Raw genomic sequence first — 50,611 nt, forward strand, 5'->3', positions numbered from 1 at the left:
TTGAGACCCATATTGAATTTTGTTGTTAGGCTGCGACCTCTAGTGGCTGCAGTAATTATTGCAGCAGTAAGGGAGGAAGTCAGGTGAAGGAGTATCGAGAGTGAAGTCCACATAGCGAGGAGGTCGGGGATGGACGGTTGGGTTTTACAAGCACAAGACGTTCAACCAGGAGACAGCGGTTCGTGTCCAGTGTGAAACCAGAAGTCAACGGTGAGTTCTGCTCTCTCGCTAACGTATTGAAATTAGGTCTTGTACATGACGTGACTGCAGTTACGTACGTAACATTGTTATTTTAAGCCAAAGCACAATGTTTTCCTAAGCCTAAATCGTCCTATTAAGTTGTCTAGGTGCGAGTGTGATGTGTTGAACATTCAGAGGTTTGCCAAGTTGCTCTGAACTTCTGTTATGTTGCTTGGTGCTGTGCAGCAAGGAGACTGCACCAGCAGCTGAGGAGAAATAAAACTTGTTGTGGTTGGTGGAAGAGTTGTTGAAGGGCCAGAGCAGAAGCCGGGCGTTAACCAGGCTGAGTTCACGGATTATACGATGATACTTTCCCAGTTGTGTCCTCCCACATCACCCCACAAGCTGCTGCTAATCACTGTAACGTCTGGTTTGGTCTGACTGAGGCCTGAGAGTTGTGGAAATAAAGTGAAAGTTAAATGAGCTGAACAGAGGTTAGAATATGTGATGTGGTTATCTTAAAATCATCTATTTTTTTCTCTCACAGCTAATATTTTTCCACTTTGATCTGATCCTCGCCGGAAAGTGTGAATATTGAACACCGAGACGGTTCAGTTTATCTCACAGCGTCTCTTTTTATTAATCAACAGATACTGTTGGAGGTCAGGCTTCCTGAGTTTTCAGTGTTAGAAAGACACAGTTCTCTAAACCTTGACTTAAAAAAATGTCTTGGGAGCTTGAGAAAAGTATTGGTTTCTGCTTTGTAAATGTAACATACCCAAGAGGTAGTTTTCATGAATTTTTAAGTCAATTCAAAGTTGATCTAGAATCTGTTTAGTTTGAAAAAGCAGCCTGCGGCACATTTAGAAATCATTGAAAGTGTTGTTTGAATGAATAAGTAATACTATTGCTGCGGGCCCGAATTTGACTGTTTTTTTAACAATGAAAAACTCATTTGTGGATTAAAACAACTTCTCAGTGGAGCCGGTGATGTTAGGCGGTAAGAAGAAGACGACAGAGGCTTTCAGAAGGAGGCTCATCATTTTTATTCAAGTGTGTTATGGCTTCACCCAGGCCGTGTAAACCCAGTGAGTCATCCACACCAAATCATGCACACACACTCAAAAAAAGAAAAGAAAAAAAGAAAAAGAAAACAGAAAACATACAAATGTAAAATGCTATGTAAAATGTTCATTTCACTCTGAACAATTCTCAAACAATCTCTTCTCTGCGTGTTGAAAAGAGAGGGGACCCATACTGGAGTGTACTGTACAGACATCAGTTTCAAAAATGTGACAGAAGACGTCAGTCGGTTCAACGTGACCGTCAAACCACATGGATGCCAACGAGACGGGATATAATCTCCTGTAAGAATATGGTACATGGTATTATTTGTTCATCAGACCTACAGAAGAAACTATTGCAAAGGATATTTCACAAAGAGAAGTTATGGAACACAGCCTTTCTATTATATTGTATTACACAGAGAGTAGTGCAATTTGTGTCTCTTTGTCCCTGCCATAGGAAAAACATGGCACTACTGACAGAGAAAATGGCCTGCACATACTGCCACATGCAGTAAATGAGGCCTGGAAGCCAAGCAGGGCTACGTACGAAATGCCGAAGAACAAACGACAGCCAATAACCATCAGGTATCAATCCATCTTGGTGCTGTTTGATGCCACGTGGCAGGGAACCACGAGAGAAAACAAAATGTCGCACTGTTTGTCTGTTGAGGGGCGATGGTGTGTGTGCGGCTGTTTCTCTACGCCATCTGTGATATAGAGTAACATTCAGTCGAGGACCATCAATATGGCATGATGGCAGACAAATCTGAGTAATATGTGTGCATGTGGGAGGGCGATGAAAAACGATGCGACTTGAATGCTCATGAAAAGCAAATGAGTTCATTTGTTTGCTGCTTCCTCTCAAAAAAAGGTCCATTATGGCTGATACATTCCCCAAAATGTTGCTTGGAAAAGTTTGACTATGAACTGAATGGAAGGCAGGCGGCACTGATCGACGGAGATATATGCTCAACCCTATCAGTATTAGAAATGTGTAAAGGATTCTTCTGATTTATTACAAGTCGGGTCTTATTTTCGCACTTTTGGCCATCATTCCTTATGGTTATAACATTGTTTGACAATTGTAATACTTTAGACCTGCGAGCAAGGCAACATCACTGCAACTAATAGCAAAGAGGCGCAAAACTAACAGCTAGTCAACAGTCTAGCCGAAGGTCAACATTATTCTGCAATTATTTGTTTTTCTTTTTGCCAAAAAATCCTATAAAAAGACTAAAAACAAACAATTTGCGGGTCCACTTGTTCCCACTAGAGGTGAGTCATTAAAGCTGCACTACAATGGTTCAACTACGTGTGAGGTGAAATGAAATGCTCGTAGAGATGAACCCACGGTGTTCTTCTACAAAGTCTATTTTGGATTAATCTTCTGGTTTTTGTGGCCCACTCTCCTCAGCCTTGTCTCCAGGCACCTTTTCTTTCTGTGAAAAAGCTCAGATAAACCCACTGCACTGTGTCACCTGTCCAGATACAACCAGCAGGCAGACAAATTCAGCGGCTAGCTGATGAGTTTGTAGAGACAAAAACAGGGAGTGATAATTGGGCTTCATCAGGTCTCCAGATACGTACCTCTAAATTAAATGTAAAATGCTGCATAATCAATTAATGCAGCTTTAAAGACAGGTTAATCAGTCGTTTATCATTTGTTCGGGGGTATGGATGAATCAATACACATGCTCTAATGAGTTTTTATAGAAGGTTAATGTATGTGGGATCAAAATAAACTACAATGCCCACGTTCATCTTAATATTCCTCATTGTCACCCAGCGCAACAGTGTGGCTCATTTATGTGCTTTTGTTAAATAGTTGTGGACAACAGTGGAGCTGCGTGGCACACGGGGATGAGATGTTTCAAGCTTTCAAGCTAAACAGACAATACTAATTAGTATACTGTAGGATCAGTTCCTTTTTGGTTTTGCTTCGGGATTTTTCAGTGGAATATTGCAAGCGTTAATTAGCTTTAAACCTGTCTAATCATCTGCCTGTTTATGTTTCTCGCACCATCTGGCCTGTTTTTAAGCATTGTTGTGGCATTCCCAAACCTCAGCAAGTTCTTCTGTGAGTATGCTATTACTGTATGACTAACAAGAGTGATGGCCAAAACAAGAAGAAGAAAGAAGACCCAAGTTGCTTTACATTGGAATTATCCTTTAAGTACGGAAGCTAAGAACCGCCACAATTTTATTTTTTCAGGCCCAATTTTTGAATCCCTTGAGATTACAAGTTAATCATTGCGTTATCTCGAGATAATGAAGTTTATTTTCTTGTGAGGTTATCTCGAGAAAACAAACAGACAAGATAATGAGATAATTTATCACGAGAAAACGTGCTCATAAGATACATAGGGAAAGGAAACTACACACATTGGCGGGTGTTTGAATAGTATAGTAAAGTATGTATATAAAAAGGTAAGACTGAAGTATAGTCTGATGCCTCGATTAACAATGGCTACTTAAGACGCCATCTTTACATGCTGGCATGGCACTCCTGGTCTCTGATAAACATTAAAAGTAATAAGAGGAAACAAGCTTTTGTTTTCTCGAGTTAGTTAACCCTTTGTCACAAGAAAACCAGCTTTGTTATCCCGAGATAATGTAGTCATTAACTTGTGTTTTCGAGATAACAGCTTTAAAAAAATAAGCTGCAACAACGGCCGTTCTTGGCTTCCGTATTTAATCTGTTGCATGGGAGTGATTCAGTCTGCTTTGGCGCTGGGTGTGTATGCAGTTACAGAAGGTAGATATGAGATCGGTTGTTGATTTTCATCTCCTCACGGGAACTTGTCTGTCAGGACTTTGATCTGTCTATACATTAACCACATCCGCTCTCCCATCAGCCCCAAAGCCAGACTTCCATGATCTTCCAATAGGTTTGCTAAAGCACAAACAGATCTGCAGCCACCGTATTCAAATGTGCCCACTTCAACAGAAACACTGACTGCTGTTTCTTCAAGGCACGTATATGCTAATGTGTAAAAATACATATGCATCTCAGCCATGAAAAGGCCTTTTTATTCCAAAGGTTGTTATAAACATATTGTACAGGATATTTAGACAAGCCAGTATAGTTCCAATAATGAAACAATGCTTTTAGGGCTTATCTCGGACTCCACGCCTGGTTATGTTTGTCACGACTGAATAGGATCCATGGCATTTCACCATTCGCCCAAACAGAGTGGCATTCACCTTGTGAGGCATGCTCAGCTACCCGGGAAATTAATAGAAGCCTGTTAAACACCAAGGCTGCAAAGAATACTGACGGTAACATTTCCTGAAAGTCAAAGTCCAGAAATTTGGCGTAAGTTTTGTCGGTTTCCAGAAACGTTGATTGATTTTGAAGGATAGAACTTGCTGAAGGATAAAATAGCTCCCAGCCCTGTGTAACTTAAAAAAGCTCCGGTCTTTACATACTCAAATAAACATTTACATCTTAAAAAGCATTTAGAAATGATGTTTATAGCTTTAATCCTGCTTAATTTAGGAGCTCAGTGAGAGTGAAAATGCTAGCATTGGGCCAGCTGTGACAAAAAAGGCGCATTGGGCTTTAAAAAAAGGCCTGTGATCAACATAAATATCCAGACTTGCTTACATGTGGCTCTCAAAAATGATGCGACACAGGCCTCAGTGAGATGATGCATCTCAGTCGCATTTTTTTTGGAAAATTCCTGCTGTTGTGGAATGAAAATTCGATATGTACATTGTATTGTTTGGCCAATGCACTTGCACTTCTGGGATTGTGTTCATTATAGGAGCAAAACAACAAAAAGGTGGTTCATTCAAACCTGAGAACAAACATTATTGTACAGTTTGAATGAAAAAAGACTTTGGCAAAAGAAACAGCTCATGATGTGAATCATTCTTAAGAGTATTTGCCATTAAGATACTTTTAAAGTTATTTTGAAATAATTTCCCCATTCATCATACAAAGTTCATGCACTTATCAGCTCTTTCAAACATAAAAAAAAACCATCCCTATCCCTTTTTCTTCTTCGGATATTTTACAGAAACTGAAAGGATCATACTGATGTTATTCAGCTGTTTTATCTGTGATCTTCAGCCGTCCCCTCACATTAACTCATCCTCACCGTTTCTGCTCGTTTCCGTGTTGATGCGTTTATCAGGTTGTGCTTCCTTAATGGCTCCAAAGTGCATCCAAACTTGGAGAGGTGTCAGTTTAGATCTACATGCTTCTCCGTCAGTGCACAGAGCTCTGCTCTCGGTGCTGCGTTGTTTAGATCTGAGCTGATTTCATCAGCAGACTCAGGGTCAGCTGCTACAGGCATGCATAACGCAATACGCAGGACTTTGGAGCGTGATCATGCACGGCCTTTGATTAAAATTTACACTGCTTATGAATTCAGCTGGAGTCATTTCATTGCACTTTGGTCGCTGCTTAAAGGAAAAATCCACCTTCTGATCCTCTTACGCTGTGTTGTATCATCACACTATGATACTTACTTCACTCATTTGAGTTGTTTGATAATTTTCCAAAAACCTGTGAATTCACTCCCCACGACCCAACTCACCGGCCCGAACTAGTCCAACAATGCTTCTGAAAAGATCATGAAAACTTGTGGCACCCAATCAAAGGTTCAGCTACCTGGCCACATGTCAGTGATTTATGGATGTTTTATTTAGAATTGGATATCAGACTGAGTCCAACAAGAATTGTCTGCCTGGTGTATGAGCCAAAAAGTCTCTGCCTTCCACGTTTGCTTACTGGTTCTGCAGTAGAGTTTCTCCTGCTGGCCAAGCCCAAAGACTTAATTTGTACAAATACAAAACCTCCATGGATCTGAAATTCATAATAGAACGAATCATAATTAACAATTGAAAGAAAGGTCACCATATTCAGTTCTTAATATTACATTCACGCAGTGATCACATGAACCTAGTCACAACACAACCTTAAAGGGGCACTCTACCAATTTTTACAGTTGTAGGCTGTCTTTTGTGGCTCTGCAGGGAGCTCTTTACAGGTCTCATCCCCAACCTTGTCAAATACTGAAACTTTGGTATGGTGGCCAACCAGACCTTCAATCCCAAAGCATCAGTATTCAACAAGCTGGGAATGAGCCTGTGTTACAAACTGAAGGTGTAAGGTTTGCAAAAAAATTGTCATTTAGGAGGCAGTGAGGATCTAATGAATGATGCTATTGAGTCACATCGTGGGAAGGATCCAGTCTGTTTAGAGCTCGATCCATACTGGGAACTAAAACGTAGGATGTCTCAGCCTCTGCAGCATCAATCTTGACCATTTGTGCCTGCCAAGGATATTATGTTATGATCCAAGCCTGTTTGTTTGTTGGATATCCACAGAACTTGGATAGAGGATGGGTCTCGGCCCAGAATGGACCCCATTAACTCTCTGTGCAGATCCGGGAAAAGAAAGGAAGGATCCAGGAGTTTTTCTAACTTTCTTTAACATTGTAAAACATTGCAAGATAGGGCATTTTAATACATCTTTGTTGATTTCTCAGGGAAAAATGCACAGATCTTGGTGAAAAGAATCGAAGTGAGTACAATTTGATTTGGATCCTAGATATGATGAGCTTGAAATTATGGTTCAGTAGTTATGGGTGGTTTAAAATTTAACGAGTTTGATATTGGATCAGGCTTGATTGAATTAAAGGGGACTGTTGGGCCTTGGTGGAGGTATGCACTCTACTGAGTGCCATTCTAGTTTTACCGGCCTCATGTCTCCCCCAGCTTTATGGAATACTAAATCACTGAATGGCCATTTCGTTCGATGTCTTTAGCTGCACTGCATTCTGATCTATTAAGGCGACTGTAAATGAAGGAGCTGGTCTCTGTGCCTCTTTTACAGTGGTGTTATCCCTGTATTATTGTAGAGTATTTGTGTGGAATAATTAATGCAGAGAGGAGTGCACTTTAATTGATTGAACTGATATTCTATGTCAATGGGAAACAAAACAAACCATAATTGACCAATGTGGTTACCAGTGTAGCAGAGAGGGTGGATTTTCCTTTAGGTCAATTTTAACTCTCATTATGAAAAACGCCGTGGGTGGAATTAAAGCTTGCGTGGCCAGATCTGACTCTGGACGAGGGAGAAATATCAATAACAGCAGCATGATCCTTTAAATCCAAGACAAACAGACGCCCTTCGTACAGCTGTCCTATAAACAGACGAATGTCACAAAAACCATGGCACACTCATTAAATGACATCTAATGCACATGCTAACATTGGCAACAATATTTTGGCTTGATGTGTGGTGAAACCATTGAAATATATGATTGCTTATAGAAAACAATACCTGATGCTTTAAGTCATTTTAAAATCTCTGTCTGCAGTGAGGCAATGGAATAGTACATAACGGCAAAAGTTTCTTCAAGTTAAGGTGAAACAAGCATACTCCCTTTTGAAAAATAGCATTTCCCCAAGTGTGCATCATTTGGTATGTAACCAAAGTTATCAATTCATATCAATTTTGTACTGTAAATCTGAAATAAGGAAGGTCTTGTAGTTTGTGTAAATGGAGCAATCTCTTGAAAAAATAGACATCCATGCTTCATGCTTTGCATCCCGTTGTGTCCACGCTTGCTGTTCTGCGTAGTGTTCTTCATCTGTTCCCAAGAATACTTTTTATATTACATACAACTAATAAAAAGGGAAAAAAAAAAGTGCTGAAATAAGATTTGGTAAGGAGCAGCATTGGAAATGTTTGACCTTGTGTATAAAACATGGAAAGTCATTTGTCCTGTCTGTGTTAGGGTTTAGATGGATTTCCTTCTCCTCATGAGCTGGTGATTGTCTGTGAAGCTGTGAAGGCCCGGAGACACCGAGCTGATGGGCGAAGGGAAGAAGCTGTTTTTCAAGGTGCTGGGCGAGATCTCCTCGATCCTGTAGGAAACCGAGTGAAAGTACTGATTGGGATTCAGCTGCGAGCTGAACGAGTTCTGATGGGAGAAGGCACAGCCCAGGCCTCCCATCCCTCCCCCAGAGCTGCCGAAGTCATGCGAGTGGTAGTGCATACAGGAGCAGACTGACTGTAAATCAGTCACTTCTGCCCGGTATGGCTCGCGCCGCCGCCGGCCCCGCGGCAGTGATTCGTCCTGGATGTGGATGATCATGCTGTTCCGGTTGCCAGCTAGCGAGGCGCGTTCCTCGGCGTCCCGCCGCTCGTCCTCGCTGTTCATAGTGAGGAAGCGGAGCACCACCAGGTTGAGGAAGGCCCCGATGACCGTCAGGCCCACCAGGATATACATGAAGCTAAAGGCCACATACAGGGGCTTCTTCTGGAGGGCCCGGTTCTTTTGAAGGGCCACAAAGTCCCCAAAGCCTATAGTTGTTAATGTGATGAAGCAGTAATAATATGACTGGAAGAAGCTCCAGTCCTCATAGTGGGAGAAGGCAGCAGCCCCGATGCACAGCGTGCCCACGCAGGAGAAGAATCCTACGGTCACCATGTTCTCCATGGACACATCGGTGATGCTCATGCCGCAGCACTTCTTGATGCGCTTCAGTAGGTATTTGACAAAAGTGTTCATCCTCTCGCCCAGACTTTGAAACATGACAAGAGTCAGAGGGATTCCCAGGACGGCATAAAACATGCAAAAGGCCTTCCCTGCGTCGGTCCCCGGCGCTGCATGCCCGTACCCTGAGAAAAGAGCAGACAGACAGCAGAAGTTAGTGATGTAGGAAGTTTTGTCGGCCGTTTGTGAAGCGGCGGCGGCGTCACGAGCGCTTCCCGCTGCTCAAAAAGCCCCAGATCAACCTTTTTGTTTACAAACATGACCAAGCAAGAAATCTGCCTAAGAGTCTGCGAGCGCTGCCAAAAGGGTTATTGAATAGGTGCATGCCACAGAAATGTGTCTGCTCATTAATCTTATTTGGGCTCAAAGATTATGGCGAGTGGGTCGTCCAATTAGTCAGAAGTTTCCGGCGAGGTAGAAGAGTTTGGAGGAGGGATTGGAGAGAAGTCATGTGGGAGCCAGTGAAGCTTTTAGCTTAATTAAACTTTATCTTTAGACCACAAGCTGCTGACTCACACACAAACAGACTTCTGAAAAGGGGCTAACAATGGGGTTCATACATTATGTTACATCTCATCCTTCAGTGTAATATAAACGATTTTATGTGCATTGCACGATATTTACAGTTACTCCAGAAATTACAGTATGAATGAAACCTACATCTCTTGAATATGCAGCGCTGAAAACAGAGTGTCGTATTGATTATCTCTCCCCTACCACGGCACATAACTGTGAGTATTAAACACCAAAATCATAGCCAAGAAACACCCACCATCAGTTGGCATGTGTATCACTTCAACAACTGCCTTCCAAATGGAGACATCATATTTTTGGTGAACCGTACATCATTTTTTATTAATTTAGTTTGGATATGTCCTGAACAACTTCTGTGTTTTGAGCTCACAAATATTGATATTGTGTTTTCCCGGGTGGCTTTCTACCCACTCGAGCATGTGTTTAGCTGTGTACTTAAAAAAACAAAAAACATTCAGCTCTGGCGATCTGATTTGAACCAGCAACCAGAGCACTTGTATTTGCATGTGCAGCGAGTGTTAGTGGTTTCAGGTTTCATCAGTGGGATTTGTGGAAACATCGAGTACCAGTACTGTAAAAATACTGATTTATTAAGCTTTTAAAGATATCAAAGATGTTTTAAAGCTGCACTATCATTATTCGTTATATTCACGATGGGTCAAATGACCATTGTGCATAATGTGAGGGTCACGTTTAGTGATCAGCCGATCCACAGGGTTTTTTTTGGTTCTTTTTTAGCTGATTATTTCTGTTTCTCCACCAGCAAACTATATTTTAATTAATGCTCTTTCCAGGCTGTTTTGTCCACCTGTTGTTTGTGCAGGTTTTTAATGGACAAACTCTGATGAACCCTCTGTCCACCTGTTTGGCCCACCTGTAGTGCAACATTTAGCTGCTAAAAGCCGTATATTTTTTCTCAAGAGTTGGTGGAGACCAAAAACAGCAAAAAAGGAGAGTAAATGTTGTAAATAGAATAGAAATATGAATGAATTCTAATGTGTCTGTGTGCCTTTATCAGGTAAGGTTACTGCTATGTTCTCACCTTGTGCATTTGCCCACAGTTTGCTAACAAAATCGACAATTCACCTCGAAGTTTTATTTCGGTGATGTTAATTGATGCGAATGAATAACGAAAACTAGTTTTTTAGCACATTTCCTAGTTTGTACTGTATTTGGGTTGAATCTCTCCATAAACCCTGCCACATCCTCTGTAGACTTAAATGACATGATGGTGAGTTTGTGTCATTTTACATATGCAACTTTGAGTGGTGATAAATCTTTTCCATTGTAAAATAAAAGCATGGGGACCAACACAAACATTAGTACCCCTCCAGCCTTGACGGTATCTCCAGGAGAAGAACAACCACAGATCATATCTCCTACACAGACCTGCAACAATTGGAGGAAAAGTCCAATGCTTATCTTCATGACTAAACACTTGTTGATATAATCTTGCTCATCCTATTCGCCCTGAACTTGATTGAACTTTATAATCCAAAATGTTATTACGTTTGTTTTGTTTGTAACGGTCCTGTCATGTCTATTTCCTTTTATTGTATTTTCCAGGTTTTTGTGGTCTCTTTGCAGTTCGTGCTGTTTCCCTCCTGTGTTACAGCCTGATTGTCCTCCACACCTGTCCTGCATCAGCCTCATTAGCAGTGCTTTGTTCCCAGTGTTCTTGCCTATCAGCTCCTTTCCAGCTCTCTTGCCTCTTCAACTCATTCCCCTGTCCTTCTCCACCTGCACCTCATCCCCTCATCAGTTTGGTTTGTTTAAATTCCAGTTTTCAGTTCGGACTTTGTCGAGTCATCTGTTCCGTTTACCTGATCCTGAGGTTTAGTTTGAATAAAATGTCTGCCTGCCTGCCATCTCTTGGATTTGGGTCCACCTTCTACGCTCTTTGTGTGACAGTGTTGGAGAAAGCATTTTTTTAAACAGCTGTTTATGACTTTAAACAGTAATTTAACCCGGTCTGCCAACTCATCACCCTGCAGCAGTGATGTTGTATGGCACTACAGTACCATGCTACATCACATACGGGTGTGGTCACAAGTACAACAGACCACAATCAACCACACCTAGCTGTAATGCTATACCTAAGAGGCCAGAGCAATTATGATTTTCCTCCTTCCAAAGTCAAGTCAGGGGGTAACTCTCTAACTGCAAATTATATACAGTTTATACTTAAAAAAACATTTTTTAACATATGTTGCAGTTTTTCCTTTTTTCCTTCATTCCTATTTTTGCCATCAGTCAAAACCTATTTCAGAACACTGAAAATACATTTGATCCAAATGCGCTTGTGGGTACAAACTGATTAGAAAATTCTGCAGTACAGCATCCAGCAACAATACGACTTAAGAATGAGATCATTCTTGACCTCGGAAAAAGTAGTCTCACAGAACAATCTAAACTCAAGGTCAACTTACTGAAAAATAATTCTGAACAGCTGCCGGACTTACAATCTCCCTCCCATATACAACCATGGGTTAATATGTGACACGTGATATTGTAAATGTGACACAGAGTCTGTTTCAACAAAAAAAAATTGATGAGACCTCGGGACTTCTCCAGCCATGTTTTAGGTGATCAAAACAGTTATTTTAAGCCAAAGCATGATCTTTAACTAACCCTAACCAAGTGTTTTTTGTAAATATAACCAGAGCATAACAGCATTGTCACAAGATAAAACTGAAAACTGAACCCAAAGGAATATAAGTTGCAACGTAAAGAAATGTTAAGTTTGCCAGCATTTATTCTGTCCATTGGGCTGTAACAGAAGTGTAGATTCAGAATCAGTGCTCGGTCCTTGAAGTTTGAGGTCCGCGCAGGAAGCTGAAGGATCAGCTGCAGGTCAGCAACAACCCACTGTGTCACCGGCATGTGCTGACTGCAAATGAGCCGATTGAATTCCTCAGACAGTGAGCAGCGATGTGCACATTGTTTCCACATACACACAAAGGGAGAGCGGCTTCCTTCAGATACATGAGCAATCCTATAAGAAGTATCTAAAATGCACAAATCTTCATTGCTGTGTCATATGATGCAGATAAGATATTAACAGTAATGTGCTTTGTGAAAGATAATTAAATCAAATAATAAACAAATCTGTCACTAGTGAAACACCTCCTAATCTAAGTTTAATCTAATTAATTCAGGAGAACAAACCATATGTAAGAACCCTCCCATACTGCCGATGAACACATTATGTGCAAGATGTAGCGAAACATGCTTGTTGCACCCCAAAAGTGTTCGTCAATCATAATTACATCTCCGGGCAGATTTGTATTCTACCAAGACATCTGTCTTCTTCCCTCCTTCCCTGAAAATTTGCAAATTAATTGATATTGATTCTTATTGCTTAAATTTTGTTCTCGCTGGGTAATTAGGACATAATGAATTACGGTGGCAGCTGTGAAGAAATGACAGCTTTCATTTGATTTGCGCTCCAGTTTCACTGTGCAGACAGATTACCACAACTCTCCTGTCTGTAACTAATCATTAGACATTATGTTTTTACACTCCAACATGTTATATATTGACTAAAACATAGAGTTCTGTTTGGAAAGTCATTAGAGGTTTGTGTGCGACTTTCACTCTCAGCAGCCTCTCCCTGCTGCAATCAGACTGGAGTGTATTAAGTATCGATTCAGCAGCCGCCAACTGCGGGGTCACCACACTGGTATGTGTTTCCTGTTAGATTTGCCATCCACTTTAAAAGTTTAAAACTGGACCTAAGTGTCCGTGGGGTGATGCTTGATTGCACTGTGATATGCAAAGTCTGGGTCTGTAAGTGATAACAGTTTAGCCAAGCCATGAAAGCAGTGTATGGTGACGCTTCGTCCTTCTAAGATGCTTATTTACATTATTGTGTCAAAAGACTATATAAGTGTTAATAATGGCATCATTAACATGTTTATTGTGAAATTATAAGACATAAAAATGTACTTGTTAATAGTTTATAGACACTTAAGAAAGTTAACAAAAGTTTATAAGCCTTCTTGAAAGTGTCAGTTTGTCACGGCATCACTGTTCCAGCCTGTCTGCTTCTGTGTCTAAACTCTACCTCCCCTCCCAACATGAGCAGCTTAACTCCCTTAAGAAATCGCTAAATTTTGTTACAAGAAACTTTATAGACTTAGTGAAACGCTGTCTACAGCAAATTCTTAACTATTTGGGCCTTCTTATTATTTCTTATCAAATGTTTTACCTGAAGACAAAATGCGTATGTGCGTATGAAACATTATATCTGTTTGTTCCGTTGATGTATGTGTTTATTTGCATATAAAGCAGTGTTTACTCAAGATACATGTCGAGGCGCATGTCAATGCCAGGTGTGAACTGACGGGCGTACAGCTGTCTATTTGTGATCGGGCCACTCAGTACGGATGTTGGTACCAAATGTTAACAGCCTCTTGGTGACTTGAGTTGGGCCCTAAGCCACACCGCCGCTGCTGTACTGAGCGGTGTTTGCTGTTTATTTAAAATGGATTCATATTGAACGTGTTGCGTGTACAAACTGCACCGAATTTGACACTGCACTTCCTTAGATCCTCAGCAACAGACCTGCTGTGAAGTAGATCAGATGAACAGTTCTCGAGATATGCGACTGACAGACAGACAGACAGACCTTACTTTATAGTTAGATGACATGACAAACACATTTATTGACTTTAACTAACTATAATGTCACTGTTAAACCTTTACAAAGTTGTTTTTGTTGTATTATTAGGATTAAAACATACTTTATCATGTGCTCATTAACAGCTAACAGTCCGTTCTGCAGCTGTCTGATCTGAGGCAAGAACTCTGTCTTGTTAAAGCTGCATTTTTAACAAACTAGCAAAAACCAATTCTTTGTTTTCATTTCTGATTAACTAAATAAACAAACTGACCTCAAAGAACACCACAATTTTATACTGTTTCACTGTTTATATCTGGCCCTGACCCTGCCCCCTTTTAGCTTCAAACAGTGTTCTGGGACCTTATTTTCCTCTGAGAACAGCTTGTTTATTCACTTATGGAAAAAATAAATATTTCTGAGTTTGTTTTAATACCTCATTAATATTGTAAATATTAAAATTATTTGTTTGAATTTCTTACACAGTATCCCTTTAAGGTTAATCAATCATTTATTATGCACTTATTTACTTTAACAATGCTTTTTTACAGCTTCTCAACCTGGAATTTGCACTAACTATGGTCAAGGCTGAAAATGTTTGCTATGGGGGGGTTTATATAGTCTAAGTAAAATAAAGTAATGTTAATAAGCATCATCAAGGGCCTTATTACCCATATTAACTAATGCTTATAACAAGGACCACTCAAAACTTCACCCAGCACATTAAAAGGATAACTCAACAATGAAATCCGTCCCACAGTGATGTCATATCAGTTCGAGCTCTGCTTCAGCTTTAGCTCCCACATTCATTACTGTCCTTACATCTCCAATGCAATAATACAGGGTGATTAACAGGGATCAGCAGGGACTCAGTGAGACGGCCTGCAGACCTGAAGAGCATACTTGTACTGTATGATTGCTTGTAAATGTAATCATCTGTGACATTCTCATATCAAATAATGTCCACTTGGCTACTGTCTATCATTGATTGATACCAGACAATAAGACAAGAGTTCATGAGAGGTGTTCAGTTTGTGTTTCCGTCTGGGAAAAATCCTCTGCTGCACAACTTCTGATGAATTTCACACAAGAAAACACACAAAAATGATTTCTTAGCCCTGAATAAGTAAGAGAGGGAAAAGATTATTATAGATTCCTAATAAAGTTATTTATTTTTTCCGAGCCAGTCTCTTAAAGCATTTCTTTGATGTCGCTGATGGGATGTGTGGTTCTCTGAGGCAGCGCCGCACTGTGTAATCTGTTTGTCCTGTTATAATGACTCTATTATCTGCTGTTGTCTTGGGAACAGACATATTTGCTCTGCCACACAGAGGCCTGCCCTGCACAGGTGCTTTTGTGCTCATGTGTGCACAGGTGAATGCGTGTGTTCAGCGCGGCGTGTAGCGCAGCGGAAAGAGAATCACACTCTTTAATGAAAGACAAAAGGCACAAGGAAGGCGCGGCCACTCAAATATTACATAATGCGAAACATTTGGAGGCTGATGTTCTGGACATCCATTCAGGCGTCCTGAAGGGGGAAGAAAAAGACGTGGCATGTTTTCAATCTATACTCTCCTACAAGCTGCAGCAGACAAGATTTGTTTGCAAAAACACATCAGTCTTATCTGCCAGAAGCACAAAGTGTGTCTGCGACTGAGAAGAGCTCCACAATCCACTAATTGAGATGCTGTAAATTTGCCCAAATGGAAATCAGATGTGGAGACGATCAGAAGGAACCTTTGAGAAATTGTCTCCTAAACAGATTTGCCTTAAGCAGAAAGTGTTTGGGCCTCCTTTAGTGCAAATTAATACTAAAGGATGTTGGATTATAATAAACAATGTAACAATAAGACATGTTGTAAAGAAAACAGCTGCTTAAAAAATCCATTGCAATGCTTGTAGCATTGCTCCATAAGCCAGTCCATGGACTAAAACTAAATCTGCTGGCCATTTGTGTAGAAATAAACAGCAGAAAGTAAAGTGAAAGTCTATCTAGTTTCTGTGAACCTCAGCGTGAGCTAAGAACAGCATTTCAGGGCAGTTTAGCACAGCAGCTTCTCTCCCTGAACTTTTCCGTTTGAAGTCTTCTGTATCACTGCACATCTGTTGAGTCACTCTTTAAATGTTGAACAAACCAGAGTGGGAAGTGTTGTAACATGTCTACTCAAAGTTGACTCATGAGAATATTTTTAGTGTCATTTGGAGTAGGAAGAGATAGAAACTGTAGCTCGATACACTTTCATGTCACTATCTTTTTGTATTATAAAACAAGACTACGGCTCGAACTCAACACACCCCTTTCCCCTATCACTTAGCCTTACCCTTCTGTTTCGCGTCCTCATGCAGGGTGTCACCGTTCGTCAGGATAGAGGGGAAAGGTGAAGTGTTCGGGCTACGTAAGCACACTTCCAACCGAGGGTTATGAGAATTCTCTGTCGTTTCAATGTATTATGGTCCTTTTCTTTATAAAAAAGCATTAAATAATCACTACTAGTTTTCTGATGCCTTGGGAGCCAAGCAGCTACAGTAGCTGATGTCACATTGTTATTGCTGATTTGTGCATCCCTGTCTTGCATTTCAGTGTTGTTTCAATGATCCATGTTTTTTCATCTCCATCAGATAAATGGCAAACAGCATTGTGATAATACCAGGATTGCCGATAACACAAGAGAAATCACAGCTGAAGATGGCATATTTGTCCAGTTGCGTTTACATAAACACCACTGACTACCCCACTACCCCTGGTAACTCTGTTCCAGGGGGCGAGTGGGCACTCAAAATGGAGGGGAAGGGGTAAAAATTGGATATGGGATTGAGCCAAAGAGTCTACAGACATGCTAACAGCACAGCTAAATGCTAATGTGTCAGTATGCCAGCATTCTCACACTGGCAGCGCTAACATGCTGGCTTTTAGCCAAGTACAATGTTTACCTTGTTCACTATGTTAGTGTAGCGTGTTAGCATGCTATCCTGTGCAAAATAGCACTAAACACAATGTCATTTAGTTCTGCAGGTATTTTGTTAAGAAGCAAACTAATGAACAAGGTGAAATTTTGACATCATGATGGCTCAAGATGAAAAGCCAGGCGATGAGCGTAAACATCAGTGTGTGTACCAAATGTCACAGCAATTTAGCCACTACTGTTGCTGTCAGGGGATCACAGTAGATATTAGACATTGTCTGGGAAGCATTAGTGTCTGTGAAAAAAACGGTGTTGAGATATTTTACTGGATAAGTGAAAACTCTGACTTGCTGCTGGCACTCTGGGATCACTGAAATGATTAGGCATGGTCATCTCTCAACTTGACTGCTGTTAACACCCACCTGGCAGGGCTGCTCATATGCACAGTAAAACACTCTGTAAATGGTCCAAAATGCAGCAGCACGTCCGGTCTTCATCCAGCCAAAGGCAGCTCATGTCACTCCATTTTTCATTACTCTCCACTGGCTCCCTGTAAGTTAAGCTACTTCTACTGTAGCACCAACCTTCCCAAATTCCTTTATTTAGGCTGATGCAAATGAATGACTACTAGTCCTACTGTCACTGTGAGGCAGGCAAATATTAATCCAAACTCTTCTCCTCAGAGCTCCCTCTGTCACCGTTCCCACTCCCTCTAAGGGGTCTCTTCACCTGTGTCAGGTAGAAGGTCGGCCCAGTCTCACACAAAAGCAAGTAACAGACCCGCTGATCACCTAGAGGACATCTAATCAGTGTGACAGTTTGCCTTGCTTAGGTGCAGAAAGTGTGAACGTGTATGAAGGTCTAACACCAACAGGGGGCGATAATGACGAGTTTGAGTCCTGTGAGAAGCACATAGTCAATAGTCACTGTTGAAAATAAGTACTTATTTTAAGCATAACAATGATGTTTCCCTTAGCAAAGTAGTATAGGTGACTTTATTTTGAACGTGTAAACGGACAATGCATGTTTGTTATTGCTATCTTAACAATGGTATGAGTTTGTGTAGTTTTCACAGGTGGGCAAAGCCACAAACAACAGTGACACAGTGGACTGGCTTGTATATTATACAATTTGGGTTGTACTGGGTTAGGAAGGTTGAGTCAGTTATTCTCCGAGCTTCTCCTCGATCTACTGTGTCTTGGATGACCTTATTTGTACTTTACTTTGGACAAAAGCATCGGCCAAATGATTGAATGTCAGTGATTCATCCTCTGAGAACCGTAAATATCTATAACATGTAATAGAAATACATTTAATTGTTTCCTAAGCACGTTACTAAAAAACTAAAGTAAACCTCATGTAGGCGCTAGAAGACAGGTCAGGGCATCACCGCAGTCTTTGTGAACATATCCTCTGGGGACGGTACATTTCTGCATAATATTTAATGGCAATCCATCAAAAGATGTAGATTTTCAGTCTGGACTAAAGTGGTAGATCAACTGACTGACACTGCCAACTAGAGCCATGATGCCAGCAGGGTGAAAAATGATCGTAACAGATGTTGTGATTGTGACTAAGATTGTTGTTGTTGAAAACCAAAGAGCAGAATATTAGACAGATTATTCCAGTGCTTTAAGATGTGTATCACTTCATCAAACCCTCTGACACAAACAGATGAATATAATCCATTTCACACAAAATGTGGCTGTTCTTTATTCTTTTTTTTTTTTAAGCTATCAAAAAATTCAATCTATAATTGAATACACGTATCACCCCTCCCCATGCGGCTCTCCACAATCATATCCAAAGTGCCTCTAATGCTTTACACATTTTCTATATACCAAGGCAGCTCTCATCATAAACCGCATGACTCAACCTGTGTTTGGCTCCAATCCACTTTACGGTGACTTATTTTGAATGTCTGCCCACACCCACAATGAGATCTCCATAGGTCCGTGTCAGTGAGAGTGAGTCATTGTTGCTGCAACTCTGAATTGACACAGCTGGCAGCCTGAATCCAATTATTATATCATTCTATTATTATATCATAAATATTTAATTTCTTCTGTGCTGGAAAAAGGAACATCTCACGGTCATATAATGGATTAATGAATAAACCAACAGCCTCCACCTTGAAAGAGTAAAAGTTCAGGCGCTAAGATCCAACAGCCTCTCTTCTGCTAAGTAGTGAATCAACATTAATCCTGAAAGCAACTGAAATCCATTATGTATTTCTCTGAAACACTGACTATTTATGACATAATCAAAGTGTGTGAAAAAATCTTTGGGAACCTATTATAAAGATTTTAAAGGTCCAACCAACTGAACACCCCTCCCCCCAACCCCCATACTAAGCGTGTAGGAGAATGTACGGTGGCCACAAAAAACACAAAAGGCTAAAGCAGCGTTTGAAACATAATGAACACACAACAATTCTTAGTTTCAGCCGATTATACACAACTGAAAACATTAGAAAAGATATTATATTGCATTTCTGCCAATAAATCCCCCTACACACTAGACCTTTAACACGGTTTAACACAAAACAAGCAACCTCTAGACTGTCATCCGATCCTGATTAGTGCACACAAATATGTGACGTCACCTTTTTCTAATGAGTCACCGCCACCACTCAGACTAGTGAGAAAAGCACGGACAAAAGCACAAATACAGAAATCTCTCATTAAAAAAAAAAGATATAATAGTGGCAAATAATACTGTGTTAACTTAAGACCTCATTACTACTAATGAAAAGAAAAAGAAAAATGTTCAAAAGAGCTGAGAACTAGAAACTACAGATTCGTCTCTGTAGAGTTAGTGATCTCTTTTTAGTTAAAAATCTGATCCTTTGTTTAATGACAATATCAGCACATCCTCACACCTACCAGCTAAACAGATTGATTGCCAGTGACTGCCAAAACAACATGATCCTACAGTCATACCAGACCTTCATCATACACTCGCAGTTTGATTTGGTTTAGGCGAGAAAACCACTTGGTAAGGTTTAGGAAAACCAGGCAAGTGCTTGTTTCACCAGACAATCCATCCCTGACCTCTGACTTTTTCGCTCTTTATACTACTCTGCCTCTCTTCCGCCTTTGCTGATTTAACAGTGACTACAGCCACTAGAGATCGTGGCCAAACAAGAAATGTAAATATGGGCCGTGATAAGCTGCAGTCAAAGTCGATCTACATGGTATATTTTCTGATGAGGCAGCCTGAAAAATAAATGATTGGTGCAGCTTGTTTTCTTATTACCAAGTGCAGGTAAAAGGGTAGTAAATGGCTTCAAACCTTAGTTTTAATTGTATGTTATTTGTATTCTTATTCTTGTATTCTATAAGAAAACTGGAAATGTCACTTTCATTTAATGTAAGACAAATGCACTTCAATTCTTCAACTGAACCTTTTGAAACAAAAATTGCTGCCTCATACCTAACTACAGGAGTATCTATATTCATCTAGTATTCAAGTATTCATCAAGTATTCACTTGGAGAACAGCATATAAAGTGGACTAGAAACATAGTTGATACCCACTTAACATCTGAGCGCATCATTTTATCAGAGAGTACAGTAAAGGAGAGGATATCTCCCTTTGGCTTTCATTCACTTTCACATGTTGCTGGTTATATAATCTGTATCATTCATTATTCATAACACTATCAAGGTAGTCCCTCATTAGCACCCGCACACAGCCCCGGTAGTTACTCTACAAGTGTCAAGCAGTTGCTTAAACCAACACCTTTTGCTTGTTTGATCCGCAGGTTAATCTGTCTCGTATTATTTCAGCCGCCCTGGTGGCATTAATTGCTACAGGCCATGGCATTTTAATGAAGGTCAAGAAGAGCAGGGAGCGCAGAGGTGAGAACACCTTGTTCAGCTCTCTGGCTGAGTCTCCACCACGTCACCGACAAGAGCTTAATGTGTCTGGGAAGTGGGAGCACCATGGTTACCTACTACAGGCAGGGAACCTTTTGCAATCAGCTTTTTTAACAAAACAAAAGTCAGCCTACAACTCTACTGTGTTATGGTGCCATAATGGTGATGGTCTTTCAGCTGCTAGTCATCTTTACTCTATTGTTAAGGGGAAAATGTCAAACATAAAATTCTATGTGACAAAGAGGCAATTCCAGCGATATCAGAGATGCCTGCCTGCAGCTCAGAAAGATCACATTTACATTTTAAGTGTTTGTCCAAAGCTGTTATCCAGAGACGCACGATGAACGCAGGATCACATAGAGGAACATACACTTTACAACGAGCACATTCAACCTAAAGTCATCATGCTACATAGCTTCAGTGTTTTGCTGCTCTCAGAAACAAACTTATTTAACACAAAAATGACTCAAACGGAAGATTTTCCATCTATTGTGAGTGAAACGATGTTCCAGAGAAATTTCCTCTGGCTCAGGGTTTTTCTCTTTTTGTTGTTGTTGTCGGTTTATTCAGAAGGAAAAGGGGGAAGCTAATGTGAATTGCCATCGTGGCCGAGCACACAGTTCCACATACAGTACAGAATGTCAAACTTAATCAATGCAAAAGGAAGAAAAGATGGAGGGAAGGGGATTTCATTGCCAATTTAATTGTCTCACAATCCCACTATAGCTTTGGACAAAGCAGACACAAAAGTGCTGTGCAGCAGGAGATGCTGCTCTACTGATGGCAGCTACTGCAGCTTCTGGCTCCAAGAAAACAGTGAGTGTGAAACTGAAACTGCTCCTTTGAAGTCAAAACTATATTTCTATTTTAAGTAAACAGTACTTCACTATTTTTAAGTAGTTTAGGTGTCAAAATTTCATGGAGTCTTGGTTAAGGAATACTGTTACACCAGGACTGGACAGGGATTAGTTTGAGGACGTGTTCACTTTGATTGACAGGTGTCTTAGCCATAGTGTCAGGCTGCAGATTACAAACAACCTCTCATATCTAAATGGCAAAATAGTTTCCATTCAAATTACAGAAATCCTGAGTAGCATTGTTCTCCCACCTTTATGGTTAAGACCTAAATTAAGGCAACTAAATCTAGTTACATTTCGGGCATGATTGTGTCATGGTTTTTAAAAAAGACCCCTTTCACACCAGGCAAAAAACAATTAACACCCACTAGTCTTAGATGTTCATCATTTCCAGCTCTGATCGGCAGTGATGGAAACATATTTGTTATCCTCTTTTCCAGCACAATGCTGTGACAAGCGTTGAAATAAAGGACTTTGGCACATGATCACTTTCCTTCCCTCTGCGCTCGGACATTGTTCAGTTGGTGATAAATTTGAAAGAGACACTTGCGTAAAAGTAACCAGTGTAACATTGTCACTATCCTCCATGCTGCTTTCTGCTGCTGCCTGTTTTCAGCACATTCGTGAAGTCCAACTTGACAGCAAAGAAACAACAGAAAGGCAAACTCATCGACTGGCAATGGGGAGGGAGTCATTCACCTATTTTTAGTGGGTTTTCCCACAACAAAACACATACACATATACGTGCTAATTTGGGTGTAAAAATGATAATAGTTAAAGAAGCATTCACACATTTCTCGTCACGGAAACAACCCATATACACAATGTAGCTGCTAGACACTCTGTTATGTTCACTAGCTGCTTGCTAACTATGTCTGTCTGCTGTTTCATGCTGAGTAGGTCGCATATATGATGGATTTATCAGAGCTTTTTCACTTAAACCCTCTGCCGTAAAACCAAAATATTCATCTTAGAAATACTGAAACGTTCTGTAGAGCTGAGGGAAACTGCAGTGCCTGATTTTCCCTTTGAGTGACCCCTTTCAATTACACAGTTATTTCAACCCATTGTAAACATAAAAATATTGAGTAGTGCAGCTTTAAGGTTATTAAAAAAAAAGCAAAGTCAAATACTTTGCTGACCCAAACACTCCAACCTATTTTACTCCTTTATAGAGAACAACATCTATTGCACCATAAGAGGATGAGTCTCCGTGTCTCCGTTTGCTGTTTTCACCTCAATTTCCATCCTGGCTCTCCCCTTTTCATTCAGTTTTTAATTCTCTGGCCCGATGGTTACTAATAAATAAAACACTGAGCAGTACACCACCCCCCGACGCTCAAATCATCATCATATGCCTGTGAGTGACTTGACAAATGAGTCATAGGCAAACACAGACCCAATACCCAAATCAAGAATATGCAATGAGAGGATATGCTAAGCCCCTGCCAAAGTGCTCCAACACATCAAAAGCTCTCATTGCCTGTATCCTTATTTACACATTTCCTGTCAGGGAATGAAGTTAGAAGTTCTCAAGGTGACTGCGTAAGCAAGTGTTGGACTGCCTGCACCGGCAATGAAGGCTAAATAAACAGAAAATAAATTCTGTACGTGAAGGGTCATTTTGTCTCTGTGTGCCAAGCAGAAAATGCGATAATCAGCCGGATTAAGAAATGCGAGTGGAGCCTTGCAGAGTCAACGTACAATAAGGACGGTGTGGCTTTAACTTTGGAGTCCCTCAGTTGTCTGTTTGCTCTGGAGAGCTGATTTTTCTTGGAGAGACAAGGTGGACGGTTTACAAAGGGAGTCTGGGCTAGAGGCTGAGTTGCCTCAACAGAGATGCTGGTAATCCTAGGTGTTGTCTGTGGAAGCTGGGCACTGCTGCTCCTCTGAGAATCTCAGCTTCCTTAAATCTTGAGGTACGGCCAATGTATGCCGGGTATGTAATCCATCTCACAAGGAAGCCCAGCTATGTCTATCCTGACTGTAATTCTCTCAATGACACTGGCAGCAAAGGATGTAGATCCATTTATTTCATGAATGGTTATACCCTTATTTCGTGAAACAGGCCTCTCCTCATGACTGTGCTCCCTGGTGAATCTGAGCAGCAGTGCAGGATTCAGCAGGAAGCGCAACAAACAACCCCCTAAGGCTACGAAGAACAGAAGCCAACAGACACACATCACTGAGATATGGGACACATTGAAAAGAGTTGCCATCGCCAAGTATGGTAATGAGCGAGTAGAAAGGAAGGAGCTGGTATGGCAGTGGGAGAATCAGTGGAAACAGCCTGAGACAGCGGTGTGTCGTAGGCAGAAGTAACAAGCAGAAGTGAGACCTAACAAGCATCAAGGTCATCGTGGGTGAGAGTGAAAGATTATCAGGTTGAAATAAAAAAAGCAACTATTGTGTTTTTGGAACGTGATTGGTGAAATCAAAAAGCAGCTGCGAGTCAGAGAGCTTATAGACAGTAAAAACTGATTAATGTGCTTTTAAAGGGGCAACTTGTAAGAAATGGCAAGAATTCAAATGTAACTTTTAAAAATACATATCACCTGAGTAACCAACAGTTGCAGCTCTTTTGCTAGCTATCTTTGGCACGTTAATATGATCTCACTGCTTTTCTTGCAAGACCCTCCCTTCACTGCCTCTGATTGATGTGCATCTATCATTTATGTATAACAAATGCCTTGATGGCTTTGTGGTCCTGGTACCTTGTGCTGAATACATCCATCTCAATTTTTTACGATTTGTTCATCAACAACAACAAACAAAAGCATCTGACCAAAAGTTTTGTGGCCGTGGGAGGGTCAGTGGGGTGCCCTCAGCCGAGTGCTTGTTCTCCAGTGTTCACACACCCCTGTTTGTCCTGGTAGTCCACTAGGCACCTGGAGAGAGGGAGGTCAGTGGGCCACGATGAGGCAAAAATTTCGTTTGTTCAATGGTTCTCTGGTGTTAAAGGATTGTGTCTGTGTTTTTCTTGCTGTTGGTTTGTAAAGCAAACAGCCAGCAGTGGAGCTGATACAGCAAAATTCTGAGCTGTAGTCCCCCCGGTGAACACACCACCCTCTTTGGATGTCACAGCTGCAGTGTCTCTGGGCTAGTTAATGGACCAGTGCAGCCCTGCAGCAGCCCGCCCTGCTGACACCCGGCTGGTTCATTCTGTCTGCCTTGCCTAGAGACACTCTAGCAGCAAAGACCGAACAGTTTGAGTCAAACGAAAAGAACCCAACCAACAAAGATAACTGCTGCCGTTAGCTGACTAGCTCAGTTAGCCATGGAACTAGCTGCCCTAACAGGCGGACTGGAGGCTGCTTGGAATCACCACTGGCAACGAGGCTCAGCTCAGCGGAGCTCAGCAGCCTCCAATTGAACATGGCTGGACACCAGACTGGGACTGAACACATCCTCCAAGGCTGACAGAGACTAAAAAAAGCAAACTCCCTGCTGGCAGCATCTCCCAGCTAAAACTACAGGGGGCTACACTATTGCACTATCGCCTCCTGCAATCTGGTTTTACAAGACAGGACGGCTAGCTGGATAGCATGCCAAGTTCAGTAGATATCTCTGCAGCAAAGTATATGGATGTTTTTGACGAAAGGTGTTGTTTCTTACATCTCAGTGACTATTTTAATATAAATCAGATCCCACATGTTAAAATAATGACCAGTGTGTTTGTAGCAGCGCATGAGCTGATCAGCTATTGTGCAGGTGATGTCACTGCCCTGCCAGACCTTATGCTTCATTATGAAACAGAAGGCGGTGAACCAGTCTACTGTCTGACAATACAAATCAGTTTTGACTGTGGGTACAGTAAGTGTTGGCGCTATATTAGCATTCTGCAGGCAAAAATGTGTGGGTTTCGGTCTGATCAGTTTTAAAATGCACAAGAGAGATCATTCAAGGATGTCATAACTTAGTTTGATTATTCCGAGTAGGTAATTGCCCTCATTAAACCAGACATCTCTAATTACAAGACCGATGATATTCAGCCACCCTCCATTCCAAGTCAGGTTTCTACAAAGTCAGGCACTAACCCTTAATAATATAAATGACAGTAATTGTAAGCCTGTTGAATGGCTGTAGACTCTTAGTCTTCTTACTCCTCATGTGCAGAGCAGGAGATTGGTTGCAGCAAGATAGTCTAAAATATTTAAAAAGGCAGCAGACACAAAGTGCTGGGGATGAATTTAGAGGTTAAACTTAATTATATGTACTTATATGAGGTATTTGCACTTAACTCTTATTTTCTTTCAGTTGGCTCTTTTAAACCTGTACTGTATATTGTCATCTATATGTAAATGAAGAGACAAACAGTCACGGTTGGAAACATGTATTCTGTTACTGTCATGTTGATTGGGTTTGTCAGATTGCACTTGTATTGTTCACAATGCTGTTTGTTCCAGTTTTATGACGTATTTGTATGCTCAATATCTAGGCAGCCGATGACATTTCCCACAAATACACTCGCCCTTTTTACCATCAGCATTTTTTCCAGGTCAGCCAGAACTTGTCTGACTAACAAATATGACGATGACGTTATGGCAGTCTGCTCAGATTGATTACCAGCAGAACGACACAGACTCAGGCTACATTCTCACTGCTGCTAATACAGTGGTTCTTACTTTTGTAGTTCTAATGAAGGATGGCACACGGATGCATAGAGTAACAATAACAAAACAACATCAGAGCACATTTCAGTCATCGTGTAGCTTCCAAGTTTTGGCTGCATTATTAATCGTTTTTCCCTTTGCTGTGTTTCACTGTTCCTGTTCTGATAATGAAGCAGGCTTGCTGCCGCAGAGGCCGAGCTTGACAACTGTCTCGGGTATGTATGTGGTGTACTATTACTTATTGTTGTGGCAAAATTCCACTTCAAGCACACTTAACGGACAAATACTGTAGGATCAGAGGAGATGAGTTCAGGATCACTGCACAAAAAAGTATAATCTTTCATTCTCCATCAGGGAGATTAGTCTAACACCCTCCTAACACGTTTTAACTTTTGATGTGATGCATTAAGCGTTGGTATCAGATTTTAAAAAGCTTTTAGTCAGGATGACGATGGTGATAAGACATAATGATACGCGTCTGAGGTAAATCAGAATGATTTAAAAATCACAGCTTCCCTCTCAGATTCTCTTCTACAATTCTTAATCTTTCCGACACGTTCTCATATACATTCAGTCACACATACACACATACTTTCACAAAGGGGGATAGAGGCCTACCTATCACCTGAAAACCACCAATCAACAATGAGTCACCCAACACCTTATCAGATAGTCATTGTAGCGCCGCTCTTCAATCTTCTGTTTTTCACTTCAGCTCCCAGCACAACGCTGCCTGGGAGCAATTTCACTGATAAAACACCCCGGGGGAGATGAGTATTAACACAGGTGACTCATGCTTCTGCAACCTTCAAGGCAAATCATAATTCCATATTTCATCTGAAAGGATGTTTCACTAATTTTGTCCTTTTTAAATGCATGCTGTGAGCTGTCTTTGAAGTCTCCCCTCTGAAGCCTGTTTGTGTCGGTCATCTGCCACTGATCTCAGTCTGTGAGTGAGCTACTACAGCGGCTCTGCTGATAAACATGACTGGAGGAGTTCACTACGAGATGCTGAGCTGTCAGCGGCAGCCTGCAGTGATCGTGTGACTCTCGCAGCGGGTGACCGAACGCAGGGATTGGTTTGGGAGATTACCCGGGTCGGAAGTGTGTGGTTTGTTTTGATTTGTGAATTAATGAGTAAAAACCTGCATTAACCCTCGGGGAGCTGAACCCACAGTACACTGTCTGTTTACAGATTGACACTTTTTCTTATTAAAGCCACAACAACTGAACAAAAAAGCAAACCTCCAGTGAAATATATCCCTTGGTATAAAAATGATCACAGACCAGTCTGTGCTGTGTGCAGTTTTGATGTCCACCTACAGGACTGCTGAGTGTTCAAACCTCCAAAATTTAATGGAATAATTTTTCGCTTCCATTTGTCAGTGCCAAGTTAAAAAAAAAATGTACAAGGAAGCCTGAATGGATAGTTTAAGCGTATAACAACTTGCATCTTACATACATACTTTTGTCCATGAAGCAAAAATGGTAATAACAACTAATGTGAAACAGTAAACTACAGCAATGTGATTGTCGTTTTCAGTAACGAGTAGAGGAAGGTAGTACTGCTTCCTCTCACTTGCTTCCAAACAAAGTGCTAGTCAGATTATACCACTTTTGTCCACAGGGGCCGCCAGAATCAACACCAAAGAAAAAATCCTCATAGCTGCTTTAACTTTCCCAAAGTGATCATAACATACTTATAGAGTTAATAACTAAGATCTGGGTGAGAAGTCAGACAGGGCAAGAAACACGAGCAGTTCAACAATCAGGCAGGTTTTAAACAAACCCCCAATGTTAGCAAACAGTAAAAACTGTTCAGAAACTGTTTACAGACCAACTTTGAATTAAAATACTTGTAATGGTGGTGTGAATGCATTCCAATGCAGTGAGCATTAACTACCAACATTTTGTTTTCACTGTGTTCCCAGATCTCAGCTGTTTGGTGAGTACAAGCTGTAATAAATCTAGATTATTCATTAAGTTCACCAGAGTTGATAATATGCCACACTGACCATATGGTTTCTGCTTCATGCAGTCAATATCCCTCCACCCACTTGGCTATTGGATCCTTTCAGCTCATGGCAAAAAAAACAAAAACATATTACCATCTTAATTGACATTTAGCAGAGAGAGCTGCCAGATTACTCAGACAGAAGCAATCGAAAGAAAAAGCTATTTCCAGAGACAGATACTCCAATGTTATTTCACCAATAAACAGTGATGCAAAATGTCGATGGGCTGTCAATAATGTAAAGGCCAGTAATTAGTGCTGTGCAGGGGAGGCTTACTTGTACTTAGCTGACAATTATGGGCCAGAGCCCCATATGGATTTCTGCTTCATCATGGAAGAGTGGGGTTCTGCACCATGTTACAGCTCACAGTTTGTACCTGATTTAACAGCTTGAAACTTTGCAGGGGTTATTTCTCTGCCACTGCAACACTCCCGTTTAGTGTAATTATGCTCAGATATTTGCAAGAACATTAGCACACCTGCAACCCAGCCTAACCTGTGTTAACGGATGGAACATTTTAAACTGAGGCTTGTAAAATGAAAGCGTGGAACCGTTTATGCTTTCTCAATCAGTGTTAGGTGTAGAGTTGATGGTGGTGTGGGGTGTATGTCAATTATGCATGAAGGAAGGTACACTTATAGCCATTGTTATCATTATAAAAATGGTGAATTGTGAAGTTTATGCTGAACTTGTTAGCAAAGAGTTGGCTATGTGCACGTCCAGCAGATGCAACATTAATATTCATTTAATTTTGTTTCTGGACATCCCTTTTTGTCTCCACCATCTCCTGAGGACAATGCGTCTCTTTTACAGATAAATGCTCTGCTAGACTTCACCAGCTACTTGCTAAATTTGTCTGCCTGCTGTTTCATGCTGGGCAGGGAGCATACAGTGGAGTTTTACAGATGTTTAACTGAAAACAGTCATTACTGGTCAAACGAAATTAATGAGCTGAAAGATCCTTAAATGCTGAGGAGGAGCTGAGGGAATCACCGGAGTCAGGTCATAAATCTCAGGTTGTCACGAGCAACCGCTTACCCTCACATGGTGTCATGTGTTCCATTGATCAGTGATTATAGCTGCTTTAAATGTAAACTATATTCTTAGATTCATTCTCTTACTTCCAAATAGATTAGCCTTATTTACATTCACCTTTCTTATAAAGTAGGCATTGTCAGTATTTCCTGAGATATGGAGCTGCACACATTCAACATTTCAACAATTTGCCATTGTTATGTTAATTATCTGGTTTTTACATCGTGCACTGCATGTACTTTTCTTTTATACCCTTACAGAACAAGCATATATTGACTTATTCTGAAAAAATAATGTAATATATTAAAAATAACATTTTTAAATAATCCACATACAATCTATTTGACAATAAATGCCAATATCTTCAATATCAATATCATTGTGCTTCAACAATTTATTACATATATAATGTGATAAATTGCTAATATATACTGATATACAGTATTTGAAAATCTATTACCTAAAATAAATGTTGCATATCACAAGATAATATATTTTCAGAAAATATATGGTAATATATTTAAAAATATATGAAAAACAGCAATAATTGCTATATTTAGTGTGTAATTGGTCAATATATAGAGAATATATCATATTCAGTAATACGTTGCAGGTACATATTTCAAACATAAGCCTCTGTCAACTCTTCATATCAATTTAAAATGTAATTACAAGGTAAACAAAACGCTGTTTAATTAACACAAATAATGAAAAAAAACCTAGAATGTTAATATATTAGAAGTAACATACTGTATGGAAAGTATATCTCCATTGCATGAGGGTATGTATATGATCAGTGTCTACTTTGTTCAGTTCATTTTGAATTTAAATGTGTATCTAGAAGTATCTCTTTTGAATCAAGTCATGTCCTTTATATACAGTAGTCTTTTATTGCTGAGGTCCTCTGTGTAAGCTTATGGCCTCTTGGCTTCTGGTGTCTGGTGTGTCTTTACATCCGTTAGTTACCTTTGCGATGGTTGTATAAGGGCAAATATTGAATATATGAACAGAAAACTAACATTTTTGTTCTCCAGCTCTGGTGATAGAGATACAAACCTGACTAAAACTGCTGCAGGCAAGATTAAATTGTAGCATTATGTCCTACCAGATGAACAAGAGGATCATGGGAAACCTGGAATACAGTAACAGCATCAGCTCTGCTCAGTGTTGATAACTGTCATTAACTTCTAAGCATAATCTCCTCTCGCTTCCTATAAAATACCAATTAAACCTCTGTAGAGAATTTTACACTGGATGCTTTCAGCAGCAGCTGTAGCCCTGCGTGGTCATCACAGTCCTCCCGATACACAATCAGTGCAATATCTTCAGATATTTAAGGTCACGGCAGATTCACATCCTGCAGCCTGCTGCTGACAGGACCCTGAGCTGTCCCAGGTGCCACTCTATATCCCCTGTTAGGCTTCACCTAATGAAGCTCATTGCCCCGCGTTGGGAAATACAGGCATTGAGTGCTGCTAAGCAACAGGCTCTCACGTTGTTCTCACTAAAATCACCTCCCCAGAGAAACTGACACCACTTGGCCTAGTGTGCCCTGCTACCTCTCTGCCAGCAGACTTGTAACAGGGACGCGTTTCGCTGTGTAGTCAGAGGGTCATCTCAAACTGATGTCTCAGGTGGGTTTTTTTTTATTTTTGCAAGACGGAGACATGTGATGTCAGTCCCAGCAGATCTGTGATTGTGTTGACCCACAGCAGCCGGGCATCCTTCACTAATGGTCAGCTGGTCGCCTCTTGGCTCCACGCAACAGCTTGTTTGTCACATGGCCTCTGAAGGCTGAAGATGGGGAACAGGAGAGACTGTAGACTGGCTCTTCCACCTTGTTTTTGTTCCGTAGGTTTCACGTCTGTTTTCATGGCAATTAATTCCGCAGCAGCTCAACGTTTACAAAACACACGCAATGACATGAGACTAATAAGGCTTTGTATTTACATAAATCATCTTCTATATCATGTTTACTTGGCACAAACTGAGCATCTGCATGCATAATGTTACAGCAATCTGAGCAGTCTCATGTTGCATATCATGCTTCATGATAATAACTCAGCTGCATGTTAAATTCCTTCCATTTACCATGAATTAATAATAGGAACGGTGACTGAAGGTGCTGTGAGAATTACAGCCCTCATCCTGCTGCTTTATTTGTTTCTTCCACCCTATGTAATTCTACTGTCACTGTGCTATCACGCTGTATTTGTTTTCCACCCTCTGGGGGTACCGCATTTAGTATCAGAGACACTACTCATGTATCAAAAAATGCTAGCGGACCACACACTGTGCACAAGCCGCCGACGCTGATTTCATGCTGCTGTTCCGCGGCAATAACTCATACAGGAGACCACACACTCCCACTCCTTCTGCAGATGGAATAAAGTGGTTGTGATAAGACCGTGTGGGAGTGCATTACAGTGCAGAGCTATACAGAGGGAAGATGATTGTCAGGGTCCAGCCAGAGAGAATTAACAGCAGGTGGTAGTGATGGAGCAGCACCGGTCATCTGCACTCTTACTGTACACACTGACAAAATTACATAAAACACGCTGGAGTTTCATGTGCAGGGTCTTTGAGGAGAGCAGAGTGTGTGACTGCAGGAGCACAGTGTACGTACAAAACAATAAGACGAGATGCAAATCCGTGTTGCGCCTCAGCTGCGAGGAGGAACACCGAGCACTTCGGCTGCCGGGTACTTTGTCATGCTGACTCACAGCCTGGGGCGGCCAGAGAGGATCAAAATGCAACCAGCAGCCAAAGGATGACGTGAGATAAATGTCAGAACTGGTGTTGCACTAACTGGTGCAGTGTCCACTCGATTCACAGGCTGCTGTTAGATTCAGGTGATACAGTTCAAAGGTCTTGAGGAACACACCAGATATCCTCACAATGCAAGATAGTTAAATGTCCAATATTATTAAGCTTAAATTCTTACTTTTATTTTGGTTGGCAACTAGAAAATGTTCACAAACTTAAATGTTCAAAAAAACTCATTATTTTGCTCGTACTGTCCATTGCTGCAGCACCTCTATTCACTCTATCTTAGTGCCTGTCTCTTTAAGATCCCCCCTCTTAAAAAGCCCACTCTGCTCTGATTGGTCAGGTCTGAGCAGGCACCGCCCGCCATGTTTCCACATCAGAAAAGACATGGAAGTCTCTCTTTCTACAATACAGGACCTTTAAAGGATGGTGGCTGCCTGGTGATTGACAAGACAAAACACAACAATGCAGTATTCTCTCTCTCAATACATTTAGACTTCCCAACCGGGTCCATTTGTTGTTACTAAAGACTTTTAACAAAAGAATAGTTTGACATTTTCTCAAAATACACATATCCGTGTTGTTGCAGAGAGCTAGATGACATAACGGATCCCACTCTCATATCTCTCTATCTGGAGGCAGGGTAACAGCCTACCTCACTCCTCAGTTAAAAAATGTACTTATACTTAACACATTTCATCCTGTTTTTTTCCATTTGTACATCTGAAAGGTAAAAATGACGATCCTTGGCTGAGTCCAGGGGCTCAGACATGTCTGTAATAACGGCTGTTGAGGGTTTTTACAGCCAAAAAGTTGGGAAAATGACTTTAAAAGAGAGCTTTATTGAATTTAATGGATAGTGATGAATCCAAGTATATTTTCATGGGAGCTGTAGTGTTATGTAAGTTCACAAAGTAGTCACTGTTAACATCACAAAGGTTTCATCCTGAAAAGAAAGTGCTATAGCGGATGCCGATTTACCGTAGAATACGGAAAGAAACATTCAGGAACATTCAGTTTTGCAGGATGATCACGTGAAGAAAGGCAGAATGAGAGACTGCATTGAATTACAGGTGCCAGGTGAACAGAGATATAACATCATGACAGTGACAGCCTCGCAGAGACTTCCCTGACTTTCATTATCACCTTTATGTTGACTTGTGAGCAGCAGAACTAGCTGTTTCTCTCTGCTCCCTGGCCTCCTCTACAGTGAAGAGTGGCAAGATTGGTGTTGATCTTGTAATTTATCTTCAGCAAGAGTAGTAGTATTTTATGACAAAAGGGCACAAATATAAAGTTTGATTTTATACAAGGATCATGGTTATTATATTTTGTAAAAAGATACTAAAAATACAGTTTTTAAAGTACAAAAGAATGTTAAAAAACAGACCCAGTTCATTTGTTGGGGACCATGATCAGCCTTGGAGTAATATACAGGATATTTGGCTTGACTCGAAATAATAGCTGTGTTTAGTCCCAGTGCCAATGTTACCACTGCAACAAAGTCCAATGAGGCGAGGAAAACAAGCAGCTTAGCCAGATTTATTTAAACCAGTATTTTATTATTCGGAGGTAAACTGAAAGTGAGTGGAGCAAAAAGTTTGGTGATAGTATGCAATTATTGTAAACAGGGATGGATGTTCACACAGTTTTTTGGTAGTCATTTTATCATTTTCTCTCCAAATGAATCTGTGTGACCTGCAAGGTCTGTTTGTCTCGTCGTCCTGCTGCTGCTCGTGTTTCCTGCCCCTTCTGACTTCTCTGAGCAATCCCAGCAATTAACTTGTGAGGTTGTTTCAACCTTTGATAATGATGGCCTAGCTATTAAAATAACGTTCAAGTTGTTAAACTTCATATTAGCCTTTAGACCATGTAAATGCACACGTATCAGAGTCCAGAATGTCTCTCTTGTAGACTAATGAGATAATAAAGTTTATCTCATCTCCATTAGGCTTCTCTCTTCATATATTAAATAACATTTTAGCTCAGCATGCATGTTATAAAATCTCATATCAATATTTCAATGAAACAACTGCATTAACATTTCTGTATAATTGATAAGCAGAGCCCTCGGCGGTGGTGTCCTTCATGATATTTTTATTTTCATGTCTGATACAGGATGAAACTGGCACATCAAGGTCTGGAGCTTTAGTGATTTAAATTAATGACAGTCCAAACCGCTCTCTACCTGGATCACTGTTTCTATCAAATATGACATTTATATTGGCATTCAGTGCAAGTATGTTCTGCCAGGAAGGTAAAAGGTGTGCTTGTTTTATTAAGTGCAAAGTGCAGGAGTTCACGGTGCACATTTGTTAGAGTTGGTGCAGCAGGTGCATTGATAACCTATGTTGTTCTTGTATTTTGACATTTGCAACCAGAAGGAATTTCAACAAGGACAGAGAGATTTGAAAAGCCAGACATTAGAGCTGGTGCAGCCCTCAGAGATATGTAAAATAATGCTTGTTTTCCTTGAAATCCATCCCAACAAACCCTTTATTCATACGGGATTTCTCCCCTTATCCTCTTCTCTCCTGCTACCGCCGACCTCCATTTCCTTCCTCAGCGTTCAGCCAACACGGTCCCTCTCGGCCGGCTGCTTAAGGCAGACGCCACCTGGACCAAGGCCGCCCCCCCAACTACAAAGAGGCACCACGGTTCATCAAGCTACGGCTCACCAGCCCCTCTCCTCACACGCACTGGCCCACTTGAGCCTGGAAGAGCCCACCGTGCTCGCCGCTCTTCTCTGTTTCATCTGTGCTTGAGTGGAACAGCCAGTCGACACCGCTCGAGTCCCCTAAGAATGTCCGAGGGTGAGAGGAAGCCCTCTCGCTGTCCTGTGGGCATTTGAACACATTCATCTCTCTGTGATAGAGACTTCACTCTTCACACAGATGACAAGATGCTCAACAAATGCTGGTCACAAGCCAGTGACGTTGCTGCGATGGATAAAATCAGGCACGCCGCAGACAAGTAGTGCCGACACCATCGGAGGAGAGCAGTAAGCACAGCGCAGAGAGGATAAATCAACTACAAGTTTTTACAAATTTTGATGTATTTCACCTGTTTATTTCAGATTACCTACGTTTCCCAGGTGCTGCTTCACCTCTGGTTGTAGCTCCCAGGATGATGCTTACCTCAGCCTCGGGCTACGTGCTGTTTCAAGGTAGATAGCTCTTCAAGATGACTGACAAGTATGAGCCAGGAATTAGAACAACTTGAGGGGAGCGCAGCAGGATTTACAAATGCACATTCTGCCTAAAGGTAAAGATACAGTAGCTGTAAGGATGCTGTCTCCATGTGAGTGTTAATGCCCATGTCTCTCCTACTCCACACTTCCTGTATGTAACAGAGGTGTTGTAATAAATGTGTTGCCTCCAGCCTGAGCTGAGGTAGCCTTTGATGACATCACCAGGCTTTTTTTTGTTTTTTCAGAAGGCTCCCTTCAGAGCCACAGACGACATTATACAACAGTTTTTTTCTCACAGGCTGAGTCATACTTCTTATGATGAGTTAACCGACTTAGATGGAAAGAGTTCCCCTTTAAGATGACGACAGCTGGACTTATTACAGTCCCTTATATCGCTCTTTCAGACAAATAGTAGCTCGCCTCATTTGTTTTTTAGGATGAAGCCACGGGGGCAAACTGTGCTGCAGCGAGGGACCTTGTGAGCACAGTTTACCCTCTGAGAAGTGAAAATAGACGAGCCGGCTCCAGAGCCAACGCCTCCCACAGAGAGCATCAGCACCACAGGAACCCATTCCCATCGATCTGTGTGGGGACCTCCATCAAGCTCCCGGTAGGACACTCCAGCAAAGTGAAAATAATCTACTGGCTACAAAGTGCAACCAGGGTGAACGGCTGGAATCATTTGTCAATGAGCAGCAGTCAGACGATACATTAACAACTTCCCTGTTTTAAGAAGTGCGGCGAGTACAAATGCGGCCAGCGTTATAAGGAATGACTGCACGCTGCCAAGATGTTAATTTACTGCACAGATTTGAGCTCACAAAAACTGGGGACATGGAAATAAAATCTCAAGTGAACATAACCACAACACTCCATTAATCATTGATAGATCTCACTGGATACGTCCAGGTAATAAAACACGAGAGTGGAGGGCATAACAACAGAGGAATCCTCACCTATTCAGCAAATAGTCCCACTTGTTTTTAATCAATGTTCCTTCATTAAAGCACTAAATCAAACCGCTTAAAACTGCAAAACACTATAATTCAAAAATCCAAATGCAAATACTGAAGTAAACAAATAAGTCTTTCAGTGAAAGCCTTTTAATACTGAAACACACTCACACAGTTCATATTCATCAACCACTCTGAGCTTATGACTGGTTAAACGTTTCAGATTAATTGGAAGAGAAGTAATTAGGACAATGCTCTTACATAGGTTGTGCGTTAAATAATGAGTTTGCCGTTTAGCTGCTTCATCCTGATCATCCACAGCTATTTAATGTAATGGCACAGGGGATTTGGCCTTATGAGAGAAATGCTGACTGTTATACAATTTAATCTTTTGGGACTTCTCACCAAATCTCTATACATGTGGATATGGATGTTGTCTCACACCTTGCAAATCAATGACAGTGCATGCAAGCGCAGTGGCCCGTGCCTCCCTCAAATTTGGCATTTTTTGTTTTTTAAACTGTTGTTTTTTTTCAGCTTTGTTGCTGAAACATTGAAGAAAGGACGAAAGTGTGTATAATGGATTAAGAGTGATCGCTGCTCACGGCCTCTTTCGACCATCCAACCTAACAAACCAGACCACCCGAAGGAGGAGAGAGGAGAGATCCAAGATAAGAGTCATGTTAATCCAGCTTGGATTTAAGGCTGCTCCTGGCTAATGTCTGGTTGCAGGAAAATGAAATGAATAAAATGGGAGACTGTTGTGTTCACATCTTTACAGAGGCCTGTCTCCACCACAACATCCAGGATTAAGACGACTCTGTGTTGTAAAATGACCTTGACCCTTTGAAATGAAGTGGCCCTGTGAGGTTATTTCACGTTTTCTGGAGCTAGTATAAGCACTACTATTAAGATTCATGTACATATAGCCAGGTTTCCATCCAAACAAAGCGCACATTTTAACAGACTTATGTGAAAGAAAATGTGAATAATTGTTTTCTTGCATCCGCTATCGTTATAATGGGTTCATTGAAATAAGCTGTGGATGGCACCGATTTTCCAGGCATATGCAATTATCTCATTGTGTAAGAAGGTGCAACGAGGTGATGTAATTAAATGCATGCCAGTCAAAGAGTCAAGTCAGTGTCATGTGCCATTTCTGTTTGTGTCTGTTGTATTAATTTGATGAACATTACAGTCTCCTTCACTCAAAACAAGTCAGTTGCAGTCCGCTGCTAATTTTCCTCCCGTCTTACTAGCTGCAGCTTCAGTGGATGTTTAAAGGCGAGACATTATGCTCATTTTCAGGTTCAACATTTTATTTTGGGTGACTACTAGAACAGGTTTACATGCTTTGATGCTCAAAAACACAGCAGTCTTTTCATACTGTCCAGTGCTGGAGCACTGTATTCCCCCTCTGTCCTAAACGCCCTGTTTTAGGTCCTGTCTCTTTAAGTCCCCCCCCCCCCCCCCATCCCAAATACCCACTCTGCTCTGATTGGTCAGCTCACACATGCCTCACCAGCATTGCTAACAACAGCGGAGCAGCTGTGTTAAATAAACTCTCATGTGCCAAGCTAGCCGCTACGCATAAATTATGCAAATGTCTGGCACGGTGATGTCAAGAAGTCACAGACTTGAAGGCGGGACTACTGACGAGGCGTTTCAGGAGCAGTGTTTTCTGTGGAAGAGAGGAGCTAATGAATAACATAAGTTTCTGCTATTGGAGGATGGATGATGGGTGGCAACAAGAAGAGTCTACCACACAATCAAATTTCAGTGATTCTGTCCAACTTGTCGAGGTAGTTTACTTAAATAAAAATATCAACGTCATGGTGGTGCTGGAGGAAAAGTCAGGGGATCACAAAAAGTCAGCATGATTCATCCATGAAAATCTGTCCAAAGTTTCATCTCAGTCTATTATAGTCGCAGAGATATTCCTGTATGGATCAAAGCGGCGGACAGACTGACAGACTGACATCGCCCCTGAGCCACACAGCTGAAAAGACAGGCTCAAACCACAAAAACACATTATTCTGACTACCTACAGCAGCATGTGAAAAGTTTTGCTTCGATAAATTGAGGTGAATGAAATTTTGGATGTTCTGCTTACTTCACTGTGAACACTTTGTTCACAGACCAGCCACAAACCAATACAAATAGTAATAAAAAAAAACAGTTCTGTAGAGTAAAGAGGGCACAAGTTGTTTTTCTGTTTGTTTTTCTTTTTTAGGTTTTTGATTCTGTGAGCACTCCAAACACAATTCTATTCACCTCTACTGCACTAGTGTGAAGGCATTAATTTCAGAAACAGATACCTCAGAACTACCTGCCTTGCTTGTGCCTCTAGAGGTAAGTGAGTTTTTTGTTATTTTCGTCAACTAATCCCTAAAGAATAACCATATGTTGGATATAAATGCCTGGAGGCGAATCATGTCACAAACAAGACTGAGAATGATGTAATGGTGCACTGTAACAGAACAAATTGCTGAGCTCACTCAGAAATGTGCTTTCTGTAAAAAAAAATGCGCTATTTGGTTTGCAAAACATTGCCAAAAACAACATGGAATCTGTGAAAAAGACCATCATTAACACATTTTCATTTTATTCTGAAGATCTCTTCCTGCCGTTACAGCGTGAACACTATGAGAAACATGACATAAGCCGTTAATCCTTACATAAACACCTGTTATGAAACTCAGCGTCATGCATTATGAATGAGCAAATCAACTTGGTTTAAAATATGCTCGATCATTTTATTGACTGATGCTTGAGAAAGGAAGTCCTGTGTCATTGATGTATTGGAGATTTACATAATCCATAGAAGTAATGGGAAACCTGTGGTATTACAGCCCCAATGTCATCAAGAAATTCAGATGAGTAGGCGGACTTATTGACCCTTGTCTTGGTCGTGCTTTTTGATGCTCAAATGAGAGCGTGAACAAACGGCACCAGGACAGCTCGAGAATCAACAAGTACCTCTCTTTGGGAATGGAAAAAGTCATTGCTCATCAAGACGCTACACAGATGGACAATCTGTATGTTTTCCCTTAAACTTAGCTTCCCATGTTCACACACTTTAATACACAGCAATCACTGTCCACATGCTTCACATCTATAGGACTCCACCAACAACCCCTGTCAAGATTACAGTGCGTATTATCAGCCGGAGGATGACAGCTGAGTGCAGGCAAAGTGCAGATTTTAGAGCGTTTGGTCTGTGTGGAGTATCTGACAAATCACAGAGCGTGAATGTGGTATGGAAATGGCCCCTTATATACTACTGCTGTATGTGCTACTGTATATTATGTCCTTGCTTGATTCAAATATGCAAATATTATATTATACAAACATACCATTTTTTATGCAAATATTCAACATTTTTCTTACAGCGCATCTAATTCATATGTAAAATGCTTTTCGGTGCCGTGGAACCAGTTTGGTTTTAACCAGATGTGTCTTGGAGTGGAAGTTAAAACACCTGTCATATGCAAACTGATGAATAAATGCAGAGAGCACAAACAGAAAATAATGATTGAAGTTTGATTTACCAACTGCAAGTTAGAGCTTACAACTATTACTAGAACATCATTGGTAACCATCTACTGAGTATCAGTGATATTGCTGCATATCTGTATATCCTCTGCAGCATGCCAAGAGATACCAAAGTATCCACTGCCATACCACCAGACTACAGAACAGCTTCTTTCCTCAGGATGTGAGACTCCTCAACAATTTTTTTTTTTTCCCCTTAGTAGTATAAAGGGACTACAACTTACATTTTGTTGCACAACCCTGTTTTGTAAAATTATAGTTAAATAAACCCTTGAACTTTATTTGCTTTAAAGTCTTCTTTTCATTGGGTTCATTCATAATGCACTCTCCTCATCGTGGCATGTAGACCGGATATAATGTGTGAGTGCAAGTGGAGAAATCCTGCGGAGAGACGTGCTGTACTGTAAGTGGCAGTCGCTGCACAGCGTAATGGAAACTCTGACTGGCACAACAGGTCCAACAAAGACACGGCATCTGAGTCATCTTCACAAAGCAGTCTGATCAGAGAGGACAGGTGATTAATTGATCTGTGAGGATGTTACACACTTGTGTGGCAATAGAAAGCAAAAGGATCTGACGCTACTATTGTGTAAATAATCATTCACTGACTCATGTGAATGTATTTATTTAGTGTGAAAACCGTGTTTTATCACCAATGTGTAACCAAGTATTAGATTAAAGCTGCACTTATGAATATTTTTGTCAACAATGGATCAGATAACTGTGTGGAGCCTGAAAGCTTCACTCATCGTGAAAACTGCACAGATGATTATCATCCAACTCTGCGGCTATGTGAGTGTTTTTGAGCATTTTGTCTCATTGTTTTGGTCCACAAGCCCACAAACTCTGCTCTCATCAACGTCATTTCCAGCAGGTAAAGTTACTTTGAGCAACAAAAAGAAGTTCTGATAGACAAACTGTGTGCATGTACCTGCCTACTGCAAATGGCAGACAGATAGTTAGTAACCAACTAAGCATGGTAGCCAAGCTTTTAAAAAAGTTAAACTGATGCATGTATATATTTTTAATCAAGAGAACTAAAATCAGAGTCAATATTGGACCTAGATTTGCCAGGTAGTCGGGAACAAATGCAAATAAATGCTTATCTTTATAGAACGCTGCAGGAACGAGTCCTTAACCTGGAAAAAAGTAAGGTTCTCTTAACAAGTCAATGGGTTTTTGGTGCTGACACAAGCTAAAGAGATTTTCACAATTTGTCCTACAACATAAAATATGTCGGTAAATGCTCCACTCTTGAATTTCGGTTGCTAACAAGAGGATAAATGACACACACGGAAACTATCCTTGCTCAAAGTTTCCAACCAAGATTGATCAATTTATAGTAAAGTGTATATAGTATAGTTTAGTCAGAAGCTTAGTAGTCATATGTGCCTACTGTTATCTTTTAACTTCTGGCGATCGCATTTACACATCAAAATCATATCAGTGGTGTCCATTTGCTGAACAAAACTTCTACAAAAAATCCATTAATAGTTTAATGCAGCCTTAAAGTACTCAGATTACATTTATATATTACCTGAATCTTCATTAATACATGTACATTATTTTTAATTTCAGTAAATGTTTAAACCTGAATGCAACTGTTGTCACTTTGTTCCGTACTCATTATCATTATCGGGAATTTGTAATCAAATACAAAAAAGTGAAAAGGGTCTGCACTGTCCTTCTCTGAGCTCGCCTGTCAATCAAAGCGTTCAGTATTCTGACAGCTTCTGTGATTTTCTCTTCCTTTAATTAGCACCCTTTTCTTTTTCTGTTCAGATTGTTACTGCTATGCTAATATGTAGCTCTGTCATAATTTGCTCAATGACAGCCGGGATGTATGCTATCTGTTTGCCATTACATTTGTGTGTCTATTATTAAAATGACATATTGATCAGTTTTAACATTAATGAGCAAAGTGACGGACGTTCCAGATGCAACAGCCTGTAAAATCAGCAATTATTTTAATACTCTGGAAACATTTTTCATTTGATTTTTGTCTGTAGCTTATTGTCTTCTTCATTAAAAAGTAATTATGTTTTTGTCTGCCATTTAATGTTGCCTTAAAGAGCCGCTCACCATGATTAAGCGTCATCAGTCTGGGGTTGCAGGAAGAGTTTGCCTCACGTTTGGAGTTATTTTTCAAAAATCTCACTGGTCTCAGTCTTCAAAACTCCAATATCAACCATACCCTAAACCGCTTATCTACTGTATATACACATGTTGATATTTGCAGACATTTAGCAGCGATGACTTTCACCTTTTAAAGCTGTCTGTAGTCTCCCGGCAACATGAGCGACTCAACACTGTGAGACAGAGAGGTATATGAACGCACCGCTGCATGCTGTTGGTGCTTTTCTCCTTCCAAGCAGAGTTGAGAACACCTTGCATTCACCACATGCTGTCATCACCAAGTGTCACATTGGGTTCAATTAGTCACACGAATAAATGGCGTCAACCTGCAGGGTCAGCCTGGATGGAGGGGTGCTGGGGAGGGTCTGATCAGGCTGACCGACACGGAGCCCCTCAAGACAGCTGGTGTGACATGTGCTAACAGTATCACAGCTGGGCTCCAGTCGCAGACATTTTTTTTTTTTGCTCACACAGTTTATGTAGGCATGATGATAATGATGATGAGCATATGAGCACGGATTACCACCAAGTTCCCTAAAACTGCAGATTTTACTGTGTATAGCCTATTATCAATTATTGTCAGTTGAGGCCTCCAGCGTAGATTAGAGATGTTTTAATCCTCCAAGAGTGTGTGTGTGTGTGTGTGTGTGTGTGTGTGTGTGTGTGTGTGTGTGTGTGTGTGTGTGACGCATCAGAATCTCAATTAAAGTGCAGGCCTGAGATTCAGACTTTTTCAAATACTGCAAATATTTCCATAACTACTGCTGCTGACACTACAACTACTGCTGTTACTGCCACTACTACATCTACCATTATATTTTCAATCACATTAGGATTACACTATATCAGCCTGACACACATTCAAAGATACAAATTTGTATACAACTTACTACAGCTGCTGCAGGTGCCGCTATTATGACTGTAAGAAGGAGTCTCAGTCATTCTTTGATATGTTGAATTTCTACAGGAATAATTTGTGTTATTATGCAATATTAATACCTCCGATGACACTGTTATTCAAATTCAAATAATACAATTTCAAACTTTCTTGTCAAAGCCAAACTGTCAGACAGTAAATGCTCATTAGACCAAACTGAAACCAAGCCATGTAGTGTTTTCCACTCTTCAACAGTGCTTATTATGGTGCTGTTAGTTTTCTTCTAGTTATTGAGGTAATGAGGCAGATTCAAAAATACATGTAACGTGAGTGATAAAATATATATATATACAGACTGTGTGAGCTGTGTGATTTGTACAAAGTGAGTGCCATTTGTTTCTTCTTTATTATACCGTTTTACATAAATTGGCTCAAGGGACCTTGAAATATCAGATATTATTTTAATACAGACACATTTTCTAACTTTATCATGAAGCCTGAAAAATATACAGGATTGTCCTGTTTGATTGAAATTATTCTGCATTATATATATGCAGTGCCTGTTTTATTAGTGATTTATGATTTTTGTTTTTTGTGTTGTTGACATGTAGGTACAACTACTGTGATTTGTACTGCCACTAGTACTAATTGCTGCTAATATTACCACTACTGCTATCACTACTATTGCTAATACTGCCTGTACTGCAACTATAACTAAAACACCAACACCTAATCTTCATGATTCGGTGGGCCGGACATCATCGACCACCCACAGACAAAAGCATTACCTCTGTTATCCCTGTTACAGTTACCGCTGTACCCTTCTCTGTCTCAGCTCCTCAATAGTGGTGGCTTTTTAATGTATCTAGGGTTTTGGCAAATTTAGGGAAAATGGATGTTCATGCTATACACCTCAGTCATGGAATAACTTGCAAAGAGATCTGAAATTCGACACATTTATATCTATTGATGAATATAAGGGCATCATTAGGAAAGGGGTGAAAAGGGCATTTTGTTGTTGTTCTTAAAAGGCCACTATGTTTGAATACCTGTACTCCTATTTTATTGTGGTTGTCTGTATATCATGTTTTATATATTGCATTTTATTATGTTGTGATGTTGTACAGCTGCTACCTTGGACAGGCCTCTCTTGGAAAAGAGATATTAATCTCAATGGGACTTCCTGGTTCCTTTTGCTACTATTACTATTACTATTACTAAGCAACAATATGTAATCTTCTGTAAAAAGAAAAAAAAAAAAAGATGTCTGACACTGACGCTTTGGTCTGGTGGCTCTGCTCCAACACCACCCCACAGCATCAGTATGTCTTTCTCCAGAACTGCTTTAAAGGTAACATAGTGTTGCGTTAAGGTTATAAATGCTGTTACTACTGTTTCTACAAGGGTATTTATTACTGCTGCCACTAATATCACCACTACTTCTACTGCAGCTCTGACTAAACAACTGCAACATCCCTGATCAGACGAGTCCAGCAGAACTGATATCAGACGTTAAATGTGAAATGGAAATAAAAGACCATTTTATACTTTTACTCCTTATTGTTCTACGCTGCATCATTTACTTTCCCTTAACATCGTTATCGCACGCTGCTTTTTTCTCGTCCTGGCTATGAAGGTTTTATTTTGTGAAAATAAGATTGTCTTTTATTTATTTAGAATGATAATGACGAGGAAAAATAATGCAGTGCGGGGAAGATAATAAAGAAGACATGATGTGAGGAAGAACAGATGAGCTGGTTGTGTAACCAACAATTCTACACGTATATGATTCCGTATGCACAGATGGGATGGCTGTTTTGAGGATGGTGGGGGAGAGAGAGAGCGACCTCCCATGATCTGTATAAAGCGTCTCCATTTGTTTTGTTTCTCCACTGAATTATTTAGCTTTTACCTCCAATTTCCCACCTGTCTAACAATGTATATATGTTATACCCAGTTAATTATGATGATGGAGAGTTCTATGATATAATTAGAAAAAATAAAGTCCGGCTCTTCATTTATTCAGTGAACAGATGATCAGTGTGTATGGCTCTGTGTGCACATGATTTACAGGGCTGTATTGTTACATTCCTTCAGGGCTGTTTGGTCTTTCTTGTGATTTATCCCGCTGTAAACTCGAGCATGTGGCGACACATATCTTAATAGACATCTTTGTACCATTTTTACTTTCCCACATGATGACACTAAATTTAATTAGTTTCCACAAACAGCTCATAGTTGACACAGTGCACATTGTCTCCTTATCGTCGCAGCAGAGTTTCATTCATTGCACAAAGCTTCTTTCAATTCTTTCACTTTTTCCGGACGGTGTAATTATTAGAAAATCTATTGATACTGCACCGAAGAATAAATCTAGTTTGGTTATTTCTCAGAGGAAGGTTTCATTCTGAGGAGTTAACAGGTGAGAGTAAGAGGTGATGAAGCTCATACCGTCGGCTGAACGCTATATTTGAGCACGCTCCTCCAATCATTGTGCGGGCTCATCAAATCAAAGCTCCACCGCCTAAAGACATGGATGGCTGGGTCAAACACCACCCGCAAATATTTCTTAGCTTCAGATTTAACCTGCTCAGAGTGCCAGATAAAATGGGTCTGCCTTATGAAGTCTGGATGGTCGAGCAAATCACCAAAAAGATATCAAAGTGACATCAAGACACTTTCCTGTGATTGTCTTAACGTCATGGTCCGAGGCATCCAGAGAATTCCATCTGTCCCAATCTGCAGTGATTTCACTGTGAGTGCTGAACATAGTGTACCCAAAGACCGCTTTGTATAGTCTTCACTCCTCTTTTCTCTGTCAAAAGTTCCCTGATTTTTATAGAAAGTTACTTCTGGAGGAAGCTGAAGTTCAAAAATACTGCTGGCCTTTGCTCCACTGAGGTCTCTCTAATATTGAACAATGTGGTTAAAGTAGAAGTCTGGTGACATTCTATACTTCTGTTGTTGTCATCCGATCTCATGAAAAGTCCAAAACCACTCGTCCACTCGTCTTTCAGCACCTTCCTTCTTCTCCGGCCTGTGTTTTCCTCTCAGCCTACACTGACGTAAAGTAACTGCATTTACTCAAGTACATTTCTGAGGTATCTGTATTTGACTATTTCAATTTTCTGTCACTTTCATACTTCCGCTCCACTACACTGTGAAGGCAAACTTTGTTTCTTTTTACATTTACATCTACATTTATTTCATAACTTTAGTTACTAGTTACTTTGCAGATTTCATTCTGCATCACAGCCAAAGTAGCACATTTTCAAATTGGTTTAATTTTTCTGCAATCAGATTGAAAAATATATTCTGATAATTAGCCAGGCTGATAATCTGTCAGCCCCTGGAGTACAGTATACACACACACATGTAAATATGTGTATAAAGACACTTACCAGTGTAAAATTCTAACATGATATCTTTACTTTTACTCAAGTATGACTTTTAGGTACTTTTTCAAACACTGTCAGCCCATTTATTCCCACTGAAGACGTAAATCTTGAAAAATGGCTCACAGACGTATAGTTTCTTTTTCCAAAAGGAAAACCCTAACCCATTCAGTGCTCTATAGACACGACAGGCAAAATGTCATGCGGACTGATTAAAAAAAGGTTCAGTCCAGTGCACTGTGTTCTCCTGTTGTTTCACAGGATTCACAAGTCTGCAAATGTGTAAAAACAAGCCTCTCAGATTCTCATTTTGTGAGTTTCTAATGATGATTTGCCTTAATTCATTCACTTAGACAGTAATATGTGTGTAATTATAACACAATATGCTGCTATCATCACCACACAGCTCCAGTGAAGGTTTACAAACCACAGTATCACATCACCGGGGCTGCAGCTGCAACCATTATTTACATTATCGATAAACCAGCTGATTATTTTCTCGATTCGTTGTTTTGTCTATTAAAAAATGTGAAAAATGGCAGTTTTGTCTTCAAATAGCTTCTTTCATCTAACCACCAGTCCAAAACCCAAACACTCTTCATTTACTGTCATAAAAGACAAAGAAAAGCAGCAGATCCTCACATTTTAAGAGCTGCAGAATAGTTGGCAATCATTTTTTCTTTAATTGATGTATCAGCTAAACATTGCAGCTCTATATTCCTCACACTGTTTTTCAGCGTTGTGTCGTCAGTGTTTGTGAGGTGTGTTTGTGTTTATAACAGCGGTGTAATTTGGATCCACAGAGCAGTGAAATGTATTCTTTTTTGCAATCAGCAAGAAAAATCACTTGTTCTGCCAGACTTGTTATCTCATCCCTTTTCTTTATTGCAGTCTGCTACTACTCCTAAAATAAATGCAGTCACTGTCTTGAAATAATTTCCTTTGCTTCAGTCTAAACAACTGTGGGCCTAAAGTCTCTTCTTTATCCGCAAGGATATGCATGAAAAAAAATGACATGTCACACAGGAGACATACTGTATCTGTCCATTTCAGCAGGCGGACTCTGGCTGTCCCCTGAACTGTTCCTACTTCTGTTAAGAGTATGATAGTGCATAAAAGCGGCCTGTTTCCTACGAGCAGCCTGCAGTAAATGTAACCACTTCACACAACATGAATATTACAATGGCTCTCGTCGCTGTAGCCTAGAAACAACAGTGGATCCACCTTCGCCGCTCGGTGCAGTCGCCCCTTTTAAGTGTTGCCTGGCAAACTGGAGGACAGGCCTGGTGCATTAGTCCCCCCCAGCTGAAAGTCCTCATCTTGAATAACACTATGTGACTCCCATAATGGAGCCAGCGGCTCAGTGTGACCTCCGAGCAGAGGGAAGTTAATTTCAAACATTGCGCGCGCACGCCACGCAATCTGAGCTCGTGATTGAAAGGTTTGCATTTTCAACTTTGTTTTTTTTTTTTTTTGTTGGCGCTGGTGCCGCGCACATTTGGACTAATTCAATTAACTCCCGACTCGTTGCTCGTCGCCGTGGTGGTGATTAAAACGCAGGGAGAGAAAAGTGGTGTGATTGTGGAGCGTAAACACGGAGAAACTCAGCGGACTCCCTCCTCCTCCTCCTCCTCCTCCTCCTCTTCCTCCTCCTCCTTCACAGCTTGGAATACATCTTCATGACGAAAATGCATCATCATAAGTAGCGTCAAACTGATGTAATCTGTTTCCCCTTAGAGGGGAGGGGGGGTCACATCGGATACATGATATTATGAAACTGAGAGCGCTTGAGCCAGACCTCATGCTTTTACTCATCTGTTCTTGTAGTAAAGCAGGTCTTTGAACGCCACACACTTTGTTTGAGGTGAAAATGATAATATGATGAGAGCAAACGTTAGAATCCTGCATTCAAATGTCAAAAAGTGCATCGGGATCAGGAGGAGCGGCGTCACAGTTCAGTCTCTGAACTCTTGGTCCTGCGTGAGGAGCTGTCCGTTCAGCACCACCCGCACCGCCCGCATCAGTCCCCGCCACCCTCCCGCGTCTCCTCTCCTCCTCTCCGAGCCGCACAGGATAAAAACCTCTGCGCTCTCACCCCGCTCAGCTCCACACGCTCTGCCACACTCGGAGCTGCGTGGCGGTGACGCACCGTCAAAGTTGAACCTCGGTGTACTCCGGCTGCACCGCAGGAAGTCCTGTGCGTGCGTTTGAACGGTCCTCTGTGGCCGCTACGTCACTCCTCACTCTTCTATTTTATATATAACAAAGTGTGAATCTGAATAGTGTGCGACGATCGTGGCGGTGCAGCTCCCTGTGGAGCGGAGACAGAGTGCTGCAACGTGTTGCTTTAAAACTTTATGTGAACACTTGAGGCACAATGTGAACGTTTGTGACCGGGTGAACATGTGCTTCAAAATGGACTGATCCCCCTCATAATAAATCATGTCCCGTTGCGCAACAGTGATAATCCGCACCTGTAATGATTATGGCAGCTTGGCTGTACTGGTGTTACAGACTGGGACTCACCAAAAGAGACTGACACTTACCTATGGTGGTTATAACCGTGATGGCAAAGTAAAATGACCCTGCGAATTTCCACTGCACCCCGGCTCTGTGGGGCTCAGCCTCCATGATGATGGTCTCCAGTTTGCGGTAATCATCCTCGCTGATGTTATATTTCCCCTGGAGACGCTTCTCCTCGGCTTCCAGCTGCTCTTTCTCCCGCATCTCGAAGTCGGACTCCAGGGCGTCAAAGACGGCGGCCCCGACCAGCAGGTACGTGAACGTGCAAATGATCAGGGACAGGGTCCGCACGTTTTGCCGCTTCATGGCCAACAGGAACCGGCGACCGAGGGGCTCATGTCCCCTCGGATTCCCCGGGAAGGCGCAGCAAGCGTGGGGGAAGCCGTGTGGACGGCGCCTGGAGGCGGAGGCGCAGAAAGGTGCGCTCCGGTGACGGTGGCCGCGGTGGACGCCGGAGTCGGAGCAGCGGTGGTACCCCCCCGCCTTGTGGTGATCCCGGTGACAGAAGCCCAGATCCTGCTCCTGGTTTGCGGAGAGACACAAGAGACTGCTCGATCGCCTGGACCAGGAGCCCTGCAGCCGAAAGACCCTGCGCAAGACCTGCCCAAACCAAGTCCTCCCGGTGCGCAGTGCCATCAACAAGCTGCTTCCAAGATCGCCTGTTGGTCTCTATTCCCCTCAAGTGAACAACGCTGATCTGAGTGAATTCTTCCAACCAATTAAATAATCGTTAATGGATCCTTTTTTTCTTTCCTCTTCTTTTCCTCTGATGCTCCACTCTCACTTTGTCTGTGCTGTGATTTAAAATGTCCTATCACTGAGCATCCTGGCTCTAAGTTTCAGCTAAACACCAACCTGTTCATTGTAGCCTCATCAGCAGTCAGCCTATTTTTAGCAGCCATCCCTCTCGCACAAAAGATCCCATTTGTGTGAAATCCTCAAATCTTCCCCGCAAACAGAGGACATCCTCATCAGGAAATGTGCTGAGTCGCCGATAAGACGGGAGGGTCACGGAGCAGCGCGGAGGAGCATCAAGTTGTGAAATGTTGCTCTCACAGTGCGCAGATCAGCGCATCGAACCCCTGGAACACAGCTTTAGTTCCCTCTCCAGCTGCGTTGCTCCTGGATCAACTCGCCACTTGTTACAGGAATAAAATAAAAAATATTCCAAGCACGCAACAGAGCAGAGCAGACAACAGGTTCCACAAGAGTTTCCACCAAAATCTTTATCTTTATCAGGCTGTGAAGAGGATGGAGGATGAGGAAGGAGAGACTTTACAGCAGGAGTAAACACACTGATGAAAGGCTACAGCGCGCTCCGTGCCCGCAGTGGCACTCATGCTCCGTTGCGCACATCCAAACCTCCTCTCCCGCACTGTCTGCTCATCAGTTTCAGCTCATTTTGGAGAAAGAGGAATAAAAAATAGAATACATGTGTTTCCCTCGTCGTGCGGGGGCCTCTGACTTTAACCATGCGTGTCACGAGCTGCTCGTATTTTGAAGGCTCCACATTTTATGTCTCCACACACTCCAGACTCTAATCGGTGGGCGTTGCTCCTCCTGTCTCTGTGTTCTTCTCTCTTTCCAAGTGTCACGAATCATCCAGATTCTGGCCCTGAGTATCTGCTGCTGACTCTGGGAAGCTTTCTCTCAGGGAAAAAAAACAACCTGCTGGGGCACAGCTGACTGACTGCATCCCCCCCCTCGTCTGCACACCGAGCGACCCCTCCCACACTGACCACTCCTACTCATTACATGGACAGAGATGGGTTACTCAGGCTCGGATGCTCACATTAGTGTTTTTTTTTACATTCCGGCAGCAGAGAGAGATCAGCGCTCCAGTTCAGGCTGAGATGCTCAGACTGCTGCGCTGTCCGAGGTGCTGAAGGCTGATGGACTGAAGCGCTGCTGCGCAACATGCAGTCTAACTTGTTGTACACACACACACACACTGAGGAATTATAGAGACGCCTCTTATGCAACAGGGAGGA

General features: G+C 41.3%; 1 protein-coding gene across 1 annotated transcript; it reads right to left on the reverse strand.

The window, feature by feature from the left end:
- Window positions 1–1,220: 1,220 nt before the first annotated feature.
- On the reverse strand, window positions 1,221–50,313 carry kcnk9 (potassium channel, subfamily K, member 9). Its single transcript, XM_084378608.1, has 2 exons — window positions 48,644–50,313; window positions 1,221–8,889 (listed from the first exon to the last, which is right to left on the reverse strand). The coding sequence occupies exons 1-2, from the start codon at window positions 49,254–49,256 to the stop codon at window positions 8,006–8,008; spliced, it is 1,497 nt and encodes a 498-aa protein (XP_084234734.1). The 5' UTR covers window positions 49,257–50,313; the 3' UTR covers window positions 1,221–8,005.
- Window positions 50,314–50,611: the final 298 nt, after the last annotated feature.

The sequence above is a fragment of the Pagrus pagrus genome (assembly GCF_965226575.1).
Source record: "Pagrus pagrus genome assembly, chromosome: 17".
NCBI classification, from domain to species: Eukaryota; Metazoa; Chordata; class Actinopteri; order Spariformes; family Sparidae; genus Pagrus; species Pagrus pagrus.

What these genes read in the sequence shown, in the direction of transcription:
- kcnk9 (XM_084378608.1), bottom strand. Translation starts at nt 49,256, where the DNA reads ATGGCACTGCGCACCGGGAGGACTTGGTTTGGGCAGGTCTTGCGCAGG. An exon ending in CACGGTTATAACCACCATAG is followed by an intron (nt 8,890 to 48,643) that starts GTAAGTGTCAGT and finishes CTCTTTTCTCAG; the next exon opens with GGTACGGGCATGCAGCGCCG.